The sequence below is a fragment of the Bufo gargarizans genome, chromosome 6, assembly GCF_014858855.1.
Source record: "Bufo gargarizans isolate SCDJY-AF-19 chromosome 6, ASM1485885v1, whole genome shotgun sequence".
In the NCBI taxonomy this organism is placed as follows: domain Eukaryota; kingdom Metazoa; phylum Chordata; class Amphibia; order Anura; family Bufonidae; genus Bufo; species Bufo gargarizans.
In genome coordinates this window covers 311,056,120-311,128,208 of record NC_058085.1, presented here as the reverse complement: position 1 = coordinate 311,128,208, position 72,089 = coordinate 311,056,120, and positions in this window count along the sequence as shown.

Sequence of the window (72,089 nt, the reverse complement as noted above, 5' to 3'; positions counted from 1 at the left end):
GTATCTATGTACAGAGCTCGGTTCTGTTACTGTATCTATGTACAGAGCTCGGTTCTGTTACTGTATCTATGTACAGAGCTCGGTTCTGTTACTGTATCTATGTACAGAGCTCGGTTCTGTTACTGTATCTATGTACAGAGCTCGGTTACTTTACTGTATCTTATGTACAGAGCTCGGTTCTGTTATCTGTATCTATGTACAGAGCTCGGTTCTGTTACTGTATCTATGTACAGAGCTCGGTTCTGTTACTGTATCTATGTACAGAGCTCGGTTCTGTTACGTATCTATGTACAGAGCTCGGTTCTGTTACTGTATCTATGTACAGAGCTCGGTTCTGTTACTGTATCTATGTACAGAGCTCGGTTCTGTTACTGTATCTATGTACAGAGCTCGGTTCTGTTACTGTATCTATGTACAGAGCTCGGTTCTGTTACGTATCTATGTACAGAGCTCGGTTCTGTTACTGTATCTATGTACAGAGCTCGGTTCTGTTACTGTATCTATGTACAGGCTCGGTTCTGTTACTGTATCTATGACAGAGCTCGGTTCTGTTACTGTATCTATGACAGAGCTCGGTTCTGTTATGTATCTATGACAGAGCTCGGTTCTGTTACTGTATCTATGCACAGAGCTGGTTCTGTTACTGTATCTATACAGAGCTCGGTTCTGTTACTGTATCTATACAGAGCTCGGTTCTGTTACTGTATCTATGTACAGAGCTCGGTTCTGTTACTGTATCTATGTACAGAGCTCGTTCTGTTACTGTATCTATGACAGAGCTCGGTTCTGTTACTGTATCTATGACAGAGCTCGGTTCTGTTACTGTATCTATGTACAGAGCTCGGTTCTGTTACTGTATCTATGACAGAGCTCGGTTCTGTTACTGTATCTATGTACAGAGCTCGGTTCTGTTACTGTTCTATGTACAGAGCTCGGTTCTGTTACTGTATCTATGTACAGAGCTCGTTCTGTTACTGTATCTATGTACAGAGCTCGGTTCTGTTACTGTATCTATGTACAGAGCTCGGTTCTGTTATCTTATCTATGTACAGAGCTCGGTTCTGTTACTGTATCTATGTACAGAGCTCGGTTCTGTTACTGTATCTATGTACAGAGCTCGGTTCTGTTACTGTATCTATGTACAGAGCTCGGTTCTGTTACTGTATCTATGTACAGAGCTCGGTTCTGTTACTGTATCTATGTACAGAGCTCGGTTCTGTTACTGTATCTATGTACAGAGCTCGGTTCTGTTACTGTATCTATGTACAGAGCTCGGTTCTGTTACTGTATCTATGTACAGAGCTCGGTTCTGTTACTGTATCTATGTACAGAGCTCGGTTCTGTTACTGTATCTATGTACAGAGCTCGGTTCTGTTACTGTATCTATGTACAGAGCTCGGTTCTGTTACTGTTTCTATGTACAGAGCTTGGTTCTGTTACTGTATCTATGTACAGAGCTTGGTTCTGTTACTGTATCTATGTACAGAGCTCGGTTCTGTTACTGTATCTATGTACAGAGCTCGGTTCTGTTATTGTATCTATGTACAGAGCTCAGTTCTGTTACTGTATCTATGTACAGAGCTCGGTTCTGTTACTGTATCTATGGACAGAGCTCGGTTCTGTTACTGTATCTATGGACAGAGCTCGGTTCTGTTAATGTATCTATGTACAGAGCTCGGTTCTGTTTTCGTATCTATGTACAGAGCTCGGTTCTGTTATCTTATCTATGTACAGAGCTCGGTTCTGTTACCGTATCTATGTACAGAGCTTGGTTCTGTTACCGTATCTATGTACAGAGCTCGGTTCTGTTATCGTATCTATGTACAGAGCTCGGTTCTGTTATCATATCTATGTACAGAGCTCGGTTCTGTTACTGTATCTATGGACAGAGCTCGGTTCTGTTATTGTATTTATGGACAGAGCTCGGTTCTGTTACTGTATCTATGGACAGAGCTCGGTTCTGTTAATGTATCTATGTACAGAGCTCGGTTCTGTTATCGTATCTATGTACAGAGCTCGGTTCTGTTATCTTATCTATGTACAGAGCTCGGTTCTGTTACTGTATTTATGTACAGAGCTTGGTTCTGTTATTGTATCTATGGACAGAGCTCGGTTCTGTTTTCGTATCTATGTACAGAGCTCGGTTCTGTTATCTTATCTATGTACAGAGCTCGGTTCTGTTACTGTATTTATGTACAGAGCTTGGTTCTGTTATTGTATCTATGGACAGAGCTTGGTTCTGTTACTGTATCTATGGACAGAGCTCTGTTCTGTTATTGTATCTATGGACAGAGCTCGGTTCTGTTACTGTATCTATGTACAGAGCTCGGTTCTGTTACTGTATCTATGTACAGAGCTCGGTTCTGTTACTGTATCTATGTACAGAGCTTGGTTCTGTTACTGTATCTATGTACAGAGCTCGGTTCTGTTACTGTATCTATGGACAGAGCTCGGTTCTGTTACTGTATCTATGGACAGAGCTCGGTTCTGTTACTGTATCTATGTACAGAGCTCGGTTCTGTTACTGTATCTATGTACAGAGCTCGGTTCTGTTACTGTATCTATGTACAGAGCTCGGTTCTGTTATTGTATCTATGTACAGAGCTCGGTTCTGTTACTGTATCTATGTACAGAGCTCGGTTCTGTTACTGTATCTATGGACAGAGCTCGGTTCTGTTACTGTATCTATGTACAGAGCTCGGTTCTGTTAATGTATCTATGTACAGAGCTCGGTTCTGTTTTCGTATCTATGTACAGAGCTCGGTTCTGTTACTGTATCTATGTACAGAGCTCGGTTCTGTTACTGTATCTATGGACAGAGCTCGGTTCTGTTACTGTATCTATGGACAGAGCTCGGTTCTGTTAATGTATCTATGTACAGAGCTCGGTTCTGTTTTCGTATCTATGTACAGAGCTCGGTTCTGTTATCTTATATATGTACAGAGCTCGGTTCTGTTACCGTATCTATGTACAGAGCTTGGTTCTGTTACCGTATCTATGTACAGAGCTCGGTTCTGTTATCGTATCTATGTACAGAGCTCGGTTCTGTTATCTTATCTATGGACAGAGCTCGGTTCTGTTATTGTATTTATGGACAGAGCTTGGTTCTGTTACTGTTTCTATGTACAGAGCTTGGTTCTGTTACCGTATCTATGTACAGAGCTCGGTTCTGTTACTGTATCTATGTACAGAGCTCGGTTCTGTTACTGTATCTATGGACAGTACTTGGTTCTGTTACTGTATCTATGGACAGTACTTGGTTCTGTTACTGTAACTATACAATCATCATGGTTCTGTTACTGTCTATATACACAGAGCTCGGTTCTGTTATCGTATCTATACACAGAGCTTGGTTCTGTTATCGTATCTATACACAGAGCCTGGTTCTGTTATCGTATCTATACACAGAGCTTGGTTCTGTTATCGTATCTATACACAGAGCTTGGTTCTGTTATCGTATCTATACACAGAGCTTGGTTCTTTTACCATCTCTATACACAGAGCTTGGTTCTGTTGACTTATCCAAGTACAAAGCTTAGTTCTGATGCCATTTGTTAGTGTATGATAGTTCTGACCATGGTTCTGTTAGCATTTCTTAGTGCTCAGCTTGGTTCAGAAATTGTATGTTAGTACTGAGCTTGGTTCTATTACTGGGTCTAAGTACTTGGCTCTTCTGCCATATCTATGTTTAAAGCTTATTTCTGTTACCTCATCTGAGCATATTTTATTGCTAGTTCGGATAGCATATCTAAGTAGCAGCTTACGATAATATACGGTAGATAATTTAGTGCATATATATTATGGATATGTTACACGGCATAAACTTTACTAAAATGTACTCCTTTCAAAGATACTAACGTACATGTACCTCAAAATGTTGGTAGCAAAAACTAGCCCTCATTCAGCTACACAGCTAGAAAAATAAGGTTATTGCTCTTGGAATACAAAGACATAAAAATTACTCTTTCTCCACAAAACATGCTTTTACAGTTCAAAATTAGTAAAATATGAAATAATCTATACAAATCTTTTTAATATTGTTATTTATACTGCACTGTTCTTGCAATAAAAAAGCCATGTAATGATAGCGGTTCTACTATTTAAAAAGTGTCCTGGAATTCTGTGTAAAATTGCTGTGTCATAAAGGCCCAACAATGAACTAGCAATATTGGCTTGCAACTGTAGGATGGGCCCCTAAAGTCACTTCCACTGGTGGGCCCTAGGGTTCCCAGTCCGACACTGTATTTTAATGTTAAACCTATGCACACCTGCACCCAGTAATCCATTTATTTTACTTTTTATGTATGCAATTAGCATTTGAGCATGAGCTGATCCTTCACTTGAATAGCAGATGTCCACTCCACACCATTAATATATCATCAGTATTTATTTCCCTCTTGCAAGTATGCGATTATCTGAGTAAAAAAAATTCTGAATCCATAAAATGCACTTAAAAGTGTTATTAGCATAATATATTGCTATGCCAGCTAAACGCGTTCTGTTATTTTTATACACAAGGCTCCAGGGTGTTTTCCATCATCTTACAATTACATGTCTTTTGGTTGCATTTCCTGTACGCTTACTTTAAGGCGGTATTAATTGGCTTATGGCATAATGTTCCAAATTATAAAAGGATGCACAAATCCTAAAACAAAAGTAAAAGCATTTTACACATGATTTGGAAGGCAACCACACTGAATGACCTTCACAATGATTTCATTAAGGTCAAGTACTGTATCGCCACACCTGACATGTCTGTTTTAATAGCTTCATGTATTCCCCATGTAATAACTATTCTGTAACATCTATTCTTATGGCTCTATGTTGTTCCGTTCCTTTATTATTTCTACTAGAAGTTATGAATGAATTGCTATTTACCTTCAGTAAGGGCTTGTTCACACGACCGTATAGCCTTTTCAGTGTTTTGCAGGCCATTTTTAACGGATCAGTTTTTCAGTATTTTTTTTCAGTAGTGTTTCCGGTTTCGTTTTTACATTCCGTTTTTCCATATGGCATATACAGTATACAGTAAATACATAGAAAAAATTGGGCTAGGCATAACATTTTCAATAGATGTTTCCGCAAAAACGGAACAAAAATGGAAGACATTCCATATATGTTCCGGGTTTTTTTGCAGACCCATTGACTTGAATGGAGCCACGGAACGTGATTTGCGGGCAATAATATGACATGTTCTATCTTTGAATGGAACGGAAATACAGAAACAAAATGCATACGGAGTACATTCCGGGGTTTTTTGCGGAACCATTGAAATAAATGGTTCCGTATACGGACTGTATACAGAACTAAAAAAAGGCCCGCATACGGAATGCAAAAAACGTTCGTGTGAACGAGCCCTAAGGGTGCAGAGGGGAGGTACAGGGCTGTCGATCAAAAAGGCGTATGCCCCCAAAATAATATCAATCAAACTGTTACCTCTTCCTGCTAAAAATGAGCACCTACATAAAACAATCAGGCAAAAACCTATGGCTCTCAGAATATGGAAACAATAAAAAAAAATTTGGGGGCTTCAAAAACGTTTTTATTGTGTTAAAAGTAAAAAAAAAAAAAAATAGGAGACATATTAGGTATCGCCGTGTCCTTAACAACCAGGTCTATTAAAATACCACATGACCTAACCCCTTTAGGGGAACAAGGTAAAAAAATATAAAATAAAAACAGTGTCGAAAAAGCAATTTTTTGTCACCTTACATTACAAAAAGTATAATACCAAGCGATCAAAAACTCATACACACCCCAAAATAGTACCCATTAAACTGTCATCTTATCCCGCATAAAATGAGACTCTACCTAAGACAATCGCCCAAAAAATAAAATAAAAATGGCTCTCAAAATATGGAGACACCAAAACATGATTTTTTTTGTTTCAAAAATGCTTGTATTGTGTAAAACTTAAACAAATAAAAAAATGTATACAAATTAGGTATTGCCACGTCCATAACGACCTGCTGTATAAAAATATCACATTATCTAACCCTCAGGTGAATGCTGTAAAAAATAAATAAAAAAAACGGTCAAAAAGCCCTTTTTTGTCACCTTACATCACAAAATGTGTAATACCAAGCGATCAAAAATTCATGTGCACCCCAAAATTGTACCAATTTAACCATCGTCTCATCCCGCAAAAAATGATCCCTTACATAAGACAGTCGCCTCAAATAATAAAAAAAATATGGCTCTCAGAATATGGAGACACCAAAACATGATTTTTTTTTTGTTTCAAAAATGCTTTTATTGAGTAATACTTAAATAAGTAAAAAAAGGCATACATATTAGGTATAGTCGCGTCCGTAACGACATGCTGTATAAAAACATCACATGACCTCATCCCTCAGGTGAACGCTGTGAAAAAAAAACTGTGTCAAAAAGCAATTTTTTTGTCACCTTACATCACAAAAAGTGTAATACCAAAAAGTCATACAAACCCCAAAATAGTACCAATCAAATCATCACCTCATCCCAGAAAAAATGAGACCCTACCCTAAGACAATCGCCCAAAAAAAAACTATGGCTCTATGGAGACACCAAAAAATCATTTTTTACAAAAATGCTTTATTATGTAAAACTGAAACAAACAACCCAAAAAAGTATTCATATTTGGTATTGTCACGTCCATAACAACCTGCTCTATAAAAGTAGCACATGATCTAACCTGTCAGATAAACATTGTAAAAAACAAAAAAATAACTGAAATTTTTTGTTACCATGCCTCACAAAAACTGTAATATAGAGCAACCAAAAATCATATGTATCCTAAAATACTACCAACAAAAATGCCACCTTTTCCTGTAGTTTCAAAAATGTGGTTGAAGTTTCTACTTTAGGGGTGCATCGGGGGGTCTTCAAATGTGACATGGCAACTTAAAATTATCCCTCCAAAAACCAAATGGAGCTCCTTTCCTTTTGCGCCCTGCCATGTGCCAGTACAATATTTTATCCTAATGTATTCTTAATGGAGAAAAATCTGTTCAGTATGCATCAGGATGTATTCAGTTCAGTCAATGTATGTTTTTTGGATGGAGAAAATACTGCAGCATGCTGCGGTATTTTCTCCATTCAAAATTCCGGAACACTTGCAGGAGTGCCGGATCCAGCATTATTTTACATTGAAATGCTTTAATGCCGGCCCTAAGTGTTCCAGAAAAATGGGTCCGGTTTTGCGGTCTGCGCATGTGCAGACCTTTAACCACTTCAACCCCGGTAGCTAAAACCCCCTTAATGACCAGGCCACTTTTTACACTTCTGCACTACACTACTTTCACCGTTTATTGCTCGGTCATGCAACTTACCACCCAAATGAATTTTACCTACTTTTCTTCTCACTAATAGAGCTTTCATTTGGTGGTATTTCATTGCTGCTGACATTTTTACTTTTTTAGTTATTAATCGAAATTTAACGATTTTTTTGCAAAAAAATGAAATTTTTCACTTTCAGTTGTAAAATTTTGCAAAAAAAATGACATCCATATATAATTTTTTTGCTAAATTTATTGTTCTACATGTCTTTGATAAAAAAAAAATGTTTAGGTAAAAAAAAAAAATGTTTTGGGTAAAAGTTATAGCATTTACAAACTATGATACAAAAATGTGAATTTCCGCTTTTTGAAGCAGCTCTGACTTTCTGAGCACCTGTCATGTTTCCTTAGGTTCTACAATGCCCAGACAGTAGAAATCCCCCACAAATGACCCCATTTCAGAAAGTAGACACCCTAAGGTATTCACTGATGGGCATAGTGAGTTCATAGAACTTTTTATTTTTTGTCACAAGTTAGCGGAAAATGATGATTTTATTTTTTTTCTTACAAAGTCTCATATTCTATTAACTTGTGACAAAAAATAAAAACCTCCATGAACTCACTATGCCCATCACAAAATACCTTGGGGTGTCTTCTTTCTAAAATGGGGTCACTTGTGGGGTAGTTATACTGCCCTGGCATTCTAGGGTCCCAGATGTGTGAGAAGAAGTTTGCAATCAAAATCTGTAAAAAAATGACCGGTGAAATCCGAAAGGTGCACTTTGGAATGTGTGCCCCTTTGCCCACCTAGGCTGCAAAAAAGTGTCACACATCTGGTATCGCCGTACTCAGGAGAAGTTGGGGAATGTGTTTTGAGGTGTCATTTTACATATACCCATGCTGGGTGAGAGAAATATCTCTGCAAAAGACAACTTTTCCCATTTTTTTATACAAAGTTGGCATTTGACCAAGATATTTATGTCACCCAGCATGGATATATGTAAAATGACACCCCAAAACACATTTCCCAACTTCTCCCGAGTACGGCGATACCACATGTGTGACACTTTTTTGCAGTCTAGATGTGCAAAGCGGCCCAAATTCCTTTTAGGAGGGCATTTTTAGACATTTGGATCCCAGACTTCTTCTCACGCTTTAAGGCCCCTAAAAAGCCAGGGCAGTATAAATACCCCACATGTGACCCCACTTTGGAAAGAAGACACCCTAAGGTATTCAATGAGGGGCATGGCGAGTTCATAGAAATATTTTTTTTTTGCATAAGTTAGCGGAAATTGATTTTTTATTTTTTTTTCTCACAAAGTCTCACTTTCCGCTAACTTGGGACAAAAATTTCAATCTTTCATGGACTCAATATGCCCCTCAGCGAATACCTTGGGGTGTCTTCTTTCCGAAATGGGGTCACATGTGGGGTATTTATACTGCCCTGGCATTTTAGGGGCCCTAAAGCGTGAGAAGAAGTCTAGAATATAAATGTCTAAAAAATTTTACGCATTTGGATTCCGTGAGGGGTATGGTGAGTTCATGTGAGATTTTTTTTTTTTACACAAGTTAGTGGAATATGAGACTTTGTAAGAAAAAACAAACAAAAAAATATATATATATTTCCGCTAACTTGGGCCAAAAAAATGTCTGAATGGAGCCTTACAGGGGGTAATCAATGACAGGTGGGTGATCAATGACAGGGGGGTGATCACCCATATAGACTCCCTGATCACCCCCCTGTCATTGATCACCCCCCTGTAAGGCTCCATTCAGACGTCCATATGATTTTTACAGATCCACGGATACATGGATCGGATCCGCAAAACACATACGGATGTCTGAATGGAGCCTTACAGGGGGTTGATCAATGACAGGGGGGTGATCACCTCATATACACTCCCTGATCACCCCCTGTCATTGATCACCCCCCTGTCATTGATCAACCCCCCTGTAAGGCTCCATTCAGACGTCCGTATGATTTTTACGGATCCATGGATACATGGATCGGATCCGCAAAACACATACGGACGTCTGAATGGAGCCTTACAGGGGGGTGATCAATGACAGGGGGGTGATCAGGGTGTCTATATGGGTGATCACCCCCCTGTAAGGCTCCATTCAGACGTCCGTATGTGTTTTGCCGATCCGATCCATGGATCCGTAAAAATCGTACGGACGTCTGAATGGAGCCTTACAGGGGGGTGATCAATGACAGGGAAGTGATCAGGAAGTCTATATGCATGATCACCCCCTTGTCATTGATCACCCCCCTGTAAGGCTCCATTCAGACGTCCGTATGTGTTTTGCGGATCCGATCCATGTATCCATGTATCCGTAAAAATCGTACGGACGTCTGAATGGAGCCTTACGGGGGGTGATCAATGACAGGGGGGTGATCAATGACAGGGAAGTGATCAGGAAGTCTATATGCGTGATCACCCCCCTGTCATTGATCACCCCCCTGTAAGGCTCCATTCAGACGTCCGTATGTGTTTTGCGGATCTGATCCATGTATCCGTGGATCCGTAAAAATCGTACGGACGTCTGAATGGAGCCTTACAGGGGGGTGATCAATGACAGGGAAGTGATCAGGAAGTCTATATGCGTGATCACCCCTTGTCATTGATCACCCCCCTGTAAGGCTCCATTCAGACGTCCGTATGTGTTTTGCGGATCCGATCCATGTATCCATGTATCCGTAAAAATCGTACGGACGTCTGAATGGAGCCTTACAGGGGGGTGATCAATGACAGGGGGGTGATCAATGACAGGGAAGTGATCAGGAAGTCTATATGCGTGATCACCCCCCTGTCATTGATCACCCCCCTGTAAGGCTCCATTCAGACGTCCGTATGTGTTTTGCGGATCCGATCCATGTATCCGTGGATCCGTAAAAATCATACGGACGTCTGAATGGAGCCTTACAGGGGGGTGATTAATGACAGGGGGGTGATCAATGACAGCGGGGTGATCAGGGAGTCTGTATGGGGTGATCAGGGGTGATCAGTGGTTCATAAGGGGTTAATCAGTGACAGGGGGGGTGTAGTGTAGTGTAGTTGTGTTTGGTGCTACTTTACAGAGCTACCTGTGTCCTCTGGTGGTCGATCCAAACAAAAGGGACCACCAGAGGACCAGGTAGCAGGTATATTAGATGCTGTTATCAAAACAGCGTCTAATATACCTGTTAGGGGTTAAAAAAATCACATCTCCAGCCTGCCAGCGAGCGATCGCCGCTGGCAGGCTGGAGATCCACTCGCTTACCTTCCGATCCTGTGAGCGCGCGCGCCTGTGTGCGCGCGTTCACTGGAAATCTCGGCTATCGCGGGAGGACGCGTATATGCGTCCACCCAGAAGAGCAGGGCCGCCGGCAGGACGCAATCCTGCGTACGACGGTCCTGTAGCGGTTAAAAATGTAAAAAAGATAAATACCAGATCCGTTTTTCCGGATGACAACCGAAGAGACGGATCTGGTATTGCAATGCATTTGTGAGACGGATCCACATCCAGATCTGTCTACAAATGGTTGCCATTTGGACACAGATTGCTGGATCCAGCAGGCAGTTACGGCTACGGAACGGCATGCGGGATCCAGCGATGCTAGTGTGAAAGTACCCTTAGCGGGAAAAAAAATATTAAAATGGAAAATCTGCAAAAAAAGTGAAATTCTGAAATTTCATGTACATTTTCCTTTAATTCTGGTGGAACACCAAAAGGAAATAATAAAGTTTGCACAATCAGTTTTGAATGCCTTGTAAGAGTTTACATGGGTACATCCAGAATTTCAGAATTTTTTGTTCAGTAACATATTTGCAGTATGTCATTTTAGAACAGAAAACTGTCAGTTGAATTGTTGAAGCAGAGCGCACAGAGATTCAGCAGGTAACATTTATTTTAACAGGTCAACATTTCAATCATCTGAGGTTCAGAGAAGTCTGGATGTGTGCTATCCAAGTGATGAATGTGCCAAGAGAAAAGAAAATCAAGGGAACTTTTTGTATCGAAGGAAAAGGAAAAAGCCAACAAAACATTTGCTTGTTGTAATAGATTTGTTCAGGGATTAATTGTTAAAGAATACATAGTTTAGGCAAAATCACAATTTCTTGAATGCCTATAAGTTTAGAACTAGCCTGGAAGACACTTAAAAGTAAGAAGCCCAGGAATGAAAGATCAACCATAATGCCGTGTAGCCAGCCAATCTGCAGATAGCCATCCTTAGTGATTAGGGTTGAGCGAACCCGAACAGTAAAGTTCGGGTTTGTACCGAACTTTAGGATTTTTGGACCCCGAACCCGAACTTTTCGGTAAAAGTTCGGGTTTGGTGTTCGGCGAGTTAATGGCACTTTTTGAAAGGCTGCAGAGCAGTAAATCAGCAAGCGTTTAACTTGTGTGCCCTTAGTAGCCATCACAGCCATGCCTACTAATGGCTTGGCTGTGATTGGCCAGTGCAGCATGTGACCCACCCTCTAAATAAGCTGGAGTCAAGGAGCGCTGCACGTCACTCTGCTCTGATTAGTGTAGGGATAGGATGCTGCTGCTGTGAGAGAGAGAATAGGAAAGAATCTTTAATCTGAAGTGCTTGTTAACTCAGCAATCTACCTAGATTTAGTTTTGTGGGTGCAGTGCACAATCATTTTACCCTGCCCTGAGCCCAGTGACATAAATAACTTTTATCCGTCTGTTAGTTAGGTGGGCGTCGGCGGTCATTTTATGCAAGTTCAGTGCACCAGCACAGCATATGTGCATTTGTGACAGTCAAGTAGAAGCTGGAAAAACTGCAATTATATTGTGGGTTTAAAAAAATTACCAATTTTTGGCAAGACCCTACATCTGTGGCCTTTGCAGCATTTGTCATTGTTAAATACAAGCTTGAAATACTGCAATAATTTTCTGGGTTTAAAAAAAGCACCCATTTTTGGCAATACCATCCATCTGGGGCCTTTGCAGCATTTGTCAGTGTGAAATTTTAAGCTTGAAATACTGCAAACATTTTATGGGTTTTAAAAAACACCCTTTTTGGGCAAAATACTAAATTTTACAGCCCTTTCTGCATCTGTCATTGTTAAATACAAGCTCTAAAGACTGCAATAATTTTCTAGGTTTAAAAAAGCACCCCTTTTTGGCAAAACCCTAAATCTGGGGCCTATGCAGCATTTGTCAGTATGAAATTTAAGCTTGAAATACTGCAATAATTTTCTGGGTTTTAAAAAACACCCTTTTGGGGAAAAATACTAAATTTGCAGTCTTTGCTGCATCTGTCAGTGTGAAATACACGTGTTAGATACTGCTGTTATATTCTGGTATTCAAAAAACACCCATTTTGGGCAAGATCCTAAATTTGCGGAGAATGAGGAGAGCGTCTAACCCCGGTTGTGGTGCTGCTGGTGGAGCTTCTGTTGCAGGGAGAGGACGTGGTCGATCTGTGCCAGGTACACGTTCAAGTGCTGCTCTACAAATGGCGAGGCCAGAACAAGTACAGGTGATAGTAGATTGGGTTGCTGACAGTGCCTCCAGTTCCTTCACATTGTCTCCCACCCAGTCTCCTGCTGAAAGATCAGAGTTAGCACTTGCAGCCGATGTCCATTAGTCTTTCACCTCACCCCCTTGCAAATCAGCCAAGCAGTCTGAGCCCCAAGTCATGCAGCAGTCTCTTCTGTTTTTTGATGACTCTGCTAGCAGGGTTTCCCAGGGCCATCCACATAGCCCTGCCCCAGAAGTGGAAGAGATTGAGTGCACCGATTCCCAACCACTTATGTTTCAAGATGAGTACATGGGAGGACCACCGCAGCACATCTTGGATCTTGATGAGACACAGGTGCCAACTGCTGTAGCTTTGGAAAGTGTGCGGACCGACAAGGAGGGCAGGGGTGAAAACTGGGTGGAAGATGATGTGGAGGACGATGAGGTCCTCAACCACAGATGGACTCAAGGTCATGCGAGTGACCTGTGTAGTTCGGAGGAAGAGGCGGTGGTTGCACAGAGCCACCAACACATCAGAAGAGGGAGCAGGGTGCAAAAGCGGAGTGTCCGTCCCCTAGACAGTACGCCCGCTACTGCCCAACGCAGCAAGGAACCGAGCACACCAAAGCCAGCTCCAAGGAGTTCCCTGGCATGGCAGTTCTTCAGACAATGTGCTGAGGACAAGACATGAGTGGTTTGCACGTTGTGCAATCAGAGCCTGAAGCAAGGCATAAACATTCTCAAACTGAGCACAACCTGCATGACCAGGCATCTAAGTACAAAGCACGCGCTGCAGTGGAGTAGACACCTCAAAAACAAAGAAAGGTCTCTGGCTTATCCTGCTTCCTCTTCTGCTGCAGTCTCAGGCTCTTTTTCCACCTCTGGAGTGACAGTAGCACCTGCCATCCTGCAAACAGAGGATCTTCCAGCACCACCACCACCAGGGTCACCAAGCATCTCCACAATGTCCCACGGAAGCGTTCAGCTTTCCATCTCCCAAACACTGGAGCGGAAGAGGAAGTACCCCCCGTACCCACCTGCGATCCCTGGCCCTGAATGCCAGCATTTCAAAATTAATGGCCTTTGAAATGCTGTCATTCCGTCTGGTGGAGACAGAGTTTTAAAAGCCTTATGGCGGTGGCTGTCCCACAGTACGTCGTGCCCAGCCGCAACTACTTTTCCAGACGAGCCATCCCTTCCCTGCACAACCAAGTGGGGGACAAAATCAGGTGTGGACTGTGCAATGCCATCTGTGGCAAGGTTCGCCTAACTTCTGATACGTGGACCAGTAAGCGTGGTCAGGGACGTTATATCTCCCTAACAGTACACATGGAAAATGCAGTGGCGGCTGGGCCTGAGGCAGATAGCAGTTTGGTGCATGTCCTTCCACCACCGAGGATTGTAGGGCACTTCAGTTTGCCTCCTGCTGCTTCCTCCTCCTACTCCACTTCCTCATCCTCTACTGCAGGCATCCTCAAACTGCAGGCCTCCAGCTGTTTTAAAACTACAACTCCCACAATGCCCTGCTGTAGGCTGATACCTGTAAGCTGTTCAGGCATGCTGGGAGTTGTAGTTTTGCAACAGCTGGAGGGCCGCAGTTTGAGGATGCCTGCTCTACTGCCTCCTCATCCGGTCGGTGTAACACCTTCACACCAACTTCAGCACAGCCAGGAGTAAACGACAGCAGGCAGTTTTAAAGCGTATCTGTTTGGGGGACAAACCCCACACCATGCAGAAGCTGTGGACGGGCATGGAACAAGAGACCGATGAGTGGTCAGGGAAGTTATGCCAGTGAGCCTCAAGCCCAGCCTGGTGATGTGTGATAATGGGTGAAATCTCGTAGCAGCTCTGAGACTAGCCGGTTTGACGCACATCCCTTGCCTGGTGCATGTGCTGAATTTGGTGGTGCAGAGGTTCCTTAAAAATTACCCCGATATGTCAGAGCAGCTGCATAAAGTGCGGACCATCTGTGCGCGCTTTCAGCGTTCTCACCCTGCTGCTGCTCGCCTGTCAGAGCTGCAGCGTAGCTTCAGTGTTCCCCCTCAGCGCCTTATATGCGACGTGCCCACAAGGTGGAACTCCACCTTGCACATGCTGGCCAGACTGTGCGAGCAGCCGCAGGCGATAGTGGAATTTCAGCTGCAGCACTCATGGGTAAGTCACTCTGTGGAACAGCACCACTTTACCTCCATGCGAGACCTGTGTTCCTTGTTGCGCTGTTTCGAATACTCCAGCAACATGGCCAGTGCCGATAACGCCGTTCTCAACGTTACTATCCCACTTCTATATATCTGAAAAGAGGACAATATTCCTTTGTGGATGAACGTCACTATAAATCAATTATATTAGCACAAAATAGTAAATATTGGTTATATCAAAACATAACTTTTACTAATGAAATTACAAGATAGGCCCTAAATGTAAATTTGATAAAATCAAGAGAGCGGCGGTATTACAGGTCAATGTGCACGGCGGCACCCAAACAATTGATGAAAAAATGGCAAAGTGCTTGGTGGCACCTGGGATGAAAACTGTACTCCTACCGCTCTGTCATCAACGTCCAGGTTGCAGGGTGCATTCTGATGACACCGGAGTGAAAGGCATCAAACTGGACACTCAGCTGCTGGAGGCGACGGGGTCGAACAACCCTGATTTGACCCTATGGTATAGTCTGGGGCTTGCCCTAATAACTAATTAGGGGTAGCAGCCTAACCACAGGGCACTCGTCCTTAAAAGTGCGACCCCGTCAGGAACCACTCCCTGTGAACTGGCCCTGTGTGGCCCTAATCTAGTCCTTCTCCCTACATGTACGTAGGGGAAATTTAACTAGGACTTTTAGAACAGAGACCAGGGTGATACCAGTTATAACACACCCATATGATCGTCTATAAACTATATGGACTGCTGGAAGGAGTACTGGATAACGCTCCTCAATCATAATACAGGCATCTCACTAGCCCGTATTATGGTTGAGGAGCGCCGCTCTCTTGATTTTATCAAATTTACATATAGGGCCTATCTTTTAATATTCCACTTCTATGCCTCCTTGAAAAAACGCTTCTGGTGATGAAGGAGGAGGATGTGGCACAAGAGGAGGAGGAGGAGGAGGAGGAGGAAGAGGGATAATTTCATAGGGTTTCCAGCTAGTCATTCAAAAGTGGCTCCGAGGGTTGGTTCCTGCACCCACAAACGCCAGGTGCACAATTGTCCAGCCAGGGCACAGTACTGGAGGATGATAAGGTGGAGGATGAGGAGATGGAGGAGGAGGAGGAACCGTGTTCACAGCAGGGTGGCACCCAAACCAGCTCATGACCATTACTGGTGCATGGCTGGGGGTATACAGAGAACACAGACGATACACCTCCTACAGAGGACAGCTTGTCGTTGCCTCTGGGTAGCCTGGCACACATGACCGATTACATGCTGCAGTGTCTCCACAATGACCGCCGAGTTGCCCACATTCTAACTTGTTCTGATTACTGGGTGGCCATGCTGCTGGATCCCCATTACAAAGACAACGTACCGTCTTTAATTCTGTCACTGGAGTGTGATCGTAAGATGTGCGAGTACAAGCACATTTTGGCATTCCCACCTGACAGCGAGAGCACAGTTAAAGCACAAGGCGAAGGCAGAGGAAGAGGAAGAGGTTGCCAACGCAGCTGAGGAACCACCAGCACCTCAGAAGGCAGGGTTAGCATGGCGGAAATGTGAAAAAGCTTTATCAGCACGCCACAACAACCAGCACCACCAGCTGATATGGAACATCTTAGCAGGAGGCAGCATTTTAGCAACATGGTGGAGTAGTATGTGTGCAGAATGACGGGTCTGCCCCCTTGAACTTCTGGGTCTCCAAATTGGGCACATGGCCTGAGCTCGCCCTTTACGCCTTGGAGGTTCTGGTCGGCCCTGCAGCCAGTGTATTATCTGAACGTGTGTTTAGCACGGCAGGGGGCGTTATCACAGACAAGCGCAGCTGCCTGTCCACAGCCAATGTGTACAAGCTTGCATACATTAAAATGAACCAGGCATGGATCCCTTAGGACTTGTCCGTACCTTGTGCAGAATAGACATGTATACCAGCCTTAACCAGCCATTGTTATACTACATCGCAATTGCTCATTGTTGTATTTTTGATATTTCCCACTCTTTTGGGGTGTACCCTAATAAAAAACAAAAAACTAATTAAAAACAAAAACCTCCTCTTTTTTTAATATTTGCATGTATTTTATTTTATCTCATTTCACTAATTTGTCTGTTACATTTTCGGGTGACAGTCACCAATTTTTGGCTGTGATATACCCCTGCTCTACCTAGTGGACAGATTAATAAATTTCACTAATTTGTCTGTTACATTTTCGGGTTAAATTTTACAATTTTTGCCGTGAATAAACCCCTGCTCTGCATAGGTGACAGGGACTTAAATTTCTAAAATTTATCTTTAACCACTTCAACCCCGCTAGCTGAAACCCCCTTAATGACCAGGCCACTTTTTACACTTCTGCACTACACTACTTTCACCGTTTATTGCTCGGTCATGCAACTTACCACCCAAATGAATTTTACCTCCTTTTCTTCTCACTAATAGAACTTTCATTTGGTGGTATTTCATTGCTGCTGACATTTTTACTTTTTTGTTATTAATCGAAATTTAACAATTTTTTTGCAAAAGAAAGACATTTTTCACTTTCAGCTGTAAAATTTTGCAAAAAAAACGACATCCATATATAAATTTTTCGCTAAATTTATTGTTCTACATGTCTTTGATAAAAAAAAAATGTTTGGGCAAAAAAAAAAGAATGGTTTGGGTAAAAGTTATAGCATTTACAAACTATGGTACAAAAATGTGAATTTCCGCTTTTTGAAGCAGCTCTGACTTTCTGAGCACCTGTCATGTTTCCTGAGGTTCTACAATGCCCAGACAGTAGAAAACTCCCACAAATGACCCCATTTCGGAAAGTAGACAACCTAAGGTATTCGCTGATGGGCATAGTGAGTTCATAGAACTGCCCTAGCAATTTAGGGGCCCAAATGTGTGAGAAGTACTTTGCAATCAAAATGTGTAAAAAATGGCCTGCGAAGTCCGAAAGGTGCTCTTTGGAATGTGGGTCCCTCTGCCCACCTTGGCTGCAAAAAAGTGTCACACATGTGGTATCGCCGTACTCAGGAGAAGTTGGGGAATGTGTTTTGGGGTGTAATTTTACATATACCCATGCTGGGTGAGAGAAATATCTTGGCAAAAGACAACTTTTCCAATTTTTTTATACAAAGTTGGCATTTGACCAAGATATTTCTCTCACCCAGCATGGGTATATGTAAAATGACACCCCAAAACACATTCCTCAACTTCTCCTGAGTACGGCGATACCACATGTGTGACACTTTTTTGCAGCCTAGATGCGCAAAGGTGCCCAAATTCCTTTTAGGAGGGCATTTTTAGACATTTGGATCCCAGACTTCTTCTCACACTTTAGGGCCCCTAAAAAGCCAGGGCAGTATAAATACCCCACATGTGACCCCACTTTGGAAAGAAGACACCCCAAGGTATTCAATGAGGGGCCTGGCGAGTTCATAGAAATTTTGTTTTTGGGAATAAGTTAGCGGAAATTGATTTTTTATTTTTTTTTCACAAAGTCTCACATTCCGCTAACTTGGGACAAAAATTTAAATCTTTCATGGACTCAATATGCCCCTCAGCGAATACCTTGGGCTGTCTTCTTTCCAAAATGGGGTCAGTTGTGGGGTGTTTGTACTGCCCTGGCATTTGAGGGTCTCCGCAATCATTACATGTATGGCCAGCATTAGGAGTTTCTGCTATTCTCCTTATATTGAGCATACAGGTAATGAGATTTTTTTTTCCGTTCAGCCTCTGGGCTGAAAGAAAAAAATGAACGGCACAGATTTCTTCATTCGCATCGATCAATGTGGATGAAAAAATCTCTGCCCCAAAAAAAATGGAGGGGAAAGGCGTCTGCCAGGACATAGGAGCTCCGCCCAACATCCATACCCACTTAGCTCGTATGCCCTGGCAAACCAGATTTCTCCATTCACATCAATCGATGTGGATGAATAAATCATTGCCGGGATTTTATTTATTTTTTATATACAAAGTGTTTGCCAAAGCATAGGAACGCCGCCTCCTCCTCAGCTCGTATGCCGTGGCAAACGTATCTTTTACTGCAGAGTAGAAATCTCGTCTTGCAGCGCCGCATACACCGACTTGCGTGTAATCTGACAGCAGCGCAATGCATCTGTCAGAATGCACATCAGTGCTGCAGCTAGTCGATCGGTTGGTCCACCTGGAAGGTAAAAAAAAAAAGAAAAAACCAGGCCGCAACGCAATAATTTTATTAACTTTGGAACAGAACATATAAACTTTAACTTTTTGAACAGAACATTAACCTTTTTGCTTACTGGTGTTTTTTTTTTTTTTTTTTACCTTTATAGAACAAACCTCTCCTTCCCCATGGGTCAATGTGCAAAGCGCAAATCGCCCAAAGATGTGGCGAAGTGCGTTATGCACTTTGTCCCAGGTGAAAGGAGACGTTTGCAGCAGCTGTGAGTGAATGGGCCCTAATAGCTCTGTGTGCCTGTCCTGGTGAGATGTGATCCCTATGCTAGGTGTACCTGTGTGTGGTACTTCCGGAAACACTCCCCTAAGCATAGGGCAGGGTGGCCAGGACAGTCAGGACAGAAATAGCGGGTGTCACGCCTTATTCCACTCCTGCTACAGACACGACATCTTTTTCGGGGTGACGGTTGGGTTGAGGTACCGGCAACGACATTGGGGAAATGCCGCTCGTGTAGATGGCTAACTAGACTGGTGGATGGGGCCACGGAACCTCCTGGGTACAGGAGGTTCTCGATGATCTCTTCCTGAAATTTGAGGAAGGATCCTGTTCTCCCAGCCTTACTGTAGAGAACAAAACTATTATACAGAGCTAATTGAATTAAATATACAGACACCTTCTTATACCAGCGTCTGGTTCTGCAGGAAACTAAATACGGAGACAACATCTGGTCATTGGAGTCAACCCCTCCCATGTGAAGGTTATAGTCGTGGACTGAGAGGGGCTTTTCAATGACACGGGTTGCTCGCTCAATTTGTATTGTCGTGTCTGCGTGAATGGAGGAGAGCATGTAAACATAACGCTTGTCTCTCCATTTCACCGCGAGCAGTTCTTCGTTACACAATGCAGCCCTCTCCCCCCTTGCAAGACGGGTGGTAACAAGCCGTTGGGGGAAACCCGCGTGACTAGTTTGCGCGGTGCCACAGGCGCCAATCTGTTCTAGAAACAAATGCCTAAAGAGGGCCACACTTGTGTAGAAATTATCCACATAAAGATGGTACCCCTTGCCGAATAAGGGTGACACCAAGTCCCAGACTGTCTTCCCACTGCTCCCCAGGTAGTCAGGGCAACCGACCGGCTCCAGGGTCTGATCTTTTCCCTCATAGATCCGAAATTTGTGGGTATAGCCTGTGGCCCTTTCACAGAGCTTATACAATTTGACCCCATACCGGGCGCGCTTGCTTGGGATGTATTGTTTGAAGCCAAGGCGCCCGGTAAAATGTATTAGGGACTCGTCTACGCAGATGTTTTGCTCTGGGGTATACAAATCTGCAAATTTCTGGTTGAAATGGTGTATGAGGGGCTGAATTTTGTGGAGCCGGTCAAAAGCTGGGTGGCCTCTGGGACGAGAGCTGCTATTGTCGCTAAAGTGCAGGAAACGCAGGATGGCCTCAAAACGTACCCTGAACATAGCAGCAGAGAACATGGGCATGTGATGAATTGGGTTAGTGGACCAATATGACCGCAATTCATGCTTTTTAGTTAGACCCATGTTGAGGAGAAGGCCCAGAAAAGTTTTAATTTCGGAAACTTGGACTGGTTTCCACCGGAAAGGCTGGGCATAAAAGCTTCCCGGGTTGGCGGTTATAAATTGAGTGGCATACCGGTTTGTTTCTGCTACGACTAAGTCCAAGAGCTCCGCAGTCAAGAACAGCTCAAAAAATCCCAGGGCCGAACCGATCTGAGCTGTCTCAACCCGAACTCCAGACTGGGCGGTGAAAGGGGGAACTACAGGTGCGGCTGAAGTTGGGGACTGCCAATCAGGGTTTGCCAGCACCTCAGGGATTTTAGGGGGTCTACGGGCCCGTCTTTGCGGTGGCTGCGACGGGGTCACTACTGCTCGTGCCACCGTACCAGCTTCTACTGCCCTTCTGGTGCTCGCCACTTCACCAGGTTGTACGGCAGTGCTGGTACTAGGTCGAGGGAGGGCTGCACTGCTGGTGTATGCCTCACCACGTAATCCGACAGCGCCAGCCCCACTCTGCTGCCCTTGAAGCGGATCCTGCGCAAACTGTGGTCTAGCGACACGGGGCCGGGGACCCCTGGTGCTATCAGGGATCTCAGCCTCCTCGTCCAAACTTTGGGTCAGAGTGCCACTGCTTTCTACAGGTTCATATTCTGACCCGCTAGATTCGTCAGATGAGGGTTCCCATTCCTCATCCGACTGGGTCAGAAGCCTGTAGGCCTCTTCAGAAGAATACCCCCTGTTTGACAGTTGGGCAACTAAATTTAGGGGTATTCCCAAGAAAAAAAGCAAGCCTGTCTTACAAATGGGAGGCTAGCGAAGTACCGGAGGCCGCTGCGGTTGATAAAAAATATCAAAACTGATTTTTTTTATCGCCGCAGCGCGTGTAAAGTGAATGTGCAGTGATCAAAAAAATAAAAAATTTTGTCACTGCGGTGGGGTGGGTGTGGGCGAACGCACGTGTGGGCGACCGATCAGGCCTGATCGGGCAAACACTGCGTTTTGGGTGGAGGGCGAACTAAAGTGACACTAATACTATTATAGATCTGACCGTGATCAGTTTTGATCACTTCCAGATACTATAAAAGTACAAATGCTGATTAGCGATACGCTAATCAGCGAATCAGTGACTGCGGTGCGGTGGGCTGGGTGCTAACTGATCCCTAAACTACCTAACCAAGGGGCCTAAACTATCCCTAAAACCTAACAGTCAAAACCAGTGGAAAAAAAAAGTGACAGTTTACACTGATCACTTTTTTTCCTTTCACTAGTGATTGACAGGGGTGATCAAAGGGTTAATTGGGGTGCAGGGGGTGATCTGGGGCTAGTGTGTGGTGTTTGGTGTACTCACTGTGAAGCCTGCTCCTCTGCTGGATCCAACCGAAAAGGACCAGCAGAGGAGCAGGGCAGCCATATGACATATCATATTTACTAATATGATCTGCTATGTGGCTTCTGATTGGATTTTTTAAAAATCATCAGCTTGCCAGCCGCGATCATTGGCTGGCAAGCTGATGACGCGACCCCCCTTGACGAAATGCCGGCCCGCACTGCGCATGCGCGGGCCGGCTAAGCGCGTCATCTCGCGTCTCGCGAGATGACGCGCCAATGCGTGATTGTGCGCAGCGCTGCCGCCTCCGGACCGCAGATCTGCGTTAGGCGGTCCGGAGGCAGTTAATTTGCCCTTTCATTCCATCCTTCTGCTTTACTAACTTGTCCCACATTTCTGATCGATCACATTGCAGTCATTGACCTCCCTTGGATGTGGTCTCCCATTCTCACGCTCTCTCTCCGGCGTGGAACCCTGATTCGCCGCTAAACGTGATCAACATGGTAGGCGCAGAAAATAACATCAAAAGTTAATAGAGAAGATATCCAATTGGATCGTGGACGTCACAGGGACGTGCGATAAGGCAGAAGTTATCTAGTGTGGTAAGGTGAACAGAAAAGTGCATGGTAAAGTCCTGTATAGCCCACCCAGCTTCCTCAACTGGGTGAGGTAAATAAAATCCAGGACAGATTTTCCCCTAGCCTGAGGGATCCCAGCTGAAGCCAGCTGGGATCATCAAGGGGAAATAAAGCACAGTCCAGGCTGTCAGTCTGGGGAGAGGAATGCCTGGAGAAAGCCTGGGAAGCTGGCTGCCCTGCTGGCTAGAGAAGCCGAGTTCTCAGTGTGACCTGTGTTCATTAGGTGAGCTAGGATCTTCACTGTATTACTCAGGGCCCAGACAGGCAGGTGTTTATTTCAGTTTGATTTATGTTTTGTGGTGCTGGACCTTCACCTTACCCAGTGAATTATGAGTGGGGGTTGCCTGTATTGCCGGAGTGTGATAAATAAAGCAGCATTTTGGACTTTAACCCTGTCGTCTGCAAGAGAATCTGTCATCGCCGCCCAGCCTGAGAGTGTAACCCCCTTACAACTGGTGTCGGATGCGGGCAAGCGTCCCTGCTGAAAAAGCCAACAGTCGGTTGCTAAGAGCAACGGCGTGACAGTTAATGATTTAATGTCCTGGGTGAAAGCTGCTGCAGCTTTGCAAAGTTCACCAAATACCATGGAGGAAATGATGAAGATGTTGTTACAGGCCAATCTGGAGGAAAGGAAAAGACATGCTGAGGATAAAAAGAGACACGAAAAAGCCTTACGTGTCCAACAACAGGCTAATGCACAGCACCAACAGGCCATGGCACAGCAGCAAGAAACTAATCGTTTGTTGATGGAGCAGATTGCTGCAATAAGAGAGACTGCTGTAACTCCAGCCCCACAAGTGGAGGTAAGCCCCCCAGAGACTTTGAATGTGAGGAGGGTTGTGCAGCGGGCCTTGCAAAAACTGACACTTGATGAATATATTCAGGCCTACCTGACCGTATTTGAGAGGGTGGCGGAAAGAGAGAGGCTGCCAATAGCAGAGTGGGCAGAGGTCCTTGCGCTCTTTTTGTCCGGCGAACCACAAAAGGCCTACTATGACCTCAGGGAGCAGGATATCCGGGACTATGTCAAATTAAAAATGAAGATCCTGGCTCATTTGGGCGTTACACCAGCGGTTCGTGCCCGGAGGGTCCACACGTGGAGCTACACCATGGACAAGCCTGCCCGATCTCAGAGGTTTGATCTCCTCCATCTTGTACGGAAGTGGCTGGAACCTGAGACTTCTACACCAGACCAGATTGTGGAGAAAGTAATGGTGGATCACTACTTTAGAGCCCTCCCAGCGGAGCTGCAACGGTGGGTCGGACATGGAGACCCCAAAACTGCGGACCAGCTCGTAAACCTGGTGGAAAGGTTCCTGTCGACTGAGGACTACCTCCATGACGTCCCTACCGCAGCAACACCTCCCTGGAGTGCCCGACCTGTGTCATCTGTGGGTAAGAGAGTTCCGGCTGTTGGGGGTGTGTGGAAGGGTGCAAGAGGGAATAAGGCTCTAGAGGTTGGGTGTGGGCATAAGGCTGAGTCTCCCGGGCAGTCCGGACCCAGAGAGGTTTTCTCACCTAGAAGACCTGGGGCGACCCAGTGCTGGAGGTGCCGTGAGTGGGGATACATTGCTGCCTATTGCCCTCTGACCTCAGAGCCCATGGAGTGTGCCGGGAGCCGGAGACAGTCGCTGTATGCAGTGCTAGTGTGTGTGGCCTCCCCAGGACTAGAGACTGAGCCGCAGATGTGTACCCTGGTGATAAATGACTGCTCTGTCAGGGCTCTGTTGGACTCCGGTAGTCTGATCACCTTAGTGCATGCCAGCTTTGTAGCTGGTAATTATGTGCCGGACAAAAGAGTAAGTGTGCTGTGCATACATGGGGATGCAAAATCATACCCGGTGGCTTGCGTTAAGCTGGAGACTCTGGCTGGGACTGTATCCTCTGAAGTCGGGGTCGCAAAAAGACTTATGCATGACATGATATTGGGCCGGGACTTCCCCTTGTTTTGGAAGTTGTGGGAGAAGAGAAACATTCCTGCAGAATCTGTGCCGTCTCCTTTAAATAATCATTGTTATGAGAGGCCCATCGAATCCAATGGTTTAAAGGAAAATACCATTGAAAACAATGGTGCCAATAAGGTGCAAAATGAAGATGTCATGGTAACTGAAATGTCTGATGAAAATATGAGGTTATGTGACGTACCTGATAATGACACTTTTCCATTGCAGGTGTTAGCTGGTGAAGATGAAGCTACCCCAACTGGGGAAAATGTGTTGGACTTAGGGGTGTCTCGGGGTAACTTTGGTACAGAGCAGATGAGAGACCCCACTCTCATGAGTGCTCACGAAAATGTTACCGTGATAGATGGTGTACCACAGGTACCAGAAGCTGACCAAAAATTTCCGCATTTTGCCATGAATGGAAACCTGCTGCATCGAGTTAATAAATGCAACAATGAAATTGTGGAGCAGCTTCTGGTGCCAAAACCCTATAGACATATGGTACTAGATCTTGCACATAACCACATACTTGGGGGGTCATTTGAGTGTTAGCAAAACACAGGAGAGGGTACTACAAAGATTTTTCTGGCCTGGAGTATACAAGGAAGTAGAAATATACTGCGGGTCCTGCCCAACCTGCCAGATAAGTGCCCCGACCTCACATTTCCGGAGTCCCTTGGTGCCTCTGCCCATCATTGAGGTACCTTTTGAAAGAATTGCCATGGACTTGGTGGGTCCCATTGTTAAGTCAGCTAGGGGGCACCGGTATATCTTGGTTGTGTTGGACTATGCCACACGATACCCGGAAGCTGTACCCTTGCGAAACATGGCGTCCAAAAATATTGTCCGGGAATAATTTTTCATGTTCTCCCGCACGGGGATCCCTAAAGAAATTCTCACGGACCAGGGTACCCCCTTTATGTCGAAGGTCATGAAAGAGTTGTGCAAGTTGTTCAAAATCACCCAGATACGTACCTCGGTGTACCACCCACAGACAGATGGGTTGGTCGAGAGGTTTAACAAGACGCTGAAACAGATGTTAAAGAAAGTAGTAGAAAAGGATGGTCGGTACTGGGACTGCCTCCTGCCATACCTTATGTTCTCTGTTAGGGAGGTGCTTCAGGCTTCTACAGGGTTCTCACCATTTGAGCTGCTATATGGCAGTCACCCAAGGGGTTTACTCGATGTAGCTAAAGAAACCTGGGAGGCTGATGTTACTCCCAATAAGAGCGTCATTGAACATGTGGCTGACATGCAAGACAGGATAGCGACAGTAATGCCCATTGTTAAAGAACATCTGCAAAGAGCCCAGGAGGCTCAAAGCAGAATTTATAACAGGTCTGCCAAAGTAAGGGACTTTAATCCCGGGGACAGGGTCCTGATTCTAGTTCCCACTGTAGAAAGTAAGTTTCTGGCAAAGTTGCAGGGTCCCTACGAGGTTGTGGAAAAAGTGGGCGAGGTGAACTATAAGGTGCACCAACCAGGAAGGAGAAAACACTACCAGATTTACCACGTAAATCTGATTAAGCCATGGAAAGATCGGGAGTCATTGGTGGCCGCACAGACCATGAGTAAGGAGGTGTCACCACCAATTCCTCCGGTAAAAATTAGTGAGGCATTGTCAGTACCCCAGAAACAAGAAGTAAAGGAGTTTCTACAGAAAAATAGAGGAAGGTTTTCTGACCTACCAGGCCGTACCCACCTGATAGAACATACCGTGAGAACTGAACCCACATACCGATAGAACTGAAGGTGAATCTAAAGCCCTACAGGATACCAGAAGCACGCAGAAAAGCGGTATCCTTTGAGGTCAGGCGCATGCTTGAGTTAGGGGTCATTAAAGAATCTACCAGTGAGTGGTCAAGCCCTATTGTCTTAATCCCAAAGCCTAATGGGACTTGGAGATTTTGTAATGATTTCTGGAAGCTAAATGAGGTATCAAAATTCGATGCGTACCCCATGCCCAGAGTAGACAAACTAATTGAGAGGCTTGGGAAAGCAAGGTACATCACGACCCTTGACCTTACAAAAGGGCATTGGCAGATACCATTATCAGATGATGCTAAAGAAAAGACGGCATTCTCCACTCCAGAGGGGCTGTTCCAGTACACAGTGATGCCGTTCGGGTTACATGGAGCCCCTGCTACATTTCAGAGGTTGATGGACCTGATCTTGAAGCCTCATCGTGACTATGCTGCCGCTTACCTTGATGATGTGGTCATTTTTTCATCTGATTAGAGAAGTCACCTCTGGAAGTTACAGGCCGTTAAAGACTCAATTAGTGATGCTGGCCTAACCATAAACCCTAAGAAGTGTGCAGTGGGTCTAGAGGAAGCAAAATATCTGGGCTACATTATTGGTAAAGGGCTGGTTAAACCCCAGATCAATAAAGTAGAGGCGATACAAGACTGGCCTAGGCCCTTAACGAAGAAACAAGTCAGGGCCTTCCTTGGCATGACAGGGTACTACCGCCGGTTCGTACCAAATTTTGCCTCGATGGCAACACCATTGACTGACTTAACGAAAGGCCCTAAGTCAGTAATGGTGAAGTGGACCCCAGAGGCAGAAAAGGCCTTTCAAAGCCTAAAGTCCGCTCTCTGTCAACAGCCGGTGATCATTTCCCCGGATTTCAGAAAAGAGTTTCTGGTCCAGACTGATGCATCTGAGACAGGCTTGGGAGCGGTCCTGTCACAAGTGATAAATGGGGAGGAGTACCCAGTGATGTACCTAAGTAGGAAGTTGACCCCAGCAGAGAAAAATTATGCCATAGTGGAACGAGAGTGTCTAGCCATTAAATGGGCTCTGGAGTCACTTAAATATTACCTGCTGGGTAGGAAATTTCTGTTGGTAACAGATCACTCTCCTTCAACTTGGATGAAACAAAACGGGGAGAAAAACGCAAGAGTGACCCGGTGGTTTCTCTCCCTGCAAAATTTTAAATTTCAAGGTTGAACATAGGCAGGGGAAATTGCAGGGGAACGCAGATGCTTTGTCCAGGATACACTGCTTGTTGGCTAAAAATATCCAGTCTGGAGAAGGGGGGGGGGGGGGATATGTGGTAAGGTGAACAGAAAAGTGTATGGTAAAGTCCTGGAAGGGGTGTATATCCCACCCAGCTTCCTCAACTGGGTGAGGCAAATAAAATCCAGGATAGGCTTTCCCCTAGCCTGAGGGATCCCAGCTGAAGCCAGCTGAGATCATCAAGGGGAAATTAAGCACAGTCCAGGCTGTCAGTCAGGGGAGAGGAATGCATGGAGAAAGCCAGGGAAGCTGGCTGCCCTGCTGGCTAGAGAAGCCGAGTTCTCTGTGTGACCTGTGTTCAATAGGTGAGCTAGGATCTTCGCTGTATTAGCCAGGGCCCAGACGGGCAGGTGTTTATTTCAGTTTGATTTATGTTTTGTGGTGCTGGACCTTCACCTTACCCAGTGAATTATAACTGGGGTTGCCTGTATTGCCGGAGTGTGATAAATAAAGCAGCATTTGGACTTTAACCCTGTGGTCTGCAAGAGAATCAGTCATCGCCGCCCAGCCTGAGAGTGTAACCCATTACACTAGATTCAACAAAGCGGCAGCAGGGCCTCCCCTGTCTAACGTTTCCAAATTCAAAATACCCGGGTGACATTCCCTATAATTTTTTATTAATCACTCCAATAACAGGGCATCTTAAGAGTCCTGTATTGTTGTTTATCGTCACTACCTCCCCGAGTCGGGAGTGGGTAATTGCCGTGCGCCCCTTCCTTTCATACGATCCTTCCGCTTTGATAACTTCTCCCACATTTCTGCTCGATTTCATTTCATACATTAACCTCCCTTGGATGTGGTATCCCTTTCTTGCGCTCCCTCTTCGGCGTGGAACCCTGATTCGCCGCTAACCGTGATCAACATGGTAGGCGCAGAAAAGAACATCGAAAGTTAATAGAGCAGATATCCAATTGGATTGTGGACATCACGGGGACCTGTGACATGGTGGAGCAGTATGTGTGCACATGCCTACACGTACTGACTGATGGGTCTGCCCCCTTCAACTTCTGGGTCTACAAATTGGGCATATGGCCTGAGCTTGCCCTTTACGCCTTGGAGGTGCTGGCCTGCCCTGCAGCCAGTGTATTGTCTGAACGTTTGTTTAGCACGGCTGGAGGGGGTTATAACAGGTTATATTTTTATATTTCCCAATGTTTTGGGGTGTACCCTAATTTAAATAAAAAAAATATTAAAATAAAAAATAAAACCAAAAAGCAGTGTTGGCTACCTCCTCATCCTCCACCGCCACTTCCACCGCCTCCTCAACCTCCAACTCCATATGGCCTTCATCCTCCAAGATCAAGATTATTATTTTTTATTTTTGCATATTGTATGTTATTTTAAGTTATTTCCCTATCCACATTTATTTGCAGAGCACTTGCCATGCTCTTAACCACATTTTGCTGCCATTTTCAGCCCTCTAGCCCTTTCCATGACTTTTTACAGCCATTTTAGTGCTCAAAAGTTTGGGTCCCCATTGACTTCAATGGGGTTTGGGTTTGGGGTCAAGTTCGGGTCCAGAACTCAAACTTTTTTGTGAAGTTTGGCCGAATCCATTGAACCAGAACATCCAGCTGTCCGCTCAACTCTATTAGTGATCTCACAGCCCTATATAAGCCTCATCCAGCCTGGTATTTGGCATTTTACTGTGAGCTGAGCATAGGGAGAGATGTGGCAAGCACTAGGGACAGTATTTCACAAAGCTTTTGATTGTAAAACATTGGATGGTTAGAGTACAGGGACAGTGCAGGGACTCTCCCCAGACATAGGGAGAGTTTATAGACACTTAAGGGAGACTGCAGAGACAGTGCTGGCTCAGTGTAATTGCCTTGTGTATCTTGTTCAACTGTTGTTCAACCATTTATACTTAATCTGTTTTGTTATACATAGACTTGCTGTGCATCAGAGTCATTGTCAATAGGCTGTCTAATGTATAGGCACGTTTATCTAGTTCGCCAGCTGTTTGAGATGATTGAATCGAAGTTGATGAAGTGAAATTCAATCCGAATTTCAGGAAAAATTTGATTCACACCGAATCCGAATTTCCTCACGCTTCGTGGTAACGAATCTCATTTTTTCCTAAAATGGCTGCTGCAAGTGTTAGGACATGGAGTAAGCAACTCTGAGAATGAGGGATCACCCACAATGCCATGTATGCAGCCAATCAGCAGCCAGCCAGCCCTGTGATGTCACAGCCCTATAAATGGCCTCAGCCATCTTGGATTCAGCCATTTTCCAGTGTACTTAGTGCAGGGAGAGACCATGCTCCTGATGAAGGGGATCCCAGTGACCCCGAAATGCATTGAGCCTACTCTTACCCCTACCCTGTGCTAATAAAAAAGGAAAATAACCAGATGTTCCATTTGTGATTGCCGTTATTTCCGGACTATTTTACAGGCGACCCAGGCGCAGGAGAAAGCAGAGTGGGAGTTATGTGCTTTATCCCACCCTGCCCCTCCTGGGTGAAGTGAGTTTTTTACTTGATACTTTTATTTATATTCTCACTGCAGTTTTAATCCACTATTGTTTTTAAAAGGTAACTCTGCTTGTTTATACAAACACTGTGATTTTAAAAACGATATTAGAGCTACTCCATATTTAACCATTTAACTACAAGTGGGCTATTACTTCTGAGGCATTTGGCACCAGATACAGGTTTCTTTCTTTCTTTAGAGTTTTTATCCTTGTACTATATCCACTTCAGGTTAACTTCTATTTGGACAATATACCTGTGGCAGGCTACCACCTCTCCAGTAATTAAATATACCCGGAATTTTACATTTTACACTAATGGTCCTTCCCTTTGGCGCCCTGCCTGGATATCCCAGACTCTTTACATCCAAAAGGGTCTGTGACTAATCCTCTCTTCTTTTGTATTCCTTGTATCTCTGTCACGCATAGACATCACCAGATGCTGGGTTTCATCCCTGGTGATGCTCTGCTAGGCCTCTACTGCAACTGTCTTCAGTTCCTGCTTGTTCTTGGGGCATTTTCCCTTCAGTTTTGTCTTCAGCAAGTGAAATGCATGCTCAATCGGATTCAGGTGATTGACTTGGCCATTGCATAACATTCCACTTTTTTCCCTTAAAAAAACTCTTTGGTTGCTTTTGCAGTATGCTTTGGGTCATTGTCCATCTGCACTGTGAAGCACCGCCCAAAGAGTTCTGAAGCATTTGGCTGAATATGAGCAGATAATATTGCCTGAAACACTTCAGAATTCATCCTGCTGCTTTTGTCAGCAGTCACATCATCAGAAAAATCCAAGAGAACCAGTTCGATTAGCAGCCATACATGCCCACGCCATGACACTATCACCACCATGCTTCACTGATGAGGTGGTATGCTTAGGATCATGAGCAGTTACTTTCCTTCTCCATACTCTTCTCTTCCCATCACTCTGATACAAGTTGATCTTGGTCTCATCTGTCCATAGGATGTTGTTTCAGAACTGTGAAGGCTTTTTTAGATGTCGTTTGGCAAACTCTAATCTGGCCTTCCTGTTTTTGAGGCTTACCAATGGTTTACATCTTGTGGTGAACCCTCTGTATTCACTCTGGTGAAGTCTTCTCTTGATTGTTGACTTTGACACACATACACCTTACCTCCTGGAGAGTGTTCTTGATCTGGCCAACTGTTGTGAAGGGTGTTTTCTTCACCAGGGAAAGAATTCTTCAGTCATCCATGTTGTTGCTGAGGTCACCGGTGCTTTCCTTCTTTTTAAGAATGTTCCAAAGAGTTGTTTTGGCCACGCCTAATGTTTTTGCTATCTCTATGATGGGTTTGTTTTTTTCAGCCTAATGATGGCTTGCTTCACTGATGGTGACAGCTCTTTGGATCTCAACTTGAGAGTTGACCGCAACAGATTCCAAATGCAAATAGAACACTTGAAATGAACTCTGGACCTTTTATCTGCTCATTGTAATTGGGATAATGAGGGAATAACACAAACCTGGCCATGGAACAGCTGAGAAGCCAATTGTCCCATTACTTTTGGTCCCTTAACAAGTGGGAGGCACATATGCAACCTGTTATAATTCCTACATTGTTCACCTGATTTGGATGTAAATACCCTCAAATTAAAGCTGACAGTCTGCAGTTAAAGCACATCTTGTTAGTTTCATTTCAAATCCATTGTGGTGGTGTATAGAGCCAAAAATCTTAGAATTGTGTCGATGTCCCAATATTTATGGACCTGACTGTATATGTTCTAAAGCCCTTTTTGGCATGTATTAGTGGCCCAAAAATATATATTATTTGCCGTTCAATGGTGCAGTTATATGTTCTAAAGCCTTTTGTGGAGCGTATTAGGCCTCTTTCACATGAGCTTGATGAATTAGGTCCAGATGCGTTCAGGGTGCGTTCAGTGAAACTCGCACCATTTTGCAAGCAAGTTCAGTCAGTTTTGTTGTAGTAGTGCTTGGGTGCTCGGGGGCTCGGGCCAAACAAATCGTGATATTCAGGTGCTCGACTGAGCACCCGAGTATAATGGAAATCAATGGGAGTACCCGAGCATTAAACCAGGTACCCCCTGCTTTGAAGAGGGGAGGGTGCCTGGTTCATTAAAAAAAATCAGAAATTGTTGGTAACACCACCAAAATAGTTCTGTAACAGCATGGGGAGGGTGTATGGATGCACATTTTAATCCCTGGTCGCTGCTGGGAACAATGTTGTCCGAATAGTACGCCATTTTTACATAATGACAATAATAAGCACAAAACCAAAATATATATATTTTTTTTATAGAAAACATTCTTTCCTGAAAATGTACTTGTATATAAAGTGCAAGTGCTGCCAAAAATGACAAGGAAGAGGCACTCCGATACACCCTTAGTTACACATAAAGGAGGGCATCATACACACCCTTTAAAAATTATGATTGATGGCCTGCTGGTGACCCTCAAAAACATTACGAGCAAGTGCCTGCTGATCTGACCATCTAAAACAGTATGGGCAGTGGCCTGCTGCCACTTTGGTGACTCTAGTTAACCTGGAGCCGATGGCACGTCCCCGTGACGGCGACGATCCATTCGGATGTCTGGCATATCAACTTTCGATGTAATTGTCAGCTCAAAACCATTGTAAACTATGGGTAACGGGGAATCAGTGTTTGATTCCGGAGAGGGAGCCTGAGAAACGGCTACCACATCCAAGGAAGGCAAGTGGGTGGCGCGCAAATCACACACTCCCGACTCGTGGCGGCAGTGACGATAAATAACAATACAGGACTCTTAAGATGTCCCGTTATTGGAATGAGTAATACAAAATTACAGGGAATTTCACAGTGGTATTTTGGATGAGGAAACGTTATACAGGAGAGGCCCTGCTGCCGCTTTGTTGACTCTAGATAACTTCTGCCTGATCGCACGTCCCTGTGACATCCATGATCCATTTGGATATCTTCCCTATCAACTTTCGATGTAACAGTCAGCTCAAAACAATTGTAACTACGGGTAACGGGAAATCAGTGTTTGATTCCAGAGAGTGAGCCTGAGAAACGGCTACGGCTACCACATCCAAGAAAGGCAGCATGCAAATTACCTATTAGGTATAATTAGCTGAGTGCCTGCAGGTGAGCTGACCCTTTAAAAGATTTGAGTTGCGGGCCTGCTGGTGAGCTGAGGTGGAACCGACAAACCCAACTTGATTTTGATGGCTGCATTAATCTGCAGGTGACCGTCATACAGCTCTGCAGATTTGTTTCCATCTGAATCTTTCTCAACAATCTGTGGCCTCAGTCTTTTATCCAGACTCTGTCATTGTGCCACTACGTGGCCTCCTCATGCTGCCATCACCACACAATGTCACCTTGCCACTCATTTTTATCACCATGCTGCTTAAAAGGCCTTAAACTGATCACCAGGCCCACAATTTAATTACAGTTTTGGAATCAATAAACCCAACTTGCTTTTGTGGGCTGCATCAGTGGCATAGTTAGAAATTACTGGGCCCACAGCAAATTTTTTAATGGGGCTCCATCCCACAGTACTTTTTTGCGACCCCTTCCTTTCATGCCACCCCCATTCCTGTGGCTAGTAAAGATCGCTCTCCCAGACCAGGGCCGGCAGCTTTTCCATCAGTTTTATACACTGTCTATACTGTCACTGTATATAATTTCATTGTGTAATACTGTTGAGGCGGCCCTGACCAAATCCTTTAGTCCTCCTCCTCCTGGGTGGGCCCCTTCTGGGTCAGGACCCCAAAGCTGCAGCTTCCCCTGCTTCCCCTATAACTACACCCCTGGTCTGCATTAATCTGCAGGTGCCCATCTTAGAGCTCTACAGATTTGTTTCCATCTGCATCTTTCTGAACAATCTGTGGCCTCAGTCTTTTATCCAGACTCTGTCATTGTGACACTATGTGGCCTCCTCATGCTGCCATCTCCACAGTTTGTCACCTTGCCACTAATTTTTATCACCATGCTGCTGCTGATGCTACTTAAAAGGCCTTAAACTGATCACCAGGCTCACAATCTAATTAAGGTTTTACGCACAAAACCAAAGTAAAAAATAGATTTTATAGGAAAAGTCACTAAAAGTGGTGGGGGCGCCATGCAAGGGTAACACCTTAGTGATACAGCCCCTCAGGTGTGACGAAGGCAGTTTTCTCTTTGGCAGCCGCTGTTAAGGGCACCTGCCAGTACCCTTTCGTGAGGTCCAAAACAGAAAAGTACCGTGCTTGTCCTAACTTCTCAACGAGCTCATCCACCCGGGGCATGGGATACGCGTCGAACTTAGAAATATCGTTATGTTTATGAAAGTCGTTACAAAACCGCAACGTCCCGTCCGGCTTGGGTATCAATACTATAGGACTGGCCCACTCACTTTTTGACTCCTCAATGACTTCTAGCTGCAACATTAGCTGCACCTCCTCCGAGATGGCTTGTTGCTGAGCTTCGGGTTCCGGGTATGGTTTTAACCGGACTTTTGCCTGAGGCTAAGTGACAATGACATGCTGGATTATGGAAGTGCGTCCAGGGAAGTCCGAGAACATATTCGTGTTACGACTAACTAACTCCCTGGCTTCCTGAACCTGTTTAGAGGAGAGGCTGTCAGCAATTTTTTACAGTGACAGCTGCCTCTCTCGCATCAGACAGAGGGGCCGGTACCTCTTCTCCTAGAAAACTCGGCTGCGGGCTGTTTTCTGTACAGGTTTCTCTATCTTTCCATGGTTTGAGTAAATTTACATGGTAAACCTGCTCCGGCTTTCGCCACCCTGGCTGTGCACCTTGTAGTTTACATCTCCAATTTTCTTGAGTACCTTGTAGGGCGCCCGCCACCTAGCCTGTAACTTACTGTCCATGGTCGGCACTAGAACCAAAATCCAATCACCCGGGTTAAAGATCCGGACCGGAGCCTGCAGATTATAGACTCAACTCTGGGCTCGCTGAGCTGCCTCCATATGCTCCCTAACAAGAGACAACACTGTCTCTATCCGATATTGCATCTGGGTAACGTACTCAATGACACTTTTATGTGGAGTGGGTTGTTGTTCCCACGCCTTTTTGGCCACGTCCAAGAGACCGTGAGGGTGTCTGCCATATAGCAGTTCAAAGGCCTGGGGTACCTCTCGCCCTGTGAACATGAGATAGGTCAGAAGGAGGTCCCAGTGCTTCCCATGTTTAGACACTAACTTTTTCAACATATTTTTTTTTTTTATGTTTGGTTAAACTGTTCTACCAGACCGTCCATTTGTGGATGTTAAACGGACATCCGTAGTTGTTTTATACAACTGATTAACCTCAAAACGGAGAAACACTGACTCTGCCCCAGGTTTATTATCTACTATTAACACATTTTCCCAGGCGCGGGATAGGGTTGGGTCCCGACGTTGGGTGATACCAAAATTATCTCCTGAGACATTTAGGTCTACCAATTCAGGACCCGGCAGCAAGTCCTCCACTTCTCCCACCATCACACTTAGCAGGGTTGTCTTCCCCTCTTCCACCGAAGTAGGGGTCACCCCTACCACTGGCCCTTCGGACTCAAGTTCCCAGGGTTCTGGTCTCCTCCCTGAGCCGGGCCACTCTGCTAGGGTTACCCCTGTCTCATGGGTATCAGTCACTCTCATAGCAGTCCACAGTGCCGGGAAGCCTGGGAAGTCTCTCCCTATTATAAGTTCATAGTGTATATTGGTGGTGACGGCCACCTCGTGAGTCCAGCTGCTGGAAACCGTGGATAGAGACACCATAGCAGTGGGGTAATCTTTTAAGTCTCCATGAATACACATTACTGTCAAGGAACCATGAACCAGACGTACAACAAGAGATAAGTGGAAATAAGAAGGCTTTATTGAAAATCAAGCTGTAAGCAAAAGTCCAAACGGATGGCTAAACCGAAGCAGGGTCTTGCGTAGACAGAGGTCAGGAACCAGAAGGGTAGTCAGACGAAGCCTGGATCAGGAACCAGCAGGGTAGTCAGACGAAGCCAGGATCAGGAACCAACGGGGTAGTCAGACGAGGCCAGGATCAGGAACCAGAAGCAGCAGCAGTCTTAGAAGCATGTGAACACAGGAGGACCAAGCAAGGAACTGAAGCCACAGACCTCCTATATATATGAGCTAGGCATCCAGCTCCTCCCAGTGGGAAGGAGAAGCCGCAGGGTAGGAGGCTACAAGAAACCCAGAAACCAAGATGGCCGCCAGCACATGTCAAACGAAGGAGAACAGTAAGAAGGTAAGACCATGACAGTACCTCCCCCTCAAGGGCCCCTCCTCCGCGGAGTAAGGAACGGTTTCTGAGGGAAGCGTGCGTGGAAGGCTCGGAGCAAAGCAGGAGCATGGACATCTGCGGAGGGAACCCAGGAACGCTCCTCTGGACCATAACCACGCCAATGGACCAAAAACTGCAACCGACCGCGGACCAGGCGTGAGTCCAGGATATTGCTCACCTCATATTCCTCACGATTGCCCACTTGGACCGGACGGGGCCGAGGAACCGAGGAAGTGAAACGATTACACACCAATGGCTTCAACAGGGAGACATGAAACACGTTGGAGATCCGCATGCCAGGAGGAAGCGCAAGGGCATAGGCTACCGGGTTTACCCTGCGAAGCACTCGGAAGGGACCAACAAAGCGAGGCGCCAGCTTGGGAGTGGGCACTCGAAGGTTGAGGTTGCGGGTGGACAACCATACACGGTCTCCGACCTGGTAGGAAGGAGCGGGCGCTCGTCTGCGATCAGCCTGGAGTCTCTGGCGCTGCGCAGAGACCTCAAGGGACCTCTGGATCTGTACCCAAGAAGCACGTAGGACGGAAAGGTGATCCTCCACAGCCGGAATATCCTGGGGAGAGAATACCTCCGGTAACACGGCAGGTTGGAACCCATAATTGGCCATGAAGGGAGACGTCCCAGAGGAAGAGTTCACCGCCGTGTTCCTGGCAAACTCAGCCCAAGGCAGGAGGTCAACCCAATTGTCTTGGTGATCGGAGACATAGCAACGAAGGAATTGCTCCAAGGCCTGATTGGATCGTTCTGCGGCCCCATTGGACTGAGGGTGGTAGGCCGAGGAGAAAGAGAGATGAATCCCCAACTGGGAGCAAAAGGCGCGCCAGAACCTGGACACAAACTGACTCCCCCGATCCGACACAATCTCCTTGGGCAAACCGTGCAACCGGAAGACCTCCCTGGCGAAAATCGTGGCCAACTCTTGTGCAGAGGGTAACTTCTTGAGAGGAACACAGTGGCACATTTTGGAAAACCGATCCACAATCATGAGAATGACCGTATGGCCTCGGGATGCAGGGAGGTCCACAATGAAATCCATCCCCAGGTGTGACCATGGGCGCTCCCCGGTGGCTATGGGTTGCAAAAGGCCCAACGGAAGGTGCCGAGGGGACTTACTCTGGGCACAAACGGAGCATGCCGCTACATATGCGGCGATGTCGGAACGTAGAGAAGGCCACCAGAACAGACGTGAAACAGCCCAGGACAGCTGATTCTTTCCAGGATGCCCCGCGGCCTTGGAGTTATGGTAGGTTCGCAACAACCGAGTGCGCAACTCCTCAGGCACAAAACACCTGCCGTTGGGTCTCCCAGAGGGAGCACCAGATTGAGCCGCCAAAATCTGCTCACCCAGGGGAGAGGTCAGGCTGGTGCGAATGGCGGCCAGGATCTGATTCGGAGGTATGACCGAAGTCGGAATCGACTCCTCCCCGGACAGCTCGGAGTACTGCCGTGATAAGGCATCCGCTCTGATGTTCTTGGAACCGGGTAGGTAGGAGACCACGTAATTAAAACGTGACAAGAACAGAGCCCATCTGGCCTGACGTGGTGTCAATCTCTTGGCCTCAGAAAGGTAGGTCAGATTCTTGTGGTCCGTCAGGATGAGAACCGGAACCACCGAACCCTCGAGCAAGTGCCTCCATTCTTTAAGGGCCTGCACGATGGCCAATAACTCCCTGTCACCAATCTGATAGTTGCACTCCGCGGAAGACAGTTTCCGGGAGTAAAACCCACAAGGAAGCAGAGGACCCTCTGGTGTTCTACGCTGAGACAGAAGGGCGCCTACTCCCGTCTCAGACGCGTCCACCTCGAGGACAAAGGGCAACCCAGGGTTGGGATGCGACAGAATCGGAGCCGACACAAAGGCGGACTTTAGAGCCTCAAAAGCTCGGATGGCCTCGAGCGGCCAGACCTGGAAATTACTGCCCTTCCTGGTCAGATCCGTGAGAGGCTTGGCTAGCATAGAAAAGTCCCTGATGAACTTCCGATAATAATTGGCGAAGCCCAAAAAGCGCTGCAGGGCACGGAGACCACTGGGCTGGGGCCACTGTAAGACAGCCGAAACCTTCTCAGGATCCATGGAGAACCCCTCAGCGGAAATGATGTAACCTAAGAAGGTTACCTGGGATCGGTGAAATTCGCATTTCTCAAGCTTACCGAACAGCCTGTTCTCTCGTAACCGTTGCAACACTCGTCTGACATCCATAATGTGGGCCTCCATGGATTCAGAATATACCAAGATGTCATCCAAATAGACCACCACACACTGCTGCAACAGGTCACGGAAAACATCGTTGATGAATTCCTGGAAGACTGCGGGCGCATTGCACAACCCAAAGGGCATAACCAAGGATTCATAATGACCGGTCCTGGTGTTAAACGCGGTCTTCCACTCATCGCCCGCCTTGATCCTTACCAGGTTATATGCCGCCCTCAGGTCGAGTTTGGTAAAGACCGTGGCCCCTTTGAGGCGATCGAACAGCTCGGAAATCAAGGGTATCGGGTAAGCGTTCTTGATCGTGATGCGATTGAGACCCCTGTAATCGATGCAAGGCCTCAACTCACCGCCCTTCTTTTTCACAAAGAAAAATCCAGCCCCTGCCGGGGACGAGGATTTGCGAATGTGTCCGCGTGAAAGCGCCTCCCTCACGTACTCCTCCATGGCCTCATTCTCCGCTACCGACAGTGGATAGACTTTGCCACGAGGAGGAACGGCACCAGATTGTAACTCTATGGCACAATCGTATGGGCGGTGCGGAGGTAGGGCAACCGCGCGCACCTTATCGAATACATCCCGGTACTCTTCGTATTCAGGAGGCAACAGAGAGTCCGAGGAAGTACACAGCAACTTGACAGGCCCATGGATGCAACTAGCCCCACACTGCGGTGACCACGAGAGGATCTCGGCCGATCTCCAATCGAAAGTCGGATTATGCTTCTGGAGCCAGGGGTACCCCAAGACCACCGAGTAGTGTGGAGACGAAATCACCTGGAGACAGACCGACTCTCTGTGAACGGCACCAATGGCTATCCCCACTGGAAGGGTCTCATGAGTCACGTGTGGCGGCAGAAGGGGTCTGCCGTCTATCGCCTCAAGAGCCAGTGGGGAACCTCGAGGCTGCAGAGGAATGGAATTGGCGGCAGCGAACACACTATCAATGAACAAACCACCAGCACCAGAGTCCACCAACGCCTGGGTCGTCACCGAGCCCCCGACCCAGGAGAGGACAACAGTGATCAGTGGTTTGTCAACACGGGAAACCGGGGACGAGGAGACTCCACCCAAGATCTGCCCCCGACAGGATCTCAGGTGCGAGCGTTTCCCGGACGGTTCGGACATGCCAACCGAAAATGCCCACCGAGACCACAGTACATGCATCGGCCCTCGCGTCTCCGGAGTACCCTCTCCCCCTCGGACAGGCGAGCAAACCCCAGCTGCATGGGTTCACCCCCAGACAAGTCATCCCCAGGAGGCGTGGGAGGAGAGGGAGGCACGGGTGGGACAGCAAACGTAGGCGCCAATCTGTTAGAAGACCTCCGCAGGCTCTCCTTAAAGGAAGGTCTCTCCCTGAGTCTGGTGTCAATCAAAATCAGGAAAGAAATAAGAGACTCGAGCTCCACTGGTAGGTCCTTAGCTGCAACCTCATCCTTCAAGGCATCCGAGAGACCATGAGAGAAAGCAGCGACCAGAGCCTCATTATTCCAGCCCACCTCTGCTGCCAGGGTACGAAACTCAATGGCGTATTCAGCTACGGATCGTGAACCCTGTCTGATGGACATAAGGAGCTTTGCAGCAGAGGCAGCACGAGCCGGCACATCGAATACCTTCCGAAGAGAAGCAACAAAACCGGAAAACTCGGCAACCACCGGATTGTTGTTCTCCCATAAAGGGCTGGCCCAGGCCAAGGCCTTGTCCGAGAGCAGCGAGATCAAGAAGCCCACCTTTGATCTCTCAGTAGGAAAGGCATGTGGCAGCAACTCGAAATAAATGCCCACCTGGTTAAGGAAACCTCTGCACTGAGTTGGCTCTCCCCAAAAGCGCTGTGGAAGGGGGGCAGAACCGGTCATACCCCGAGACACCGCAGGCGCAGCAACAGGTGTCGGGGTAGACTCTGGCGCAACAACCGGAGCGGCAGTAGGAGCGGGCCCAGGAGCAACAACCGACCCATCGGCAACGGAAGCGAAATGAGCCGTTCAAGCAGGGTTTGCAACGCCACAGCGAACCGACCCAACAGGTGATCCTGCTGATCAAGTCTGGCAACCAGCGTAGGTAGCGAGGATGGCCCTGTACCGTCAGAATTCATGGCTTGGTCCTAATGTCAAGGAACCATGAACCAGACGTACAACAAGAGATAAGTGGAAATAAGAAGGCTTTATTGAAAATCAAGCTGTAAGCAAAAGTCCAAACGGATGGCTAAACCGAAGCAGGGTCTTGCGTAGACAGAGGTCAGGAACCAGAAGGGTAGTCAGACGAAGCCTGGATCAGGAACCAGCAGGGTAGTCAGACGAACCCAGGATCAGGAACCAACGGGGTAGTCAGACGAGGCCAGGATCAGGAACCAGAAGCAGCAGCAGTCTTAGAAGCATGTGAACACAGGAGGACCAAGCAAGGAACTGAAGCCACAGACCTCCTATATATATGAGCTAGGCATCCAGCTCCTCCCAGTGGGAAGGAGAAGCCGCAGGGTGGGAGGCTACAAGAAACCCAGAAACCAAGATGGCCGCCAGCACATGTCAAACGAAGGAGAACAGTAAGAAGGTAAGACCATGACAATTACCCCGTCTTTCCGGCCAGTATACTCAGCGGGCCGTACCAGTGTAGCCCTTACCACGGACACCAGACTCCCTGAGTCTAGCAACACCACCGCCAGAGTATTTTCTACTTCCACCTGGCACAAGTGGTTGCTATCTATAGTCTCTGGGGTACCGGAGACACACAGCTTCCTGGCATATAATGAGTGGCGGTAGCCTTAGCTAGTGTCCATGGGCTCACCCGACGAGGACTGTCAGCCCTTACGTGGCCAGGCTCCTGGCACCGCCAGCAGACTATCGGAGCTGGGTTCGTAGGGGGTACATCCTGGGCGGGCTTTGTTGGCACAAGTCGCCGGGCCTGGAGTGGAGATTTCCAGGGTCTGACTGCCTTCTCCCAAAAGAACCCCCCTGTAGATTCCTGGTAGCGTCGTAGCGTTCCACATGGTCCACCATCTCAAGGGCATTACCAGGAGACACCTGGCCGATCCAATGCTGGAGAGGGTATGGCAAGCCCTCCAGAAGACCTCAGCCAACAGATGGTCCAGCATAGCAGTGGAACACAGCACGTCAGACTGCAGCCATTTTTGCAACAGGTGTAATAGATCATAATACTGAGGTCTCATTGGTTCAGCCGGGTTAAACTCCCACTGATGCACGTGCTGGGCCCGGACCAACACATTCACCCCCAGTCTTGCCAGAATATCGCCCTTTACTGTTGGATAATCGTCCGCTTGATCGTCCGGTAGGTTGAAATACACCTGCTGGGGTCCGGATGCCAGGAATGGAGCGAAGACCTCAGCCCATCGTTCTCGGGGTAGATTCTCCCTCACAGCCACCTTTTCAAACACCGCCAGATAGGTTTCGACATCCGAGGGGGTCATCTTCGGGATCGCCGCACGGACCGCTTTACGGGCATCGTGGATGCTCTGGGATGCTCCTTCCACCTGTAAAGCCATCACATGTTGTAACAGCAGCTGGTTTGTTTCTTGCTGCTGCAGGTTAGCCTCTACGAGGGCTTTCACAACTGCTTACATTTTGTCGAAGGATACAAGTTGCAACCTTGCTGGTTTGATGTGACATACAACCGTGCCGGAAAAAAAGTTAATATTTCGGCCTTTACGCCATCCTCGCTGCGATGTGCACAACCTCCACCAATTGTGGGGATTCGCTCTGGTAGGCAGAGTAAGCGAACGCAGTATAGAGGCAACAAGTTTGTAAAGCAAAACTTCAGTGTTTATTCACACATATGGCAAAAACAAAATTACACTTTGCAGTCTTGGTGTTAGTTCACACAATGGAAAGTCCACAGAACAAAAAATAATTTTGTTGGCAGTTTTATCTCCAGCGGTCCACAGCAGGCTTTAGGGGGCCTGTTTCCGAGTGTGCGGCTCTGAGCCCTCCAGCACTACACAAAGCCTCAGATCTCAAACACAGAGACTCAGCTGCTGAGCCCATCTACCTATTTAAAGGACAGGTGCTGCCAAAACACGGACAGGCACTTAAACTCCGGTCCGGTATTTGACCTCACCTGGCTGTTGGGAGGAAAATACCCGCCCTTCCAGACAAAACCCTTCACTGTGTCACAGCGTGTATCAGTGGGACAAAAAAAAATATTTGCCATTGTGTGGTGATGTTAGAAAATTACAGCCCTTTCTGGCGTGTATTAGTGGAAAAAATATATATATTTGTCGTTTAGCGGTGCAGTTATATGTTCTAAAGCCTTTTGTGTCGTTTGTAAGTGGAAAATAATTAAAGCCTACTTGCCGTTCAGCGGTGCAGTTATATTTTCTAAAGCCCTTTTTGGCATGTATTGGTGGCAAAAATATGTACATTTGCCTTTCAGCGGTGCAGTTATATGTTCTAAAGTACTTTTTTGCGTGTATTAGTGGCACAAAAAAAAAGTATTTGCCGTTCGGCGGTGCAGTTATATTTTCTAAAGCCCTTTGTGGCATGTATTATTGGCAAACAATATATATTTGCCATTCAGCGGTGCAGTTATATGTTCTAAATCCCGTTTTGACATATATTAGTGGCAAAAAAATATATATTTGCAGTTCAGCGGTGCAGTTATATGTTCTAAAGCCCTTTTTGGCATGTATTAGTGGCCAAAATATATATAGTTTTTGCAGTTCAGTGGCGCAGTTATATGTTTTAAAGCCTTTTGTGGCGTGAATAAGTGGAAAAAGGTGCCTTTTTGCCATTCAGTGGTGCAGTTATATTTTCTAAAGCCCTTTTTGGCGTGTATTCGTGGCAAAAAAATATATATATTATTTGCTGTTTAGTGGTGCAGTTATATTTTCAAATGTCCTTTTTTGGTGTGTATTAGTGGCACAAAATTATATTTTTTGCCGTTGAGCGGTGCAGTTATATGTTCTAAAGCCTTTTGTGACGTATTTAAGTAGAAAAAAAAATGGGCTTATTAGCCATTGCGTGGTGAAGCGAGAAAATTACAGACTTCTTTGGGGTAACATAGTAACATAGTAACATAGTACATAAGGCCGAAAAAAGACATTTGTCCATCCAGTTCGGCCTGTTATCCCGCAAGTTGATCCAGAGGAAGACCCCTCTCTAGTAGCTATAGCCTGTAATATTATTAAGCTCCAGAAATACGTCCAGGCCCCTCTTGAATTCCTTTATTGTACTCACCATCACCACCTCCTCAGGCAGAGAGTTCCATATTCTCACTGCTCTTACCGTAAAGAATCCTTTCTATGTTTGTGTACAAACCTTCTTTCCTCCAGGCGCAGAGGATGTCCCCTCGTCACAGTCACAGTCCTGGGGATAAATAGCTGATGGGATAGATCTCTGTACTGACCCTTGATATATTTATACATATTAATTAGATCTCCCCTCAGTCGTCTTTTTTCTAAAGTGAATAACTCAAATTTTGATAATCTTTCAGGGTACTGTAGTTGCCCCATTCCAGTTATTACTTTAGTTGCCCTCCTCTGGACCTTCTCCAGCTCTGCTATGTCTGCCTTGTTTACAGGAGCCCAGAACTGTACACAGTACTCCATGTGTGGTCTGACTAGCGATTTGTAAAGTGGTAGGACTATGTTCTTATCACGGGAATCTATGCCCCTTCTGATGCAACCCATTATCTTGTTGGCCTTGGCAGCAGCTGCCTGACACTGGTTTTTGCAGCTTAGTTTGCTGTTTATTAAAATTCCTAGATCCTTTTCCATGTCAGTGTTACCGAGTGTTTTACCATTTAGTATGTACGGTTGACTTGCATTTTTCCTTCCCATGTGCATAACTTTACATTTGTCAGTGTTAAACCTCATCTGCCACTTATCTGCCCAAGCCTCCAGTCTATCCAGATCCCTCTGTAGTAGTATACTGTCCTCATCAGTGTAAATTACTTTACACAGTTTAGTGTCATCTGCGAAAATTGATACTTTACTATGCAAGCCTTCTACAAGATCATTAATAAATATATTGAAGAGAATAGGGCCCAATACTGACCCCTGAGGTACCCCACTAGTGACAGTGACAGTGACAGTGACCGTTAATAACCACCCTCTGTTTTCTATCACTGAGCCAGTTACTTACCCACATACAGATGTTTTCTCCCAGTCCGAGCATTCTCATTTTATATACTAACCTTTTATGTGGTACAGTGTCAAATGCTTTGGAGAAGTCCAGATATACGACATCCATTGATTCGCCGCTGTCAAGTCTAGAACTTACCTCCTCATAGAAACTGATTAAATTAGTCTGACATGACCGATCCCTCACGAAGCCATGCTGATATGGCGTTATTTGCTTATTTCTGTTGAGATGCTCTAATATAGCATCTCTCAGAAAACCTTCAAACAGTTTACCCACAACAGATGTTAAACTTACCGGCCTATAGTTTCCAGGGTCTGTTTTTGGCCCCTTTTTGAATATTGGCACCACATATGCCATGCGCCAATCCTGTGGGACATTCCCTGTCAGTAAAGAGTCTGCAAATATCAGAAATAAGGGTCTGGCTATGACATTACTTAATTCCTTTAGGATACGGGGGTGTATGTCACCCGGTCCTGGCGATTTGTCTATTTTAATCTTTTTAAGTCGCTGATGTACTTCTTCCTGGGTCAGACAGGACACTTTTAATGGGGAATTTATTTTTACATTCTGCATGTCATCTGACAATTTATTTTCCTCAGTGAATACATTGGAGAAAAAAATATTTAACAGCTTTGCTTTCTCCTCATCACTCTCTGCGACTTCCCCCTCATTACTCTTTAAAGGGCCGACACCTTCAGATTTATACTTTTTAACATTTATATAATTGAAGAATATTTTAGGGTTAGTTTTACTCTCTTTGGCAATTAATCTCTCGGTCTCTAGTTTGGCCGCTTTTATTTGTTTTTTACATGTTCTATTTTTTTCCTTATAGTTTTTCAGTGCTTCCGTGCTCCCCTCCTGTTTCAGTGAATGATATGCTTTCTTTTTGTCATTTATTGCTTTCGTTACAGTTCTATTTATCCACATTGGTTTCTTTTTATTCCTTAACCTTTTATTACCATACGGTATGTACCTCTCACAATGAGATTTTAGGATGTTTTTAAAGATATCCCATTTTGTGGCTGTATTTTTATTTTTGAGGACTTTGTCCCAGTTAGTTTGGCCTATGGCCTCTCTTAGTTGGCTAAATTTAGCTTTTTTGAAGTTTGGTATTTTTGTTCCTCCCTGTAGAAACGCTCTTTTGAATGATAATTGGAAGGTTATTACTTTGTGGTCACTATTTCCCAGGTGTCCCCCAACCTGCACGTCTGTTGTTCTGTCCGGCCTATTGGTTAATACTAAGTCCAGTATGGCCGTCCCTCTAGTCGGGTCCTGAACCAGTTGGGGGAGGTAATTGTCTTTGGTTATTGCCAAGAACCTGTTTCCTTTATGAGATATACAAGTTTCAGTTTCCCAGTCTATATCTGGGTAGTTGAAGTCCCCCATAATAACCACCTCATTATGATTTATGGGATACAAATAGCTGGGGGCACCTCCAACAATAGAAAAAGAGTGCCGGCTCACGGTATGAAATAGACGATGCAAAAGAGAAGAAAAAGAATACCGAAACGAGAGCCGCACATCTAGATGTGCGGCTCTCGTTTCGGTATTCTTTTTCTTCTCTTTTGCATCACCTCATTATGATTTGCCGCCTCGTCTATCTCGTTTAGTAATAGATTTTCTGTGGACTCTGGTATATTAGGTGGTTTATAGTAAACTCCTATTAGTAATTTATTGTTGTTTTTAGCTCCATGTATCTCTACCCACAGTGACTCCACATGTTCATGTCCCTCATTTATATCTTCGCGGAGTGTGGGCTTTAGACCGGACTTTACATAGAGGCAGACCCCTCCTCCTCTCCGGTTTTGACGATCCTTTCTAAACAGACTGTAACCTTGTACATTAACCGCCCAGTCATAGCTATCATCCAGCCATGTCTCAGTTATTCCCACTATGTCATAGTTCTCCTCACACATCACTAATTCCAGTTCACCAGTTTTATTAGTCAGGCTTCTGGCATTAGTATACATACATTTGAGAGGTTTATGTATATTTTTTACCCTACACCTTTCCTTCTGAACTGTTCTAGTCCCTCCTTCCATTCCTCCCCCAGTCCCATTACTTTGCCCCCGGTCTCTATCTGCACTATCTTCCCATCCTATAACGTAATTACCCTCCCCCCAGTCCCTAGTTTAAACACTCCTCCAACCTTCTAGCCATCTTTCTCCCCAGCACAGCTGCCCCTTCCCCATTGAGGTGCAGCCCGTCCCTACGATAGAGCCTGTAGCCGATAGAAAAATCGGCCCAGTTCTCCAGGAACCCAAACCCCTCCTTCCTACACCAGTTCTTGAGCCACTTGTTAATCTCCATAATCTCCCGCTGCCTTTCTTGTGTGGCTCGTGGTACAGGCAGTATTTCGGAAAATACTACCTTTGAGGTCCTTGCCCTCAGCTTTTGACCTAAATCCCTGAAATCATTTTTAAGGACTCTCCACCTACCTCTAACTTTGTCATTGGTTCGGATATGGACCATGACCGCTGGATCTTCTCCAGCCCCTCCCAGTAATCTGTCAACCCGATCCGCAATGTGTCGAACTCTAGCGCCAGGAAGACAGCACACTGTTCGGCGATCACGGTCTTTGTGACAGATTTCCCTATCTGTTCCCCTAATAATGGAGTCGCCCACTACCAGCACCTGTCTGGCCTGCCCTGCTCTCCTGGTTCCCTGCTTACTGGAGCTGACATTCCCCTGACTGGCAGAGGAAGTGTCCGGCTGCAGCAGTGCTGTCCCCGGACTGACATCCCCCTCATCTGCCAAACGTGCAAACTTGTTGGGGTGTGTCAGATCAGGGCTAGCCTCCCTGGCACTCTTCCCTCTACCCCGCTTTCTAACTGTTACCCAGCTAGCTACCTCACTTTCCTCAGCCTCCTCTCTGTCACCCTCCCCCTCAATTACCCCAAAGAGTGCTTGCTCGGTGAGAAGCAAACTCTTTTGCAAATTATCAATGCCTCTCAGTGTTGCAACTTGCCCGTTTAGAGACTCGATTTGCGATTCCAAACGGGTTATTTGCTCACATCTAGAACAAAGATATGCACCCTTGAACTCCTGTTCCAGGACTGCATACATCATGCAAGATGTGCACTGGACTGCGTTGTAAATTGTGCAACACATACTAAATGGGGATTACAACAGTAAAAAAGTAAAACAGTATATATGATTCAGACCTAGACCCTGTCTGCTGTAGCCGAAGGGCTATGCTAAACCAAGCCAAAAACACACAAGGAAATTATATCCAACCTTAGTTTCCAAACTCCTTTTCTTAAACTCCTTGTTTTTTTAACTCCACTTAATAAGAAGGCCACTTAGTAGAGCAGGCCCCAGGAAGAGCAGGCTCTACAGAGTTTTAGTGGGTTAATTTATAGCACCTGGTTGCCCAGGGCACTCCCCTTAATTAAGCAGAGAGAAAACAAAAAAAAAAAAAAAAAAAAAAAAAGTTTAACCACATCAGCCCCGCTAGGTGAAACCCCCTTCATGACCAGAGCACTTTTTACACTTCGGCACTACACTACTTTCACCGTTTATCGCTCGGTCATGCAACTTACCATACAAATGAATTTTACCTCCTTTTCTTCTCACTAATAGAGCTTTCATTTGGTGGTATTTCATTGCTGCTGGCATTTTTACTTTTTTTGTTATTAATCAAAATGTAACGATTTTTTTGCAAAAAAATGAAATTTTTCACTTTCAGCTGAAAAATTTTGCAAAAAAAACGACATCCATATATAAATTTTTCGCCAAATTTATTGTTCTACATGTCTTTGATAAAAAAAAAATGTTTGGGCAAAAAAAAAATGGTTTGGGTAAAAGTTATAGCATTTACAAACTATGGTACAAAAATGTGAATTTCCGCTTTTTGAAACAGCTCTGACTTTCTGAGCACCTGTCATGATTCCTGAGGTTCTACAATGCCCAAACAGTAGAAAACCCCCACAAATGACCCCATTTCGGAAAGTAGACACCCTAAGGTATTCGCTGATGGGCATAGTGAGTTCATAGAACTTTTTATTTTTTGTCACAAGTTAGCGGAAAATGATGATGATTTTTATTTATTTATTTTTTCTTATGAAAACAGCGTCTAATATACCTGTTAGGGGTTAAAAAATTCGGATCTCCAGCCTGCCAGCGAACGATCGCCGCTGGCATGCTGGAGATCCACTCGCTTACCTTCCGTTCCTGTGAGCGCGCGCGCCTGTGTGCGCGCGTTCACAGGAAATCTCGCGTCTCGCGAGATGACGCATATATGCGTGACTGTGCGCCAGCCTGCCACCTCCGGAACGCACATGTGCGTTAGGCGGTCCGGAGGTGGTTAAATGGCAGTACTAGAATACCAACACTTAACTTTCAATGATCTCTGCTGCAATCCACACTCAGCCACCTGCAATCACTCCCACAAAACCACACACAGCACTAGAACTCCTTGTTTTTTTAACTCCACTTAATAAGAAGGCCACTTAGTAGAGCAGGCCCCAGGAAGAGCAGGGTGTTTTAATTTCCTTTTTTATTTATTTGATCTAACAGTATGTCAGACAGAGAAGTGCCAGGCCCTGTACAGGGGAGTGGCAGAGGCCTAAATGTTTCTGGCACAGGCACAGGTCCCAGCAGAATAAGAGGGCATGGCAGCAGGAGTCGCAGCGAGAGGCCTGAGCTCCCGGTGTCATCCAGCAATCGTGTCTTGACTAGCTACCCAGCCATTCTTGAATGATTGACTCAGTCATCCACTTCGCCCCAAGTGACATCAGACGCCCCTAGCCAAAAGTCGGTGGGTTTATCAGACACAACCCTTAGTTGTCATGGCCCGGGAGCAGGCCCTGTGCCCTCACCTGTCCTCAACCTGCCGCTGTCCTTTTCTGTTTCCTCAGTCAGAGAAGTATTATATGCTGTGGGCTCAGCTCCACTATACAGTGAGGACAAGCTACTAGAGGACAGTTAGCAAATACTGTCCGCCAGCCAAGATGTGGAGGAGACATCTGCCGCTTCCTCTGGTAGGCGGGTAAGTAGTGACGAGGAGAGTTGCGTGGGAGCTGGTGTTGCGAGCGGTCAGGCTCCTGACCCAGAGACCGTTGAGGAGGACATCAGTGACTTGCAGACAGTACTCGATGATGATGATGTAGCTGATCGCACTTGGATTCCAGGTGAAGGGGCTTCATCATCGGGAGAAGCGGATGGCATCTTGCCCGTGAGGCAGTGGCGGAGCCAGCAAGTTGGTAGCGTGGCAGCAGTGGGAGGTCGGGAGCCAAACATGCCCAGGTTAGACCACTACACGAGCCTACCTGCCCGGAAAGTAGTGGTGCAGAGGTTTACGGAAGCAGCGGAGGTAGCAGTCAGTCAGTGCTGAGTGATAAATGTTAAGGGGTAAAATCACTAGAGATGAGCGAATCGAATCAGATGAAGTGGAATTTGATCCGAATTTGAGGAAAAATTTGATTCTCAACAAATGTGAATTTCCTCGCGCTTCGTAGTAACTAATCACAATTTTTTGCTAAAATGGCGGCTACACTGGCAGCTACACGTGTGAGGACATAGGGCAAGGAACTCTGGGAAGACGGTTATGATTGCAGGGACAGACATGAGAAGGCGCTAGGGACAGCAATAGGAAAAACCTCATTGTGAAAAAAATCCTGAAAAAACTATTTATAAGTGCAGCGAAAGGATAGGGAGGAATCATTTCACAGCATCTTAGTGCAGGCAGAGATGTCAGAAGGCGCTAGGGAAAGTGCCAGAAAAGCAATTTACAAGTGCAGCGAAAGGATAGGGAGGAATCATTTCACAGCATCTTAGTGTAGGGAGAGACGTCTGAAGTCACTAGGGACAGTGCTAGAAAAACCTAATTGTGAAAAAAAATGTGATTTACAAGTGCAGGGAAACATTATTTTGGGATCCAAATAGCCATTATACAGCTCTGGCATGCCAGCAATTTGTTCTTGTTATTGGGGTGCAAGTGCTATGTTGAAAAGCTTTTAGTGGCTTATATCTGTGGAAAATAAAAAAAAGCATATTGTGATGAAGTTCATTATTTTCTGTAATGTACTGATAAACATTAGACTTTCATATATTTTAGATTCATTACACACCAACTGAAGTAGTTCAAGCCTTTTATTGTTTTGATATTGATGATTTTGGCTTACAGCTCATGAAAACCCCAAATTTCCTATCTAAAAAAATTAGCATATTTCATCCGACCAATAAAAGAAAAGTGTTTTTAATACAAAAAAAGTCAACCTTCAAATAATTATGTTCAGTTATGCACTCAATACTTGGTCGGGAATCCTTTTGCAGAAATGACTGCTTCAATGCGGCGTGGCATGGAGGCAATCAGCCTGTGGCACTGCTGAGGTGTTATGGAGGCCCAGGATGCTTCGATAGCGCGGCCTTAAGCTCATCCAGAGTGTTGGGTCTTGCGTCTCTCAACTTTCTCTTCCCAATATCCCACAGATTCTCTATGGGGTTCAGGTCAGGAGAGTTGGCAGGCCAATTAAGCACAGTAATACCATGGTCAGTAAAACATTTACCAGTGGTTTTGGCACTGTAAGCAGGTGCCAGGTGGTGCTGGAAAATGAAATCTTCATCTCCATAAAGCTTTTCAGCAGATGGACGCATGAAGTGCTCCAAAATCTCCTGATAGCTAGCTGCATTGACCCTGCCCTTGATAAAACACAGTGGACCAACACCAGCAGCTGACATGGCACCCCAGACCATCACTGACTGTGGGTACTTGACACTGGACTTCAGGCATTTTGGCATTTCCCTCTCCCCAGTCTTCCTCCAGACTCTGGCACCTTGATTTCCGAATGACATGCAAAATTTGCTTTCATCCGAAAAAAGTACTTTGGACCACTGAGCAACAGTCCAGTGCTGCTTCTCTGTAGCCCAGGTCAGGCGCTTCTGCCGCTGTTTCTGGGGAATGCGGCACCTGTAGCCCATTTCCTGCACACGCCTGTACACGGTGGCTCTGGATGTTTCTACTCCAGACTCAGTCCACTGCTTCCGCAGGTCCCCCAAGGTCTGGAATCGGTCCTTCTCCACAATCTTCCTCAGGGTCCGGTCACCTCTTCTCGTTGTGCAGCGTTTTCTGCCACACTTTTTCCTTCCCACAGACTTCCCACTAAGGTGCCTTGATACAGCACTCTGGGAACAGCCTATTCGTTCAGAAATTTCTTTCTGTGTCTTACCCTCTTGCTTGAGGGTGTCAATGATGGCCTTCTGGACAGCAGTCAGGTCAGCAGTCTTACCCATGATTGCGGTTTTGAGTAATGAACCATGCTGGGAGTTTTTAAAAGCCTCAGGAATCTTTTGCAGGTGTTTAGAGTTAATTAGTTGATTCAGATGATTAGTTTAATAGCTTGTTTAGAGAACCTTTTCATGATATGCTAATTTTTTGAGATAGGAATTTTGGGTTTTCATGAGCTGTATGCCAAAATCATCAATATTAAAACAATAAAAGGCTTGAACTACTTCAGTTGGTGTGTAATGAATCTAAAATATATGAAAGTCTAATGTTTATCAGTACATTACAGAAAATAATGACCTTTATCACAATATGCTAATTTTTGGAGAAGGACCTGTATATATACACATATTTCACTTATGCAGTTATATGGGGTGAAAGCGTTCAGTGTCCTATTTCAGTACAAAAAGGAAAAAAATACACGCACTTCACCGTTGCATTTATTTGTGGTGAAAGAGTTTAGTGGCCTATTTTAATGCAAAAAGGAAAAATATATATGCATTTCACTTCTGCAGTTATACGTGGTCCTATTTCAGTACAAAAAGGAAAAAAATATACGCACTTAACTAGTGCATTTATTTCAGCTAGAAGCTTTTAGTGGCCTATTTCAGTACAAAAAGAAAAATATATTCTCTGTTCACTTCTGCACTTATTTGTGGCAAAAGCGTTTAGTGGCCTATTTCAGTACAGAAAGAAAAATATATACACACTTCACTGGTGCATCTATTTCTGAAAAAAGTTTAGTGTCCTATTTCAGTACAAAAAGGAAAAAAAATATGCACTTCACTGTTGCATTTATTTGTGGTGACAGTTTAGTATCCTATTTCAGTACAAAAAGGAAAAATATATATATACGCATTTCACTTCTGCAGTTATAGGTGGTGAAAGCGTTCAGTGTCCTATTTCAATACAAAAAGGAAAAAAATATATACATACTTCAGTGTTGAATTTATTTGTGGTGAAAGAGTTTAGTGGCCTATTTCAGTACAAAACTTAATATATATATGCATTTCACTTCTGCAGTTATTTCAGTACAAAAACAAATATATTCAGCGTTCACTTTTGCAGTTATATGTGGTAATGTGGTAAAACCTTTAGGCCTCTTTCACATGGGCGTCACATGTGAAAGAGGTGCACAGGACAAGATGCTGGTGCGTTTCGGGAAAATGTGCGCTTTGCACTCTGCGTGAGTGCAAAGCGTTTTAATGCGTTTGCATGCGCATGAGAAAAATCGGCATGTTTGGTACCCAGACCCGAACCCGGACTTCTTCACTGAAGTTCGGGTTTGGGTTGGGTGTTCTGTAGATTTTATTATTTTTTGTTATAACATGGTTATAAGGGAAAATAATAGCATTCTTAATACAGAATGCTTAGTAAAATGTCCACTGAGGGGTTAAAAATAAACACATTTAACTCACCCCATCCACTTGATCGTGTAGCGGATCTCCTCTTCTTTCTACTTTCTTCAGGACCTGGCTAATGGACCTTTGATGACGTCACTGCGCTCATCACATGATTCATCACATGGTCCATCACCATGGTGATGGACCATTTGATGAGCGCAGTGACGTTATCAAAGGTCTTTTAGCCAGGTCCTGAAGAAAGTAGAAAGAAGAGGAGATCCGCTACGCGATCAAGTGGATGGGGTGAGTTAAATTTGTTTATTATTTTCAACCCCTCAATGGACATTTTACTAAGCATTCTGTATTAAGAATGATATTATTTTCCCTTATAACCATGTTATAAGGGAAAATAATAAAGATCGGGTCTTCATCCTGATCATCTCCTAGCAACCATGCGTGAAAATCGCACCGCATCCGCACTTTCTTGCAGATGCTTGCAATTTTCACGCAGCCCCAGTCACTTCTATGGGGCTTGCGATGCGTGAAAAATGCACAATTTAGAGCTTGCTGCAATTTTTACGCAACGCACCAGTGATGCGTGAAAATCGCCGCTCATCTGCACAGCCCCATTGAAGTTAATGGGTCCGGATTCAGTGCAGGTGCAATGCGTTCACCTCACTTATTGCACGTGCATGGAATTCTCGCCCATGTAAAAGGGGCCTTAGTCTCTTATTTCAGTAGAAAAACAAAATATATTCAGCGTTCACTGTTGTAGTTATGTGGCAAAACCTTTAGTGACATATTTTTTTTGTAGAAAACGATACATTTATTCTGCGTTCAGCGCCGCAGTTATACGTGGTAAAGCCTTTAGTTGTGTATTTCAGTAGAAAATGAAAAAGGTATTCTTATAAAAATGTATCCTTATTAAGGAGGGGTCCACGGGTTCACGGAACCAGCGGCGGTAGCAGTCAGTCAGTGCATAGTGTCGGTAAGATCACCTACTCTAGTTGTGGCAGTTTTTTGTATAGCAGGAGGTGAACATGGCCATATGTAGAATCTGTGGGCAGAAGGTGAAGCGTGGCCACTGTGCCAATGTTGCCACCATGGCCCTGCATCAACATATACAGCGTCACCATGGCCTGTGAGAACTGTGGCTCCGATGTGTTGATCCAGTCTGCCGCAACAACCACTGCATCACCCAGTGACACGCCGCCCCCAATTTCAGGCAGTCAAGGCTCCACCACTTGAGGCGAAGGGAGCTGTCTGTCGTTCCCATCGTCTGCTGTCTTGATGCTCCTACTCCTCGTCAGTCATTCCGTCAGCAATCGATCACCGAAGTGCTTGCCAAGAGACAACAGTATGGGTGCACGCATCCAACGGCACAGAAGCTGAATGTGCTGCTGTCCAAGTTGCTGGTGCTGCAGTCCCTCCCTTCCCAAGTGGTTGACTATGCGTCTTTCAGAGAACTGATGGCTTGTGGCGAGCCAAGGTGGAGAATCCCAAGCCTTTTGTGATGTATTTTGGTAGCAAAAAAAAATTATTCAGCATTTAGTGCTGCAGTTATATGTGGTAAAACCTTTTGTGACGTATTTCGGTCGAAAAACAAATTTTCTTCAGCATCCAGCGCTGCAGTTATACTGTGTGTTGTAAAATCTTTATTGACGTATTTCAGTTGAAAAACAAAATTTATTCAGCGGTCAGCACTGCGGTTATATGTAGCAAAATTTTTATTGAAGTATTTCAGTAGAAAAAAACTAAATTTATTCAGCTATCAGCGCTGCGGTTATATATGCGGTAAAATATTTATTGAAGTATTTTGGTCGCAAAACTAAAATTTATTCAGCGGTCAGCTCTGCGGTTATATGTGGTAAGACATATGGGAAATGTAAATGAATAACAATTTTTGGAGGTATTATAGAAGTAGAGAAATTGAAGTTTGGAAATTAGCTAATTTTTTTCACATTTTTGGTAAATTTGGATTTTTTTTATAAATAAAAATGTATTTCTCTGACTCCATTTTACCAGTGTCATGAAGTACAATATGTGACGAAAAAACTGTCTCAGAATAGCCTGGATAAGTAAAAGCGTTTTAAAGTTATTCACACATAAAGTGACACTGGTCAGATTAGCAAAAAATGGCCTGGTCCTTTAAGGTGAAAATGAGCCCGGTCCATAAGGGGTTAAGGCATAGAAAAAGGTTTAAATTTAAGACCGCTTGGAAGCTGTCTTACATTTAGAACTGGCGGAGGATCCGCTGAAATTCTTGGAGAGGCCAATGCCTCTTCATAACCAGCAGCTTAAAGCTTTATCAAGACCGACGTCTAAAATGCCGGTCTTAATAAATGTGCCCTCAAGTGCTTACTGCCAAAAAATAATAATGATAAAAAAAAATCATACGAAAGGAACTGATTTTCAGGTGCAGAAATTCTCTCCAACAGAATCTGCTGTGTGTGAATGCACCCTTAGGGCTGCATTCCGTATACAGACCGTATTTTAAATCCGTATACGGTCCATATACGGAACCATTCATTTCAATGGGTCCGTAAAAGATGCGGACAGCACTCTGTGTGCTGTCCGCATCCATTGCTCCGTTCCGTGATCCCGCAAAAATTGAGATGTCCTATTCTTCTCCGTTTTGCGCAAGTTGCGGAAGCCACACGGGCGGCATCTGTTTTTTGCAGAAAATGGCACGGTTGTGTGCATGAGCCCTTAAGGTCTTGGTGCCAAATACCAAAGGAAACCTTCAGATGTCTTGTCAAGTTCATGTCTCAATGAGTTGGAGCAGGTTTGACAGCACAATCTGGACCTCTAGTCCATTACATTTCAATGTATGTGGAAAATAGATGAAAATAATAATATAAGCATGGTGAATTATTCCGAAGGGCTTGTCTTTTTTAACCAGCTTGAGTGTGGTTGTCAAATATGATATGGATTATGCATATGAAGATTAAGCATGTACATGGTTATAAGGTTATGGCCCAGTTACTGTTTTAATTACTGTATTAATTTTCCCAAGTGAGCCTGCTCTAACCCTGCTCTTTCTATATGCTAATACAAATTAGCATATATAGATTTACCTACAGAGTCCCTGGAAAACAGTTTGAAAAGAAAAACCCGCATGACATTGTTGCTTGATCTTTTCTTACATATCATGCTTGATGGTCACAACTTGTAATTCTATTGATCACAAATTATTAGGATTTATGACAGGTTAAAATTATGGTAAGTGCCTGTTCTTTTCAATCATCTTTTTATTGCACGTATAGCAGTTTACAAAGAACCTAACAGTACAATATTGTTCACTTATGAAAATGCTTTAACAGACAACAGATTATTCTTGACATCCTGGCTGCAGGAAATAGCCTAAACAGAAAGAGATAACATAGCTAGTGAAATATTGCACCTGGTGGTTCCCTTGTGCGTTGTGTGGAACACTAATGTTGCCTCAGGCACAAACTCCACTGGTCTTAGCCTGACCTCCTGAAGTGGAAACACAGTGGTTGTTTTTACTTGGTGTAAATGAAAGAGAACTGGTTTACAGGTGTATAATAGTATCTAGCCAACTGTGGTATCAACAGCTTGACGTTTTAGTGGGAAGACTGGGTCATGGGGTTGAGTAGGCAAAGGGTATCTAGAAAGGTTTGAGGCTTATTTCAATTTGTATTCAACTTTTGATGGTGTAGAGCAGGGATGTCAAACTTGTGGCCCTCCAGCTGTTGCAAAACTACAACTCCCATCATGCCTGGGCATACTGCAGCTATCAGGGAATGCTTGGAGTTGTAGTTTTGCAACATCTGGAGGGCCATGAGTTTGACATCCATGGTGTAGAGGTATGTTAAGGTCTGTTCATTGAAAGGTTACAGAGTCATGGATGAAACAAACTTGTAGTATTCGGAGGTTGTGTGGTAGGTTTGGCAAAGTTTCCATGTCAGTGTGAAGGATCGGTTGTTTTGGTAAGCTGCTGCAGCAGTTTCATCAACCTTATATAACTGGTTATCTTTGATTAACCAATGGGGAATGGGTGTGCTAATGTAGGATCCATAAGGAAGAGATGAATAGTTTAACCTCAGCTATTGGATGACTGTCTAGTCTTAAAATGTACGCCATCTTAAATTTCCTTCTATCTCCCAATGCAAGATTACAAAAGAAGCCCCCCCACCTATCATGCATCATTTCTAATACTATTGACTTCTCATTGGGGAGATAGGAACCAGGGTCCAGAGACAACTGCCACTACTGTGTTAACTTTTATTATGTGGCCCTATTCATGCATTGTTTCAGCTCTTACCACTGCCTTACTGTTCAAAAATTCTTAAGGTGCATTTAGATGGCCCGAGAATCGGGCAGATTATTAGAAATTGCCGCTCCTGCGAACAGTCATTCACGATAATCTGTCCATGTGAATGTGCCGCCAATTACCCAATGAATGAGCGAAACGCTCATTTATCGGGTGATCCTGTCATTCATGCAGGCACCACCGATCATAATTTCTGGGCAGCAGATCATGTGGTCTAAACAGCGATCTTCTGCTCAGAAACCATCAATCAGTATGAGGATGAGGGATCGCCCTCTCTTGTCCTCATACTGTGGAGAAGATCGCTGCATGTAAATGCAGTGGTCTCCTTCATTGAACGAGCAGCCGACTGTTGGGAAAGAATACTTCCTTCTCGAAAATTCCCTGCAGAACCATCCCATCTAAATCCACCTTTACACATACTTGTAATGGCCTGTTTACTTTTGCAATCAGTCTCACTATGAATAGACAAAACATATTAAGACACCTCCTTCCTCGCATTAGCAGAATACAGAAGTCTTGACCTAAATTATTTGAATGCAGACATCTGAGAGTTACAGCAAAAATTGTAAGCAGATTGAGATGGTGCTTGGGCTCTCTCCTGTCCCAGAACACTTGCATAGATTATTTATTGTTATTATCCATATTGCTTCCATGGCTGGCTTGATTAATTTTTTCGTCACATTATACACTACTCGTTTCCATGGTTCCGACCACCCTGCAATCCATCAGTGGTAATCGTGCTTGCACACTATAGGAAAAACCACCAGCCTCTCTGGTGGGCATTAACGTGGGAGCTCACATAGGCTAGTGCTTGTTGCTATAGTGTGTAATCGTGAAGATCTGGATTGCAGGGTGGAAAACGAGCAATGTATAATGTGGTGGAAAAATGAACCCAGCCAGCAATTGAAGCAATATAGATGATAATAATAATAATACAGTAGTAAATGGTTTATATTAACTTCCTGTACATAATACATGATATTTGATAAAGCGAGAAAACCCATTTAAATTGTGTGTGGTGCATCCAATATATTGGATATTGCAAATTGTGCATTTGATAGTATAGATAACATAACAGTAGATATAAAAAGTCTACACACCCCTGTTAAAATATCAGGTTTCTGTGCTGTAAAAAAAATGAGACAAAGATAAATCATTTCAGAACTTTTTCCACCATTCATGTGACCTATAAACTGTACAACTCAATTGAAAAACAAACTGAAATCTTTTAGTTAGAGGGAAGAAAAAATATAAAAATAAAATATGATTGCATAAGTGTGCACACCCTTAAACTAATACTTTTTTGAAGCACCTTTTGATTTTATTACAGCACTCCGTCTTTTTGGGTATGAGTCTATCAGCATGGCACATTTTGACTTGGCAAGATTTGCCCACTCTTCTTTGCAAAAACACTCCAAATCTGTCAGATTGCGAGGGCATCTCCTGTGCACAGCCCTCTTCAGATCACCCGACAGATCGGATTCAGGTCTGGGCCATTCCAAAACTTGAATCTTCTTCTGGTGAAGCCATTCCTTTGTTGATTTGGATGTATGCTTTGGGTCGTTGTCATGCTGAAAGATTAAGTTCCTCTCCATGTTCAGCTTTCTAGCAGAAGCCTGAAGGTTTTGTGCCAATATTAACTGGTATTTGGAACTCTTCATAATTCCCTCTAGCTCAAGCATGTCAAACTCAAAGGCTAACATGGGCCAAAAAAACAAAATTTAAGTTTATGTGGGCCGCATAAAAAAAAAACGCCTGGCCGTGCGGAGGCGTGCGGATCTGTCCAGACTTACAATGGAAGTCAATGGGGACGGATCCGTTTGAAGATGACACAATATGGCTCAATCTTCAAACTGATCCGTCCCCCATTGACTTTCAATGTAAAAGTCTGGACGGATCCGTTCAGGCTACTTTCACAGTTAGAATTTTTTTTACAATATAATGCAGACGGATCCGTTCTGAACGGAGCCACCGTCTGCATTATATGAGCGGATCCGTCTCAGGCGGATCCGCTCTGAACGCAAGTGTGAAAGTAGCCTTAGGGGCGAGAACCTGGGATCTTTCATCCCTTGTCCTATTCAGCTCTATCAGGGTGAATAGGACTTCACACTGTCCCTGCTGCTCTGTGCCTTGTGCACACAGCATCAGGGATGTTACCATGGCAACCAGGGCTTCTGTAGCGTCCTGGCTGCCATGGTAACTGATCGGAGCCCCAGGCTTACACAGCTGGGGCTCCGATCAGAAGCTGCCACTGCACCACCAATGAGGGGGAGGGGAGAGGTCCCTGTGGCCACTGCCACCAATGATTTCAATACTGGGGGGGTTGAGAGGGGCTGGCGCACTGTGCCACCAATGATTTTAATGGGATGGGGGGGTTGAGGGGGGGGGGCACACTGCACCACCAATGATAAATTACCCCTTTATACAGGAGGCGGGTACTGGCAGATCAGCAGTTAACCCCTCAGGTGCGGCACCTAAGGGGTTAACTGCCTCTGATCGCAGCTCCCTGTCAGGGGCAGGGTGCCGGCAATGCGATTCTGCTGCCGGCACCCGCCTCCTGTATTGTGTTAAACTTCTTTCACTATCAGGCCACACAGAGCGGCGCCCAGCGATGTCTCAGCACTCACCATTAGTCCTGGGCGCCACTCCGTTCGCCTGCAGTGCTCCATTACTGTCTCCTCTCCTGCTCCACATGCTGCTGATTACTATCGGAGCGATGGGAGGAGACATCAGCTTCACTAGTGGGCGTTCCTTCTTCCTGGCTGTAGCGCTGTCCAATCACAGCGCAGGGAGAAGGAACGCCCACTAGTAAAGCTGATGTCTCCCCCCATCGCTCCGATAGTAAGCAGCATGTGGAGCAGGAGAGGAGACAGTAATGGGGCACTGCGGGCGAACGGAGCGGCGCCCAGGACTAATGGTGAGTGCTGGGCGCCGCTCTGTGTGGAAATAGTCCAATCATTGGTGGCGCAGTGCGCCCGTCCCTCCCCCCCCCCCCCCTCTATTCTCATTGGGGGCGCAGTGCGCCCGCCCCTCCTCCCCCCCTCTATTCTCATTGGTGGCGCAGTGTGCCCGCCCCTCCCCCCCCCCCTCTCTTCTCATTGGTGGCAGCGGCAGCAGCACAGGGGGAGGGAGGACAGCTTCCTTCTCCCCGTGCTGCTGAGAGAACATGAGCGTGCCGATAGCAGCGCGCTCATGTTCAGAAATACTTGCCGGGCCGCAAAGATATTCATTTGGAATTCATTGAAGAAAAACAGCCCCAAAACATGATGCTGCCACCACCATGCTTCACTGTGGGTATGGTGTTCTTTTGGTGATGTGCAGTTTTGTTTCTGCGCCAAACATATCTTTTCGAATTATGGCCAAAAAGTTTAACCTTGGTTTTATCAGACCATAACACCCTTTCCCACATGCTTTTGGGAGACTTCAGATGTGTTTTTGCTAAATATAGCCTGGCTTGGATGTTTTTCTTTGTAAGAAAAGGCTTTTGTCTTGCCACTCTACACCATAGCCCAGACATATGAAGAATACGGGAGATTGTTGTCACATGTACCACACAGTACTTGCCAGATATTCCTGCAGCTCCTTTAATGTTGCTGTAGGCCTCTTGATAGCCTCCCAGACCAGTTTTCTTCTCGGCTTTTCATACATTTTGGAATGACGTCCAGTTGTTGGTAATGTCACTGTTGTGCCATATTTTGTCCACTTGATGATGACTGTCTTCACTGTGTTCCATGGTATATCTAATGCCTTGGGAATTCTTTTGTACCCTTCTTCTGACTGATACCTTTCAACAATGAGATCCCTCTGATGCTTTGGAAGCTCTCTGTGGATCATGGCTTTTGCTGTGGGATGCGACTAAGAAAATTTCAGGAAAGGCCAACTAGAGCAGCTGAACCTCATTTGGGGGTTAATCAGTGGCACTTTAAATGATGGCAGGTGTATGCTGACTCCTATTTAACATGATTTTGAATGTGATTGCTTAATTCTGAACACAGCTACATCCCCAGTTATGAGAGGGTGTGCACACTTATGCAACCACATTATTTAAGGTGTTTTTTTTCCCTTCCCTCCACCTAAAAGATTTCAGTTTTTTTTAATTGAGTGGTACAGTTTATTAGTCACATTATAGGTAGAAAAAGTTCTGAAATGATTTATCTTTGTCTTATTTTTTTTACAGCACATAAACCTGACATTTTAACAGGGGTGTGTAGACTTTTTATATCCACTGTATGTCAAGCTGCAATTAGTATAGGAAGCAATTGTATGTGAAAATTCAGTAGATGCAGCTGATACGTTCTTGCATGGTTTAACATACTGACAAGTTGGGGGGCGGAGCCTGCACCGGAGTCGGATGGTTGTGTGAGGTGCAGCTCTCCTTCTAGCTTATCCCTCATAGCTCCTTATCTTCAGCGAACTGGACTTCAAAATGGTCAAAATTGGTGGCCAAAAACCCGCTGATCAGACAGGTCACATCTGTTCCCTGAGCCAAACCGGAGAAATTGAGAAATTCATTAAAAAGGCGGCGGCAGCGGCAGTGAACAGAGAACCCAAGATGGCACCTGGGACACCTTGCTCCAGCCACAAGCAAGCTGCAGCTGCAGGCGCCGATAAGGTAGGGGAAGATCCCAGTGACACAGACTGTCTACCCATCTCCAGGGCTTTCCTCAAAAAAGCCCTGGCAGACGCCCTGGGACCCCTTAGCCTGGATCTCTCCTCAATAAAGGAGGACGTACGCCACATAGGCCGGAGGGTGGAAGTATTAGAGGACACCCAGGCCGCAATCTTACAACACCAGAGCGAGGTATCCTCCAGCCTGTCCCTAGCCCAGAATCACATTAACTCCTTATATACCGCTATGGAAGATCAGGAGAACAGGAGCAGGCGGAACAACCTCCGCTTCAGAGGCATCCCTGAATCGATTTTCAGTGGATATTCCTGAAACAGTTATCCAGATCTGCCTTAAACCACTGGGTCCGGACTCTGTGCATGAAGTCTTAATAGAAAGGGCTCATAGAGCACTTCGCCCTAAGCCACAGGCTAATGAACCTCCCAGAGATGTGATATGCAGATTTTTGCACTTCCCAGTGAAAGAAGCTATAATGGCTAGCTCCAGGAACTCCAACTCTGTGGAATGGGAGAGAAACTCCATCACCATCTTCCAGAACTTAGCTTAATCAACCCTCAGGAAAAGGAAGGCAATGAAGCCACTCACAGATTTCCTACGCCACCACAAGATTATCTATAGATGGACATTCCCATTTAGTCTTTCCTTTCTCCACGATGGTCGCCGTATCCATATTTCCTCCTTTAGTGACCTGGATAAAGCCTATGACCTTCTTCAGATCTCTTCGTTACCTATAGAAAACTGGGATATGGTCCAGAACATGACCACCTTACCAGACCTGCCTTCAGTGACACCCTGGGAACCACTTCACACCCCAAAATCCCAAAGGTCCAGAAGGGGGAACTTTTTATCCACTCCTAAGCGCTTAGCCCTGGTAGATAAGTAATCTGCCTCCCTGTGAATAGGGACCCACAGAACTCATTCCACGGGTCTTTTGTACCAACACTACTATATTTAATTGGTATATTCTACAAGAATTTGCTTTCTATACTGAGTGGTGATACATGCACTCACACTTTCATTACACTTCAATACGCCTTATCTCCACTCAGTATTGGAGGACGAGAGAGTAGTGGTCTTCTTCCCATCTGTATGTAGGCTAAAATAGTTTTATAACTGAATAGTAGTCTATGAGATACATGTGTTACTGCCTATACCTTGACTCCCTCTCTCCCACCCCCCCCCCCCCGTTCCTCCCCCCTCCCCCATTCTCTGCTATTACAGTTCTGAAAAAGTGAATGTTCCCTGGTCTAATACAATCTCAATGGTTTCTCATTATTAACATCCTCCAGTAATATTTACTCCTTAGAGGGAGTTGCTGCTTCTATGTACTTTTACGTCCCCCCCCCCCCCTTCCCTTATGCCACCTACTCAGGGAACTACAATTGTCAAGTTCTCTCATACATGGCGATTAACTAATCGTATATAGTTATTGTTACTTGTTACGTTCTATGTGTCTTATCTTTATTGTTTTGACAGGTACTCACAATCTTCCTTGGTAATTTTCCATATATGTGACTCAGGGACAGTGCTGAAAAAGAAGTTCTGGGGCGATGGTTACTGGAATGCTCTCCTCGAGGTGGCACCCCCCTTCTCCTCCTTATGCCGGCTGGTGAGTTCCCCTCTAATATGCTATTTAGAGATCACAACACACCCTTTGCCATACCTAAATATGTCTGATCTCAAATTAGTATCTTATAATGTTAAGGGACTGAGATCCCCCTCTAAAAGATGCCAGATCTTCTCTTTGTTAAATAAAGACAAATGCTCAGTGGTTTTCCTCCAGGAATACCATTTCAAGCATGATAAATATCCTAATCTCACTCACTCAAAATTTCCCAGCTGGTATCATTGTGGGGCTGGGGGTGCTGCCTCGAGAGGAGTTAGTATAGGCTTCCACAGAAGCCTTCCCTTCCAATATAAATCCCACTTACATAATCCAGACGGCAGATATCTTATCCTCAAGGGCCAGGTGGGACAATCCTTGTTCACATTTGTGAATATATATATGCCCCCAACTCAGATCAGATTAACTGGCTTATCAATATCTTTACTTTAGTGGAAACCCATAGGGAAGGTTTCCTGATCATAGCCGTGTGCTGATCAAACCCTGAAAAGATGAAGTCCCACAGTGGGACAAAATTAAATAATAAAATAAAGTGAAAAAAGTGTTTTTTTTTAATAAAAAATTTAAGTTTCAGGTAAAAAAAGCATCCTTTTTCCAAAATAAAATAAACAAAAATTTGTAAAAAAAATAGGGGAAAAAAAGAAAAGTACACATGTTACATATCACCACGTCTGTATAGACTGGCTCAATAAAAATATCACATGACCTAACCTCTCAGGTGAACACTGTCTAAAATGTAAAATAAAAACTGTGCTACAAAATCATTTTTTTGTCACCTTAAATCACTAAAAGTGCAACACCAAGCGATAAAAAGGCGTATGCCCTCCAAAATAGTACCAATCTAACCATCACCTCATCCCACAAAAAAATTTGCCCCTACCTAAAACAATCATCAAAAAAAAAAAACTTTGTCTCTCAGGCTATGGAGACACTAAAACATGATTTTTTTTTGTTTTGTTTCAAAAACATTAGTGTATAAAACTTTAATAAATACAAAAAAAGTAGACCTATTAGGTATTGCCATGCTCGTAACGACCTGCTCTATAAAAATATCACATGTTTTAACCACTCAGGTGAACTCCGTAAAAAAAATAATTAAACGGTGTAGAAAAAGCACATTACATCATAAAATGTGTAATACCAAGCGATCAAAAAGCAATGCGCTCCCCAAAATCATACCAATTTAACCATCATCTCATCCCTCAAAAATGAGACCCTACCTAAGACAATGTAGTGTATCTCAGAATATGGATACACTAAAACATGATTTTCTTTGTTTCAAAAATGCTGTTGTGTAAAACTTTAATAAATAAATAAAAGCATACATATTAGGTATTGCCATGTCCATAATCACCTGCTGTATAAAAATATTACATGACCTAACCCCTCAGGTGAACACCGTAAAAAAATACTAAAATTTCAAAAATACTTTATGTAAAACTGAAACAAACTACCCCAAAAAGTTATCATATTTGGTATTGTCGCACCAGTAACAACCTGTTCTTTAAAAATACCACATGATTTAACCTGTAAATGATAAGTGAAATTTTCCTTTAATTCTTGCGGAACAACTAAATGGATAATAAAGTTCGTAAAATAGTTTTAAATACCTTGAGGGGTGTAGTTTTAAAAAGGGGGTCATTATTGGGGTCATTATTGGGTGGTTTCTATTATGTAAACCTTACAAAGTGACTTCAGACCTGAACTGGTTCTTAACCCCTTAAGGACACAGCCTTATTTCACCTTAAGGACCAGGCCATTTTTTGCAAATCTGACCAGTGTCACTTTAAGTGGTGATAACTTTAAAACGCTTTGACTTATCCAGGCCGTTCTGAGAGTGTTTTATCGTCTCATATTGTACTTCATGACACTGGTAAAATGAAGTAAAAAAATTCATTTTTATTTATAAAAAAATACAAATTTTACCTAATTTCCTAGTTTCAATTTTTCTACTTCCATAATACATAGTAATACCTCCAAACATAGTTATTACTTTGCATTCCCCATATGTCTACTTCATGTTTGCATAATTTTTGGAATTATATTTTATATTTTGGGGATGTTACAAGGCTTAGAAGTTTGGAAGCAAATCTTGAAATTTTCAAAAACCCAATTTTTAGGGACCAGTTCAGGTCTGAAGTCACTTTGTGAGGCTTATATAATAGAAACCACCCAAAAATGACCACATTCTAGAAACTATACCCCTCAAGGTATTCAAAACTGATTTTAAAAACGTTGTTAACCCTTTAGGTGTTCCACAAAAATTATTGGAAAATAGAGATACAATTTGAAAATTTAACTTTTTGGGCAGATTTTCCATTTTAATAATTTTTTTCCATTTACAAAGCAAGGTTTAACAGCCAAACAAAAGTCAATATTTATGGCCCTGATTCTATAGTTTACAGAAACACCTAATATGTGGTCGTAACCTGCTGTACAGGCACACGGCAGGGCGCAGAAGGAAAGGAATGCCATACGGTTTTTGGAAGGCAGATTTTGCTGGACTGTTTTTTTTTTTGTTTTGTTTTTTTACACCATGTCCCATTTGAAGCCCCCCTGATGCACCCCTAGAGTAGAAACCTGAAAAAAGTGACCCCATTTTAGAAACTACGGGATAGGGTGGAAGTTTTTTTGGTACTAGTTTAGGGTACAATGATTTTTGGTTGCTCTATATTACACTTTTTGTGAGGAAAGATAACAAGAAATAGCTGTTTTGGCACCGTTTTTATTTTTTGTTATTTACAACATTCATCTGACAGGTTAGATCATGTGGTATTTTTATAGACCAGGTTGTCACTGACGTGGCAATACCTAATATGTATACTTTTTTTTTATTTATGTAAGTTTTACACAATGATTTCTTTTTTGAAGCAAAAAAAATCATGTTTTAGTGTTTACATAGTCTGAGAGACATAATTTTTTCAGTTTTTGGGCGATTACCTTGGGTAGGGTATGATTTTTGCGGGATGAGATGACTGTTTTATTGGCAGTATTTTGGGGTGCGTGTGACTTTTTGATCGCTTGCTATTACACTTTTTGTGATGTAAGGTGACAAAAAATTGTTTATTTAGCATAGTTTTTATCATCTGAGGGGTTAGGTCATATGATATTTTTATAGAGCCGGTCGATACGGACGCGGCGATACCTAATATGTATACTTTTTTTATTTATTTTTTATTTATGTAAGTTTTACACAATAATATCATTTTTGAAACAAAAACAAAATCATGTTTTAGTGTCTGCATATTCTGAGCTATAGTTATTTTATTTTTTGGGCGATTATCTCTGGTAGGGGCTCATTTTTTGCGGTATGAGGTGACGGTTATATTGGCACTATTTTGGTGGTCAATCTCCTTTTTGATCGCTAGCTGTTGTATTTTTTGTGATGTAAGGTGACAAAAAAAATTGTTTCTTTAGCACAGTTTTTATTTTTTACCTTTTACGGTGTTAATCTGAGGGGTTAGGTCATGTGATATATTTATAGAGCCGTTTGATACGAACGCGGCGATACCTAATATGTATACTCCCCCCACCAATTTTTTACCAATTTTTTTTTGTTTATTTGGGGAAAATGAAGTTTTTGTTTATTTTTACTTGAAACTTTTAATTTTTGGGGTGGAAAACTTTATTTTTTCAACTTTTTTTTCACTTTATTTTTTGTCCCACTTTGGGACTTGAACTTTTGGGGGTCTAATCCTTTGCAATGCATTCCAATACTTCTGTAATGAGAATTATGAGTAATACTGTGTGTATTACTCATACAGATTCCGGGGCCTGTGAGATCCAGGGGGCTGGATCTCACAAGCTTGTCACCGGAAGGCAGTGCGATGCCTTCCTTAGACATCGCGCTGCCTTCCATGCCATCGGGTCCCCCCCACAGCCGCATGGGGACCCGATGGCACCGCCACACGCCACCACCGCAATAGATAAAAGCCGCAAACCGCAGGTCTGAATTGTGGTCACGGGACCCCCCCCCCCCGGGCATTTAGCCGAAGTGCCTGCTCAATGATTTGAGCAGGCACCGACTTCCGATCACCGCTTGCTGCCTTAAGTACCAGGACATAAGGGCGTACCTATGTCCTGAAGAGGTTAAAAAGTGGGTTTTGGAAATTTTCTGAAACATTTTAAGATTTGCTTCTAAACTTTTAAGCCTTCTAACGTCCACCAAAAATTTAATTGAATTCACAAAATGATCCATACATGAAGTAGACATATGGAGAATGTAAAGCAATAACTATTTTTGGAGGCATTACTGTCTATTATTAAAGTAGAGAAATAAAAATTTGGACATTCTTCCAAATTTCTGGTACATTTGGTAGTTTTTTATAAATAAAAATGACTTTTTTTGCTCAGTTTTACCACTGTCATGAAATACAATATGTGACGAGAAAACAATCTCAGAATGGCCTGGATAAGTAAAAGCGTTTTAAAGTTATTACCACATAAAGTGACACATGTCAGATTTGCAAAAAATTAATTGCCTGGTCCTGAAGGTAAAACTAGCTTGGTCTTGAAGGGGTTAAATTTATTTATACTATGCTATGACTAAGGCCTATTGCACACGACCGTATGGCTTTTTCAGTGTTTTGCGGTCCGCAAAAAATACGGATGACATCTGTGTGCATTCCATTTTTTACGGAACATCTGGCCCCTAATAGAATTGTACTATCCTTGTTCATTATGCGAACAATAATAGGACATGTTCTATCTTTGAACAGAACGGAAAAACAGAAATAAGGAAACAGAATGCATACGGAGTACATTCAGTTTTTTTTGCGGACCCATTGAAATTAATAGTTCCATATACGATCTGTACATGGAACGCAAAAAATTGGACGGAAACGGAAAAAACGTTCGTGTGCATGAGGCCTATGAGTGTTTTTAGCACTCAAAAAGCATACGTTTTAAAATCTTTTTCTAAGTGTCCATAACACAATAAAGATTCTATTTTGTTGACTGCTGATGCTTTACTACTTTGCCTCTTTAAATTGTCTATAGTCTCTAAGTTTGTTCTTGATTTTTAGGAATATGTTGTGATCTCTCCTTAAAAGAAGCTGCTGAAATAGTTTATTTATTTATTTATTTTAACTTGAAAGGACAGTATAATAAAAATGACAAAAATACATCCAAAGGTTTGCTTCAAAGAAAATACAATTTATCAGAAATGAACTTTATTAGGCTGCGATCTAAAATGAAAAATGCATAAGTACAACCAGAATAAAACAACATGTGCTGGGAAATTTAATTTAGAAATGAACACATGCTTTGTTTTTCTCTGCTATATACAGTTACTGCTTATAATGAGATAGTATAACACAGTAGAGAGACAGAATTTTTCGGGAAAAAAAATATATTTTTCTCCTTGGAAGAAAGTTTTTAAGATCAATTATTATAGCTTCCTCCTTTCCAATTTTTGTGAGCTGTGAAACAATTTACTGTTTTCTCTCGGAGAGCTCGTACATTTTACGATGCTGATGCTTTAACACGTACGTACGCACAGCATAAAATTTAGATGCACTGAAACAGTGTATATTTTCTGTGATGAACATTCACAAACTTTGAAGCCAATTCTTTGCTCATATTTTCATGTTTTGAGCTACCCAAGTCTTAACACAACTATTGGCTACAGGTAAAACCTATTTACTATGTTCTGCAGAGTATAAGGAGGACCTGGGACTGACTCAAGGATTCTCTTTTTTTGTGCTTTCTGAAACCATTTGTTTTGCCCCACCCCTATTGGCATTTCACTTGGGATAGTGTATAAAAAATAACTAATAAAAGATTAAAATGTAAATTTTTGTTTATGAGGTAAAAAACCTAAGATAAAGTCTACTTAGAAGTTAGTATTTATTTGTTGTAAGTGCTATAGAATAGGTAGACACTTTGGTGCACAGTAGCTGGTGGTGGATCATCGAAGTTATGTAGAGGTCTCTACATAACTTCGGTGCATCCTGCACCAATTCTAAATGTAACACACCTTCCTTTCTACTGGCCCGGCCCCACCCACACCACTCCCCTTTTTTAGACCTGGCATGAGCAGGGAAGAAGTCACAAATTCTGTCGCGCCATGGCGTGCGACAGAATCTGCTCCAGATATATGGCATAAAAGTACACCGTGAACTCTGATAACCCAGCTCTAAAGCCAGGACTACATATCAGATACATGGTAACACCAGAAAGCAGCAATTTCCCATAGCGTTAGGTATGATAGGATCTCAAAGTCTTTATGAGTAGCAAATAGAGGTCCAACAATGCAGCCATTCAGATTTACATCAAAATATATATTAGACTAGCTGAAGATCCCGGCTTCGCTCGGGTATATTTAATCTATTTTATTTAATGTTTGTGTGTGTCGTTAAAAGATATCAACACTATCTACTATAACAGTGACATCTACAGCACCCCTCCCCCAAAACAGTGACCTCCATAGCAGCCCACCCCCTTAACTTTAAACCTTTACAGCAGCCTTCCCCTTTAACAGTGACTTTCACATCACACCACCCCCTTGACAGTGACCTTCACAGGGTCCCGCCCCCTCAACAGTGGCCTTTACTGGATCAGGGGCGTGTCCTTTTGAACAGCTCACTCTAAGACAGCAGCACTGTTCTGTCTGAGTGTGAGCTGCAGGGAGAACGTCACCCTCCCTCTCACCCCTGCAGCTGACAGAAGTAGAATTTTACCTTCATTTTTTCAATCCCCGTTGGCTCAGGAGTGGGAGTGGCCTAACCAGATCTGGGCTTGGCTTAGCAGTACTGAGAAGTAGATTTTTAAGTTAATTTTTTCAATCTCAGTTGGCTGAGGAGTGGGAGGGGGTGTGGCCTAACCAAATAGGGGGCGTGTCCTTTGAACAGCTCACTCTAAGACAGCAGCACTGTGCTGTCTGAGTGTAAGCATCAGGGAGAAAGTCACCCACCCTCCCACCCCTGCAGCTGATAGAAGTTGATTTTTACCTTAATTTTTTCAATCTCAGTCGGCTCAGGAGTGGGAGGGGCATGGCCTAACATAATTAGGGGCATGGCTTAGCACGACCTGGGAGCGGGGTTTTTAGTCTTTTGAGGGTGGACACATTGTAGCAGGGGGTGTGTCTGGGCTCCTTCCTGCAAGAATGACGCCCCTCTGGGCACCTTACTGGCTTATTTGCATACCAAATAAACTGGATTTTCAGAAGATAAAAACATCTATTGCTGGAATAATGTGCTATTAGGCCATGGCTTTACTTCAATAGCAATTATCCGAGTGACAGATTTACTTTAAGATTTCCTACAGCAGTGAAGATAAATGGCTGGGTTGTTATGTAAACCTGGAGTAAAACTGTGTATGCGGAGGTTGGAGGACCTGTGAGCTGCTATTGGCTGATAAGGGTCATGTGACCAAGCTTCTATTGGCTAATAAATTTTTTGGGAATATCTCAGGAACGATACGTCCTAGAGCTGAGACCTGGCCTAAAACCTTCCCGGACACCTGATATACCTGTGTGCCAAATTTCATGATTGTAAATGCAACGGTGCGGATTCCTTTAGCGGACATACACACACATACACTCAGGCCTTATATATTAGATTAACCATGAAAAGATAGTGTTGACAAGTGCATCGAGAGAGGTAGAATCCTATTCCTTAACAAACTATAGCCATGTCTGGAAAGTCCAGTCAGGAAGACCTTGACATTCAAATTTAGAATAAGCTCCCCTCATTTTTGGTAGTTCATCTTCTCATACATTGGTAAGGTATTCACCTAAGGCTACTTTCACATTAGTGTTTTTGGGGGATCCGTCATGGATCTGCCAAAACGCTTCAGTTACAATAATGCAACCGCATGCATCCATCATGAACGGATCCGGTTGTATTATGTCTTCTATAGCCATGATGGATCCGTCATGAACACCATTGAAAGCCCCTTTCACACGAGCGAGTATTCTGCGCGGGTGCAATGCGTGATGCAAATGCAATGCACCCGCGCAGAATCTGGACTTATTCATTTCAATGGGGCTGTGTATATGTGAGTTGGTTTTCACGCATCACTTGTGCGTTGCGTGAAAATCGCAGCATGTTTTATATTCTGCAATTTTCACGCAATGCTGGCCCCATAGAAGTGAATGCACCTGCATGAAAATCACATCGCATCCGCCAGCAAGTTGCTAAGATATGTTGTTTATATACATTCAGTTTTTTTATCACGCGCACCAAAACGCATTGCACCCGCGCGATAAAAACTGAACAACTGAATGGAATCACAGGCAAAGCTAATTGACTTTGCTTGCAAAATCACGCATTTTTCACTGAAGGCATTCGCAACGCATCCGGACCTAATCCGGACATGCTCGTCTGCAAGGGGCCTTAAATAACTGATCTGTGACCGAAATGTGGCAAGGAGGCTTAGGACCTTGCAGCTTAGTAATGAAATAAGTGCTGTCTGTTAGTAGTTTGTTAACCCTTTCTACCCCGGGCCAGTTTTCACCTTCCTGCCCAGGCCATTTTTTGCAAATCTGAC